This window comes from Ursus americanus, chromosome 12 (genome assembly GCF_024610735.1).
Source record: "Ursus americanus isolate L20-20 chromosome 12, mUrsAme1.1.p, whole genome shotgun sequence".
NCBI lineage: Eukaryota > Metazoa > Chordata > Mammalia > Carnivora > Ursidae > Ursus > Ursus americanus.
In genome coordinates this window covers 5,278,871-5,349,238 of record NC_142138.1, presented here as the reverse complement: position 1 = coordinate 5,349,238, position 70,368 = coordinate 5,278,871, and the positions used below count along the sequence as shown (strand labels likewise).

The following is a 70,368-nucleotide window of genomic DNA, read 5'->3' as shown; positions in this document are numbered from 1 at the left end:
AAGTGATGCTGGTAAGTTCAAGCCCTGCTCACCTGCACACTCACACCCACAGCACAATTCACAAAGTCCACACTCAGACAGCTGTGTCCCTCAGACATCCATTAGACATGGCCCCTGGAATCACCCACTTATACCATACTATGAGACAGGGCTCCCTGAAGATGGATGGAACACGAAAGCACCCAGGCACCTGCTTTCATCCATTCTTTGCTCATTGCCCACAGAAGACACAGTCATGGTAGATAAAGGGTCCTTTCTCCTCCCACGTCCATGTTTTTGGCTTGGACAGGAAGAGTAGTCAATGCCCCTGGACAACAGGACAAAGTGCCCCTGGCTGGCCTGGTCTGTAGCAGCTTCAGTGGCAGGGTGTACATCCCAGGATGTCACTCAGGTGGGCTCTGGCCTGGGGCTGAAGGCTTCTGTTGGATTTTAGCCACTCCATGGAGTGAAATGGAGACCAGGTCTCCACCTCCAGGGCAGGGTCCTTCCATAGCATCACCTCTGAGCATGACCCTATTTCTCACTCACTGTGTCAGCTGACATTTGTTGAACAAGAGGAGCTGAAAGTACCTGATATCCCTTCTTTAGAAACCCCAGTACTGGCCCCTTGACCTTTCCTTTGCCTTGACTCTTGCTCCCTAAATTGGGACTTCACCTGTTTCTCATGTGTAGATCAACCCGAGGACAGAAAAGAGCCCCTTAGTCCCCTGACACACAATGTTTTCTGGTCTGCTAAAAGGTGGTTATCACCACATTTATTCCTCAGTCACACTCTAAGAGATCATGGTTAGTTAAATAACAATTAAATAACAACGTTCTCAGAGTATATACTGAGAAAACACTCACCATATTACAAACATTTGGCTATATGGTCCTAAACTGATGAAACACAACTGCTTTAGAGAGTGAGGGCATCTCATCAGAATATTTGGAAGCGGCAGAGAGAGAGTCTAGCCTTGTCAGCATGGGCCTTCTGGAGGAGTAGAGAAAGACCGATGTAATGTGTCCCTCTACCACAGGACAAATGGGAAGAGCTCCTCAGCCAGAACTCATCTCTGGAGATCTTTGGACATATCTCCTTGATGACGTTAGACACCATTATGAAGTGTGCCTTCAGCTACCAGGGCAACCACCAGGCAGACAGGTCAGTGAAATCCTCAGCTGCAGCAGGGTCCTGTTTCTACCGACTAGTGCGGACTTATCCGAGAGGCAATTAGGGCAGCTTGGATGTTTACCAGCCCAAAGAGCCACATTCTGCAGAGAGCCCTAGGCCACAGCCAAATTCAGCCCACACCCAACCTTCATTAAGACAGAAAACTGATCCCAGCCACAGGGAGATGCTGGCTGCCCATGTCCCTCATAAAGGGCTGGGGGTCTCAAGGAAGTAAGAATGACATGACAAATGCCTGGTGTTGTCTGTCACATTGATTGAGGAACCCTCCACCCATAGACCCACTCCACTCCAGGTCGGATATCTCCCTCCATCCAGTCCCTTCTGCATCCTCCCCCTTCAGGAACTCCCAGTCCTACCTTCAGGCCATTCGGGACCTGAACAACCTGGTGTTTTCCCGGATAAGGAATGTTTTCTACCAGAAAGACATCATCTACAGGCTGACCCCTGAAGGCCGCTTGAACCACCGGGCCTGCCAGCTTGCCCATCAACACACAGGTTGGACTCTGCTCTCTGGGCAGCTCCCCTCCTTCATCAGGAACATCCCAAAGGGATCGGCCCTAACCCTTCAGGCAGGTCCTGTCCCTCCAGGACTTGGGACACACCCATCTCGGGTACTTCCTGGTGCAGGTCTTAGGGTGCCAGGTGCTAGGTAAGAAACTACATGTGTACCACATGGGTGAGGGCTGAATGAGAGCCCCTGCCAGCAGCAATCAAGCAGAGTCTCCTTGGGCTGTGCTGTTGAGGGGAGTGAGGACCTGCTAGCACCTGGCACTAGACCCTCACCCCAACAAGCACACCTGTTCCCACACTCCTCCTGATCCACCTGGCACCCTGCCTGGGGCACAGGGAGCAAGTGGGCTACTGTGGGTGGCTGTGTCTGGGCACCCAGAGCTCTCAGCTCTGCCTGGGAATGCTGTACTGGACAGACCGAGTGATCAAGATGAGGAAGGCTCAGCTGCAGGAGGAGGGAGAGCTGGACAAGGTCAGGAGCAAGAGGCACTTGGACTTCCTGGACATCCTCCTCTTTGCCCAAGTGAGTGTGGGAGGCCTGAGGCATTGCCCACAAGTGTGGAAGAGAGGGCAAGCTCAAACCCTGCCCTCTCTCCGTGTCTTCCCAGAGGGAGAACGGGAACAGCTTCTCTGACAAGGACCTCCGTGCGGAAGTGGACACCTTCATGTTTGAGGGCCATGACACCACAGCCAGTGGCATCTCCTGGATCCTCTATGCTCTGGCCACACACCCCGAGCATCAGCAAAGGTGCCGGGAGGAGGTCCAGAGCCTCCTGGGGGATGGCGCCTCCATCACCTGGTGAGTTCTCATGAGATGGGAGGGCCCTGCCCCCTCAACTAGAGAATTCCCTGATTACCAGGGCCTTGCCGGCCCTTCAGGATAGCTTTGTTTTAGGGACCACCTGGACCAGATGCCCTACACCACCATGTGCATCAAGGAGGCACTGCGACTCTATCCACCAGTTCCAGCTGTTGGCAGAGAGCTCAGCAAGCCCATCACCTTCCCTGATGGACGCTCCTTACCCAAAGGTGTGAACTTTGCCACTCTCACTCCATAGGCACTCTGCAGGAATGCGTGGGAGGCCAGAAATCCTCATGTTCTGGGGCAGTTTGTGTATGTCTGAGACTCATTTCCCCCCTCAAGAAAATCAGTATTTCTTTTGTTGTTCAGATGAGGTCTATGATGTGCTTCGCACAGAGCTTAAATCCAGCAAAAGCTCAAGGGATAAACACATGACAGCCTCTGAATGTGACTTTGGGTTTTGCCCTAATATTCTAATTTCCTGAGATATGAATGCTTGAGAGACAATCAGATGGGGCAGGGAGAGATGTGGTCTTTCCTTATAAGGTCTAGGCTAACGAGAGAGGTTAGAGAATTCACTGCCATGGCTTAGATGATCCAGTCTCCAGGGAGCCCTCAGGTTGATGGCAGAGTAGCTGATGACCAGATCTGAGATCCCTGCCATGGCTGGCAGCCACCTTTTGGCCCCTCTCTGCTTTGAATCCCAGCCCTGCCACATCCTACCTGGGTGGTCATAGGCACGTTGCTCAGCCTCCCCAAGGCTCAAGTGCCTCATGGAAACAATGGAGATGTGAGCCTCACATGTTGTGAAGATGGAGGAGTTCATGCATATTCCCCAAGGGCTGATGGATGGTACTTGATAAATGTGAGTTGTCGCTTGAGTTGAGTTCTTTCCTGCTTCTCAGCCTGGTCATGGTTAATCAACTAATCTGTACACAGGAGCACACGTTCTGTGCCATGTCTGTCCCACACCTTCATCAACTCTATCATTCTATTCACAGTGATGAGAAGTGGCTCTCGTAGTGGCTTCCAAGTGGCGCGTGGGTGCACCTGGGCCCCACAGGCATGTATGATCAGTCTTCTCTCTTCTGTCCCACAGGATTCTTAGTGTCACCCTCCTTTTATGCCCTTCACCACAACCCAAAGGTGTGGCCAAACCCAGAGGTATGATAGCTTTGGGAGGAGCGGGTGGGATGACCTCTCCAGACCAACCTCTCCTCCTCTCCCACCTTTGGGTGTGCTGTCCCTTGGATGATTGGAAGGAGGGGCTTGACCACACCTGTATTGGCCCTGGTGCTCCCTCTGCAGGTGTTTGACCCTTCTCGGTTTGCACCAGATTCCTCACGACACAGCCATGCTTTCCTGCCCTTCTCAGGAGGACCAAGGTGAGGCACTTGTACCAGGACGGGGGGGGGGCTGTTTCCTGGGTACATACCTGATGTTTGTGGTTTCCTACATTTCTGTGGGGTCTGAAAATATGCCCTGGCATGTTGGTTTGCTGGGAAAGAGATGTGTGTCTCTGACAAAGAAAGTTGGTAATCACGGCATGCCATGGAGACGTTGACCCATTGCTCTTACCCAGTCTCCAGCCACAATTCAGTGTCAGTGGGTGCTCAAAAGCTCAGGGTATTCTTGTGATTTCTTCACTTTATGAGTATGACTTCACAGAATTAGATTTTCTCACATGTAATTTTCAAGAGTTGTTGATGTCAAAGTCAGGATGGAATCAAAAGATTTCTTTTGCACACATTCTCAACCAGCCTGTACTACTCAACTCCCCATTCTGCCCCCACATTGCACCATTGACTGCACTGCAGGTGTTTCCATCCTCAGCCACCTGCATGTGTCAAATATTTAAGCCATACACAGGAAGGTTTCCGACAGTCTCTTAAGGGCTTCATAAAGTACTTGACTAATCTGTGTTGCCACTATATTTTCATCTATCCAAAAGAATTTTTGACTCCATGGTAATGGTTATGTACACTTGACAAATTCCCAGTTCTCCAATCATCACATATGATCTGGGCTCCACATGCCTTAATATTACACTTAGAGTCCAATCATCCAAATGGGCAAATATATAAAAATGAAGACATTAAATTGCTTTTGAGAGAAAACGCACTATTCTGTATATGACACATGGCATTTGAACGTTACCTGGTCTGTAAAATGTAAAGCACACTTGAAGTGGCTGTTCAGTGGGATGACTTTTCTCCAGAGTGGCTGCTCTGAAATCCTCCAGTGCTGCTCAAAGTGTTCTATAAATAGTAACCGCAGTAAACTTTGTAAGTAGTTACTTGAAAAATAGGTTTTTTTCCAAATACAGAAATCTGTCAATCCTTCACAAACTAAGTTTGAATCCACTTTCACACAACATCCTTAAGCAAATTATTCTTCCAGATGCTGGCTTCAGGATTTATTTCTCCCTGGGATTGAGTCCTTTCTCCTAGATATTGGTGCAAGTCCTATGGCTGCCAGTTGAGACAGGAGAGGGGTAGACAGTTCAATTCCTAGCTCAGAACTAATGGTCATGCATATTTTATTCCATTCAGGGTTTTTTTTTTTCAGTTCAATAAACATGTTCAATTATAAGACTGCCTATTAAGCCTGTCTCTGTGTGCCAAGTCCTCTGCTATGAGATGGCATACTGCCCTTGCCTCCAGGAGTTCACAGTCAAGAAATAAATGCCTCCACTCAAAAGACACATCTATCTTCCTTCCTTCCTTCCTTTCTCTTTCTTTCTTTCTTTCTTTCTTTCTTTCTTTCTTTCTTTCTTTCTTTCTTTCTTTCTTTCTTTCTTTCTTTCTTTCTCTCCTTCACTAATTGACCCCACTGTAGGAAGCTCCATGTTCCTGGCACTTTCCTGTTCTGGAAAGTGATATGTCCTTGAGTAAAATATTATGGTGATGTCAGGGTCCAGGAATGAAGAGGCACAGCCAGCAGGGACAAGTGGGAGGGCAGCCTGGCATTGCCTTAGCCTTGAGCATGTGGCAAGCAGAGGGGGAGGGTGGGCATTCTCTGGGACCTCCTCAGCAGGAGCTGAGCTGGGAGGAGGAGCTGAACAGGTGACAGGTGAGTGAGCCAACAAGCCAGAGAGGACTTTGATGCCAGCTGAGGCGTGTGGACATGTCAGACCTGTGATGGAGGGCATGGGAGGCTCTGAGCTGGGCTGGGAATTCAGGGAGGGAGTGGAGGCAGAAGACAGAAAAGTCCAGGTGAGGAGGTTGAGGGATGGCAGGCAGGGACATTTCTGTAGTAGAATTGGAAGGCTCCAGCAGCTGGTTGGCTGAGGGGCCGAGGGGGAGGCAGGAGTCTGGACCCAGACTGGCAGTCTGGAGGCAGATGGCACAGCAGACTGAGCGTCACTAAGGCTCTGCCCCTGCAGAAAGCTTCCCTGTTGCCATTCTGACTTCCTTACCCAACTCTGCCTTGTCCTTTCTCTGAGGATCTGGATCCCTGTGTGCCCCAGATGGTTAGGGCCTGAAGTGTGGCCCATCCTATCCCCTACGGTGCCCTGTCCTGGTCTCCACATTGTGAAACCAGAAAAGGCTTGTGCAGAGAACAAACAACTTAATAATTAACTGTTTTAGTGATCTCTTGACTTGGCCCCAAGGCTCCAGGTGCTGACCTTCTTCTAACAGGGTTTCAGGCCTACTGAGAATAGAGGTAGGAGTAGGACGTAATCCTGGAAGAGTGTAGGCTTTGTCAAGGGTCAAGGGGAGAGCGTGAAACAAGCAAGGTTAGGTAGGCTAGAGATGTGTGTGTGTCCTGGGGAAAGGGGATCTGGGCTGGGCCCATGCAGAAAACCCTGAATGTGCTGATCCTGGCAGGGGGTTTGAGGCTCCTCCTCATATCCTTTTCCCTCCCTGACCCAGGAACTGCATCGGGAAGCAGTTTGCCATGAACGAGATGAAGGTGGCGGTGGCCCTGACCCTGCTCCACTTTGAGCTGGCTCCGGATCCTTTCAGGGTCCCCGTTCCCTTTCCGAGAATCGTGTTGAAGTCCAAGAATGGGATCCACCTGCACCTCAGGAAGCTCCTCTAACCCTTGTGGGGACAAGGATGAGCCCTGAGGGCCTCCTGCCTGCCATCCTGTCTTCCTGTCAGTCTCTCCTGTCTGCTGTCTTCTGCCCACTTCCTGCTTTCACTCTGCCCACCTGCCAGTCTCCTTACTCCTCCTCTTGTGCATCAGACTGTCTTCCCTTCTCTGTCTCACCCTTTGCCATGATTCCTACATGTTTGCCTGTTTCCTTTCTCCCACCTGGCTGTAGCTCTGACTCTCCATGTAAATCATGATCAGCTGCCTGTCCCCAGGCTGTGTGCCCTCTCCCTGTTGTTGTTCTTCCTGCCTGCTTGTGTGTTCCTGTAATGTTTTCTCTTGCTGCTTTACCAAATTACACAAACTTAGTTCCTTAAAAGAGCACAATTGGTGATCCTATAGTTTAAGAGATCAGAAATCCTAAATGGGTCTAACTGGGTTGCAACCAAGTTGTTACAGAAGCTCTAAGGGAGAATCTCTTCTCCTGCATCTTTCCATCTTCTAAAAGTCTGCTCTTAAGGCTATTCAACGAGGGGATTAGGCCTCCCCGTTCATCAAGGAAACATCTTTTTCTTAAATGCGATTGATTACAGATGTTAACCATATCCATAAAATTTTTAGTGCAACATCTAGACTTTTGTTTAATTGAACCATCGGGAGTCCAGCCAATCTAAGTTGACACATAAAGCAAGACATCACAGTCCTCCTTTTGTCCTCTTGGCATTCACACATTCCCTTAAACCATACTTAATCTGCAAGTTACGTGTAATAAAGTCACACTTCTACCAACTAACCTTCTTAAGATTGAAAGTGTGTTGATCCTTTTCCCCAACAACAAAGCAAAATCTTTGGAGGGTATTCTCTCTCCTCCCTGAAATCCTTTGACTTAAATGCTGTGGTAGAGAGTTAACTATTAGTATCACACATTATGGTTTCTGTGCAGGATATAAGAAAAAGAAGAAAAAATCTGACACACATGTGCACACGTGCATAATCATATTCATAACAAATAAGGAAAATGCTAGAAATAATTACATTCCTTATTTCTATAACCTGTGACATAGCCATCCTTAGCATTTATAACCCCCTTCTTCCACCACCCATTCCATATTTTCTTTGCCCTCTGAAAGCACCTCAGCCAGTTGTGGGTTTTTGCCTGGTGCCATGACCCAAACCTTCACTCTTGAAGGATCTGGGCCATTACTAATCTTGCCTGAATTGGGCTGTGGCATTTCTCCATTTACTCTAATGACAAGGCAGGGTAGTCCTACGAGATGCCCCATGTATTTCCTCCATTCCGAGCATATCTTTTCTCACCTTCATTAGTAAGGAAACTGCCAATTTCCCCCTTGGTAATCAGGATCGACCCAGTACAGTAACTGCTTCTGAGTTAGACCCATGAGGAGCCCAGAGTGGCCAGGAGGTATCTTCACATAGTCATTCCTGTGTCTCCTGGTGGAGGCACTCCTACTTTTGGAAGTAAGACCACTAGGACAGCAGAGCATAAGGTTGCAGTGATAAGTACTCCAAATGTTGCTAATTGGAACACTAGGGTTAGTAATGAGTGGTGCTGCTCCCCTTTCCATCCCTAGAGTCCTGGATGGGTGAATCCTGGCTATGCGAGAAACCGCACCATGTATTGGACATTGATGAAAAGCTTATACAGCCTCCTGGAGGGCCTTCCTTCAATGCTGCAAGTTATTGCCACCTAGCTGGTGCTGTATACCCAAACCTCTCCTGAGGTTATTTCTCTGGTTCTGGAATGCCTAGCTGGAATGGATATACTCCCCAACTGGCAAAGAAGACTCAGTAGAATATAGGTGTTTGATGCCTCCAGCTTCATGGGGATCTTCCCATATGTCCCTGTTCCAATCATCAGACTCCTATTTCTCATAGTTCTCACTGTAACAGATGACACCCTTCGAGATATGGAATTCAGTTTGCTGATAATTCAGACACAGGCAGGATGACACCTGGGTTTGGTTTCAGAAATCTGAGGCCTGGCTAAATAAAGCCTGTGGCTACAGGTCAGAGTGATCTTCAATGCAGACATAGAAGCTTTCAGGTCATTTATTTCTTTTTTGGTCTGAGAATTTGTTTTGGGGTTTTTTTGAAAAGACTTTATTTATTTGACGGAGAGAGAGAAAGAGAGAGAGAGAGAGAGAGAGGGAGAGTATGCACAAGTGGAGGAAGGGGCAGAGGGAGAAGCAGACTCCCCGCTGAGCAGGGAGCCCAATGCGGGGCTCAATCCCAGGACCCAGGGATCATGACCTGACCCTAAGGCAGAGACCTACCTGACTGAGCCACCCAGGTGCCCCTGGTCTGAGAATTTGAATCCTCCACATTATTCTTTCCTTTTCCCACTTTCTCCAGTATAACGCTGACATCCAGTCAATCTTCTTATGCTCCTTAGTTTGACTAACATGTTTTAAGGCATCAAACACATGGTCATCAGAGCCTTGCCTTTTGCAATTATTTGATTAGCAGCATCCAATGGTGGTGTCTTATGTATTGCAACACCAGGCCCTGGGTTACCAGTGTCCTCTTTACCATTGGGAATAGAGTCATCAGTCCCTTTCCAAATAATCCTATTAGAGAACCAATTCATGAGACCCAGAACCAATTCAGAAAACTTGTTAAGATTCTGTTCCTTTAGAATCGTTCTTGGTACCAAAATTTATATTAGTCGGAGTTCCACCAGAAAAACAAAACCAAGCAGAGAAAGACAATTATCATATGGTTTCACTCATTTATGGAACATACGAATAGGAAGATCGGTAGGAGAAGAAAGGGAAGAAGAAAGGGGCGGTAAACAGAAGGGGGAATGAACCGTGAGAGACTATGGACTCTGGGAAACAAACTGAGGGCTTCAGAGGGGAGGGGGGTGGGGGAATGGGATAGGCTGGTGATGGGTATTAAGGAGGGCACATATCACACGGTGCACTGGGTGTTATACGCAAGTAATGAATCATGGAACTTTACATCAAAAACTAGGGATGTATTGTATGGTGACTAACATAATATAATAAAAAAATTAAAAAAATAAAAGGGAAAAAAACCCCAGTAGAATAGATGCCTGTCCAGAGAGAAATTGACAGACCCAGAAGGATGATGTATCTGAGCCCCACTTTCTGTCCACCCAGTAGCTTTCTTGTGTTCTCCCTGTCTTAGTACTGAGCAGATTAACTAAGGGGACTAGAGGGCCAGGTTGTCCAGTGGATGGGATGCCTGACTGAGCAAGGACACAGCAGGGAAGGAAAGGGCAGGGGAGGATCACGGTCAGCCAGCACCAAAGGTCAGGGGTGGGAAGAGCAGGGAAGGTAGGTGTCCACTCACCAATCCACTGGAGGAAGAAGTTAAACACTTTTGGGATCATGGGATCTATAAGAGAAAGATGACTGATCAGGTCATGCACAGACTGAGAGATTCCCAGAGGAGGCTTGTGGATAAATAGGACAGGCATGGACCTTAGCTCTCCAAACTTTTGTTGCAGTCCCCAGGACTGTTTTCCACATGGTGCCCGAGCCCTTTACTCTTAGGAAGCCCCACCCTCTCCCACCAACACTGACCCCCTCGATTCTACAAAACCTTAGGAAAGTCAGGCTCATAGATGTTCAGGAAGCCAAGGACCTGTCCAAGCCAGAGTGGGTGGGCATGGGAGAACTGGTGGGCTAAGGATACAATGTTGTCTGGGCCCTCTGTCTACTGCATTGGAAATGTGACAGAATGCCAGGCCCCTCGGAAGCCCACTGTCACCAGCCAGGCCCTACATCCTTGATCAACAAAGGCAGGGGGCTGCCCAGACAGACCCTGGGAGCATCCTTCCCTCCTCCTGCATCCTTCTCCCAGCCAGTCTCAGCCCTATACACCTTTGGGTTCAATCTCCTCTCCAGCCCCAGAGACACCACTGTAAGTCCAAGCCATCCTCTTGCTGTGCCTGGGTGAGCTCAACAACCCCAAGCTGGCCAACCTGCTTCCATCTGGTTCCTGTCATCAGCCCTCTATCTATGCTGCTCCCAGAAAGAGCTCTCTTTCGGCATTAAAGCTGTTTTCATGAGAGTTGTAACACCAGCTCGCTGTGCAATGCAGTAATCTGCTCGATTCTGCACCCGTTATGTCATTTGACACACATTTTGGGGACCTACTATGTGCAGGGCACTGTCTAGGCTTCTCAGGGCATGAAACAGACCTGGTCCTACCCTTTCATTCCACGGGGCAGACCGATTATATTCAACTAAACAATTAAGGAGTGTAAATACACATGCTAGTAAGGGCCAAGAAGGAAGCAGACAGTGCTATGAGTGAGACTAGCAGGGAGACTCTGCTTAGACAGGGAGATCGGGGATGGCCCCTGGTTGGAGAGGACATTCGAGGTGAAACCCGGAGGATGAGAAGCAGCTGGCGGTGCAAAGAGCAAGGGACAGCATTCCCAGTAGAGCAAACAGCAAGCACAAAAGCTGTGGGGCAGGAAAATAGTGGTGTCTTCCAAGAGCTGCCACCTGGTCAACTTTGCCCTGAGATGAGGTTGGAGATCATCCAGAGGGTGGTGTGTGCTCTAAGACAGGGTGCTTTAAAAACGTAGGTAGAGCATATATGAAAGCATCGGCATCATGCCTACACAGAGTAAGCATTATACATAATAAATGGCAGTCAGGCATTAGCAAAACTGGAGTAGAAATTTGAGGTCATGGTCCTAACTATGACATTTACTTTCTTTGTGACCTTGACAAAGTCAACTAAGTCCCTGAGCCTTAGTTTTCTTGTCTGTAAATTAAGGTTAATAAATTGTACAGTAGTTATGTCTGTGCTATGGAAATCCTGTGCAAGTACTGAGACAATATTTTGGAAGCTTTACTGCATGCCAACAGCAGGCAGGTTACTGGGTCAGGAGCCCTCACTCCCTCAGAATCACTTATAGCTCATTCCAGGTAGAAAGTCCTGCTACACAAGGTCCCCAGCCAAGAATAAACATGAGAGTTCTGTGCCTTCACTTGGATGGGAAAAGCAAGCAAGTATTCAGGATGGAAAACCTTTTGCCTGGGCCATGCAGTCTTTATAGAGGAGTAAAAGTCAACAAGGTATGGTATATTGCATCAATATCCAACCCAATATTATCAGTCCCAGAAACAGAAATGCCTGGTGTTCTCTACCCACAGGAGTAATCACTTCAAGCTGCCACCTTGGGGACTGACTGCAGCCACTCCTCTGCCTTCCTGTGGCCCATTAACGGAACCAGGAAGCATCCAGGAACAAAAATACTCATTTCCCTTTAAAATGTGGCAACCCAAACTGAACCTGGTCTCTTTAAGACAGTGATCTAATGGGTCCAATGTGATCCTGATTTCCTCCTCCATTTGTTTGTCAAGCAGTAAGAATTCACTGGGCATCATCAATAGGCACAGCCCTCTGTCCCATGCTTTAGAAACCTAAGACACAGGTTGCCCTGTTACAACCTTCAAAGACTCCTTGGTTGGGGTGTCTGGATACCAGATGAATGGGAAAGATAATTGACTGGTGAATAAACGTTGACCATGCCAACACAGCGGAGTAAGGCTTGAGCTCATGCTCTACAGACAGTTCTGCATTCTGCTTTCGTCACTTTATGATAAGCTCTACTCACATCATAAAAAGTTCTCCATGAGCATTCAATGACTGCTGCATCTAGCCACGTGGTGTGCTCTACACTTGCTCACAAAAACGGCCCTACCTAGTGAGGCGGGCATGTATGCCAACATGTGGGATTGATGCCTGAAACACACTCCTGCTCCTCGGAAATGCTGGATCAAATAGAGCAAGCATGAAATGTCCCCTGCAAAGTTTGGGAGATACCACGTGTGGGCTGGACGGTGGTTTTCAGCAAATGGTTCACAGGAAAGTCTCTGGAGCCACACTGCCTGGGTGTGATGCTGGCTCCACCTCTTACCAGTAGGGTGACCCTGGGCAGGCAGCTAAGCTCTTTGTGCCTTACTTTTGACACTGAGACTACGGGATTATGATTGATTGATTGACTGATTGATTGATTGATTTAAATTCAAGTTAGTTAACACATAGTGTATATTGTTTTCAGGAGTAAAATTTAGTGATTTATCACTTACCTATAACACTCAGTCCTCATCACAACAAGTACCCTCCTGGGGCTCCTGGGTGGCTCAGTCGTTAAGCGTCTGCCTTCGGCTCAGGGCATGATCCCAGGGTTCTGGGATGGAGCCCTGCATTGGGCTCCCTGCTCCGCTGGAAGCCTGCTTCTTCCTCTCCCACTCCCCCTGCTTGTGTTCCCTCTCTCGCTGGCTGTCTCTCTCTCTGTCAAATAAATAAATAAAATATTTAAAAACAACAACAACAACAAACAAGTACCCTCATTAATGCCCATCACCCATTTAGCCCATCCCCCCACCCACCTCCCCACCAGCAACCCTCAGTTTGTTCTCTGTAGTTTAGAGTTTCTTACGGTTTGCCTCCCTCTGTTTTTATTTCATTTTCTTTTTCCTTCCCGTTCCCTATGTTCATCTGTTTTGTTTCTTAAATTCCACATATGGGTGAAATCATATGTGAAATCATATGAAATCTAAATTTATCTTTCACTAACTGATTTATTTAGCTTAGCATAATACCCTGTAGTTCCATCCACATCCTTGCAAATGGCAAGACTTCATTCTTTTGGATGACTGAATAATATGCCTATATATATATTTATATACACACATATATATATATACACACATATATACTATATGTGTAATATGCCTATATATATTTATATACACACACATATATATCAATCACTTCTTTTTATTATATTATATATATTTATATATATAACTTCTTTTTTTTATTATATTATTTTAGTCACCATACAGTACACCCCTAGTTTTTGATGTAAAGTTTCATGATTCATTACTTGCGTATAATACCCAATGCACCATGCAATACGTGCCCTCCATAATACCCTTCTTCTTAATCCATTCATCTGTCGATGGACATCTGAGCTCTTTCCGTATTTTGGCTATTGTGGACATTGCTGCTATAAACATTGTGGTGCACGTGCCCCTTCAAACAACTATGCTTGCATCCTTGGATAAATACCTAGTAGTGCAATTCCTGGGTTGTAGTGTGGCTGTATTTTTAACTTTTTGAGGAACCTCCATACTGTTTTCCACAGTGGCTGCTCTAGTTTGTATTCTCACCAACAGTGCAAGAGATTTCCCCTCTCTCCACATCCTCTCCAAGATCTGTTGTTTCCTGACTCGTTAATTTTAGCCATTCTGACTGGTGTGAGGTGGTATCTCATTGTGGTTTTGATTTGTGTTTCCCTGATGGTGAGTGATGTTGAGCATCTTTCCATGTGTCTGTTGGCCACTTGTATGTCTTCTTTGGAGAAATACCTGCTCATGTCTTCTGCCCATTTGTTGACTGGATTTTTTGCTTTTTGTGTGTGGAGTTTGATAAGTTCTTAATAGATTTAGATAGTAGCCTTTTATCTGATAACACATTTGCAAATATCTACTTCCGTTCCATCGGTTGCCTTTTAGTTTGGTTGATTGTGTCCTTCGCCGTACAGAAGCTTTGTCTTGATGACGTCGCAATACTTCAGGTTTTTGTTTTTGTTTCCCTTCCCTTTAGAGACGTGTCTAGGAAGAAGTTGCTGTGGCTGAGGTCAGAGAGGTTGCTGCCTGTTTTCTCTTCTAGAATTTTGATGGTTTCTTGTCTTACACTTAAGTCTTTCCTCCATTTTGAGTTTCTTTTTGTGTACCGTGTAAGAAAGTGGTCCAGTTTCATTCTTCTGCATGTCACTGTCCAGTTTTCTCATACCTATCTGTTGAAGAGATTGTCTTTTCCCGTTGGATAGTCTTTCCTGCTTTGTTGAAGATTAGCGACCATATAGCTGTGGGTCCATTTCTGGATTCTCTATTCTGTTCTGTTGATCTGTGTATCTGTTTTTGTGCCAGTACCATACTGTCTTGATGATGACAGCTTTGTAATACAGCTTGAAGTCTGGGATTATGATGCCCGCCTCTTTGCTTTTCTTTTTCAACATTACTTTGGCTATTCGGGGTCTTTCTGGTTCCACACAAATTTTGGGATTGTTTGTTCTCACTGTGGGAAAAATGCTGGCGGTATTTTAGTAGGGATTACATTCCATTTCTTTGTGTGTTCTTCAGTTTTTTTCATAAGTGTTCTATAGTTTACAGCTTCAGTTCTTTTACCTCCTTGGTTAGGTTTACTCCTAGGTATCTTATGGTTTTCGATGCAATTGTAAATGTGATCGATTCTCCTTATGCTGATACTTGGAGAATTTTTTAAAATAATCTATATTTTAGGATTGTTGTGGTGAAACCACAGAAAATTCCTTGCTCAGTGTCCAGAATATAGTAAGTGCTCAGTAAATGCTCACTATTTCCAAGCATTATGTACCCAATTCTATAGAGGAAACCGAGGAATCAAGGAGGCAAACACGGAGTTACATCCAGAATTGCAACCCAAGCTGTCCCACTTCAAAGGTCTCTCAACAACTGCCCCTCATGTGCTAGGTGCAAAGCTGGTGCTGGGCCAAGTAAGGAAAGGACTCAGGCTACAGAGGCGCTGGGCCTGGGCCAGTGAGCGGAGGAAAGTAACCATAGAAGTGGAGGAAATTTGAGGGGCATGGGTAACGTGGTTACACACCTCTGAGTCTGAACAAGATCCCAGATTTTAGAGAAAAAGGGAGAGACCTGTGGCCCCATGGGTTGTGTAATGAATCTCCTGTCACTAGGTTGGCCACAGGAGGAGGGCATAGGAATAACAAGGTAGATGGTGAGGAAAAGGGCAGGAGGAAAAGCTGCCTTCCAAAGAACTCCTCACGAAAACATCTTGTTTTCCTCTCTGAATTATGGGCTTGGAGTTGACTTGGGGGAAGAGAATCAGGAGCAAAGTGAGGCTGAGACACTAACTTGTCGCCCTCAGATGTGATTTGATATGATCTCCATGAGTCTTTTTTTATAATAATTTTTTATTATGTTATGTTAGTCACCATACAGTACATCCCCAGTTTTTGATGCAATGTTCCATGATTCATTATTTGTGTATAACACCCAGTGCACCATGCAATATGTGCCCTCCTTAATACCCATCACCGGCCTATCCCAATCCCCCACCCCCTTCCCCTCTGAAGCCCTCAGTTTGTTTCCCAGAGTCCACAGTCTCTCATGGTTCATTCCCCCTTCTGTTTACCCCCCCTTCATTCTTCCCCTCCTTCTCCTACTGATCTTCCTATTGAGTCTTTAGTGCCCATCCCTCTGCCTGGCACTCTTCACGTGGTGAACTCCTATTCACCCTTCAGGGTCCTACTCATGTTTTTAGTTGTCTCCTTCCTGGGTGGGCCCAGCCCACTATTCATTCTTTCAGTACAGCCTTATCACATTTTCCTATACAGCGTTAGTTTTCTACCTTGACCTCCCAGCTTGTGAGCTCAGGAAACATTTGCTGAGTGCATAAGTGACTGACTGAATGAGCATTTCTGGGAGGACCTTGGGAAAGGGTCAATTACTCCTCTTACAGAAGGAGAAACTGAGGTGAAGGGTGTATGATTGGCTGGCTTCATATGTCATGAGCCAGCCCTGGACTGGGCCTCCTGAGTGTGAGGCCAGTGCTCTGCCTGCTGGCATAGTCAGCCCAGGACATCGCTGAATGGTGGACTGGGACAAGCGTGGGGAACGATGCAGAGGCACCTGAGGCAGACAGTTTGGAGACCCCTGATTCTAATCCCAGCTGGCACTCTCAATGGTGGTTTTCCTCTGGCCACATCACTTTACCTCCCTGTAAGTGTTTTCCTCTGAGAAATAGGATAATAATCAAACCAAGCACACCTCCTGAACATTTGGTAACCTAGATGGTGAAGTTTTTGCAGTCAGGATCCATGTCTGTTTTACTGGCAGCTGTGTCCTGGCACATAGCACACCGCCTGGCACAGAGTAGGTGCTCCTGAAATATTTGATGAATAACAGGGAGAAGAGCAAGTGGGAATGTGCCCGGCCATTATCACTGTCGACTGAGAAAGCTTTCAACCCACAGTTTCCCAAGGTGGATCCTCACAGTTAATGAACTCTAGAAATCCCGTCCAAACTCCACCCTCACCCTTCACCCTCCCTCCAGGTTGGCAGGACAATCCTCCCCTGACTGACTGGGCTGGGATGTTCAGGGGAGGTCAGCAACAGTCAGGGACAGTCACGAAGAGTCAGCGATCCTGCAGCCCCTTCACCATGAGTGTCTCTGTGCTGAGTATCACCGGACCCCTGGGCAGTGTCTCTGGGCTCCTGCAAGTGGCCTCCCTGCTAGGGCTGGCTCTGCTGCTGCTCAAGGCAGCACAGCTCTACCTGCGCAGGCAGAGGCTGCTCAAAGCAGTCCAGGAGTTCCCATCCCCTCCCTCCCACTGGCTCTTTGGACACAAGCAGGAGGTAAGAAGGGGCTGCACTGGGGAGTGGAAGGGAAGAGTGGGCTGGGGAAGGCAGCAACCACCCAACCAACACTACCTGGGTGCCAGCACTGGCTGGGTATGAGGGCTGCCCAGGGCAAAGGGAAAGCCCACATGTAGACGGGCTCATCAAGGGTTTATGAATTCAACAAGTGGTCGGTGTCAACTGGGCAGCTGTAGTCCAATGACCCACGTAACCCAATATCGTTGTGGTAAGTGATGATTTGATGAATGAGCAAATGCATGAGGAAGGGATTCTAATGGTCAATTCGGAGTACCCGAATCTTCCCCAGAAACTTGGGCTTCCCTCCATCACACTTTAATTATCCTCTACTGTCATGGCCTCTTAATCTGTCTGTCAGGAAAATAAAATTAATATGCAAACTTAAATTAAAAAATATAATCCATTTAATGCCCCAAATAAAATTATATGGCAAAATTGCTTACCATGTGATAAAAGTTGTCATACGTGTTTCATGCAAATGTTGTACTAATGACTTCCAGTACTTTTTACACCATGGAGTTAATTCCTGACAAGCTTCTGTAGGCTGTTGGTTGTGACGGCCACTAACTCGACTCGACAATGGGACAGAAACTAGCCTAGGACAAACCTTGGACAACCAGGAAAGTCTGGATCAGAGCCAAGGTCATAAGAAACAGCTCTGAACACTTAGTTGTGCTGATACATCCAGATCTCTCTCCCTATGCCCATCCTGCCCTTACCCCTGGCCGTAGCCCTGGAACCAGAAGAAAGGGCTTATTGTTTTCTCTTTCTTTTGGTGACAGTTGCAAAAAGAAGAGGAACTGCAACTGCTACTGAAATGGGTAGAGAATTTCCCATGTGCCTGTCCTCGTTGGCTATGGGGCACAGAGGTGGATCTCGTGATTTATGACCCCGACTACATGAAACTGATCCTGGGGCGGTCTGGTGAGAGGACACCCTCATACTTGTTCAAGCAGCTCTTCCCTCTTGGATACATGCCCAGGGATCTGTGAAGTAGCACAAGACACTGGAGGCTCAGCCATTGATCCCTGACCCTCTACCTACCACCCTCCCAGTCCACAAGCCAGCAGAAGGCCAGATTGTTATCTAAACTGAATGTTGAAACAGCCCTGTTGGGCTGCTTTATTTCTTTTATTTCTTTTCTGTTGTGTTCTGCTCTTCTTCTTCTTCTTCTTCTTTTTCTTTTTTTCTGTTCTTCTCCTCTTCCTTCTCTGCTGCCTGTCTTCTTTCCTTCCCTTCTAAACCAAATTGAGAGGATTCCTGGTCTGGAAGACAGTTTCCTATACAAGATGACTTTGATTAGGCACTTCTAAGTGTTGTCTGTGCTGGGTAATGGGATGCCTGAGCCACCACAATTTATAAAAACACCAGAGATTCAGTCTTTTCATTGGCACTAAAACAGAGCCTTTGTTTCTTATGGATCTACTTACCCGATCCAGTGGGGCTCTGCTGTGGGACTTGGCATCTGCCTCCCCGAGCCTGCAGTGTCTATCTGGAAAGAAACAGAGACCAGGTTGGAAGGGAGTGGGAGGTGGCTTGACACAAACTGCCAGCTGACAATCATCAGGAAGGGGTGAGAGACAATGGTCTGCACCACAGCTACCTCCGGGGGGCAGCCTGCCTTCGTTGGTCGCCTCCAGTTAACCTGTAAGGCCCTTCTTACTTTCAGACCCAAAGTCTGAGGGTTCCTACAGATTCATGGCTCCCTGGATAGGTAAGTATATTTAACTAGGACTTCGGTCCACCTTCTGCTTAGGCTTGCCAACAAATATCCATTTGGCCCAGATTAAATAAGAGGTGACCAGGACCATGGTCAGTCCACTCAGCTCTAAATCGAGCCTCCTCTCTCTTCCTCAGATAAAAACCTCACACTTTCTTAATGGTAGGGAGCCCTCCTGCCCCTCACCTTCTCCGTCATCACATCTCAGTCCTCGGTAATGATCTCAGACTAACTTTTCAATGAAGTCCTCCATTTACCCAACCCTGCTCTGTTTCAACCTCAATCTCACAGCTGTGCAACAGGCATTCAGAAGTCCCCTTCCTGACATACACTGCCCTTTCCTGCCTTGCCCAGGATGCCCTTCTTCTGACACCCTGGGTTCTTCCCCAGTTGTCCCCATATAACTCTTGGAAGGTTCCTTCCCCCCCACACACACCCATTGTGGTCCAGGGTATGGTTTGCTCCTGTTGAATGGGCAAACATGGTTCCAACACCGGCGGATGCTGACCCCAGCCTTCCACTATGACATCTTGAAACCCTACGTGGGGCTCATGGCCGACTCTGTCCAAGTGATGCTGGTAAGTTCAAGCCCTGCTCACCTGCACACTCACACCCACAGCACAATTCACAAAGTCCACACTCAGACAGCTGTGTCCCTCAGACATCCATTAGACACGGCCCCTGGAATCACCCACTTATACCATACTATGAGACAGGGCTCCCTGAGGATGGATGGAACACGAAAGCACCCAGGCACCTGCTTTCATCCATTCTTTGCTCATTGCCCACAGAAGACACAGTCATAGTGGATAAAGGGTCCTTTCTCCTCCCACGTCTATGTTTTTGGCTTGGACAGGGAGAGTAGTCAATGCCCCTGGACAACAGGACAAAGTGCCCCTGGCTGGCCTGGTCTGTAGCAGCTTCAGTGGCAGGGTGTACATCCCAGGATGTCACTCAGGTGGGCTCTGGCCTGGGGCTGAAGGCTTCTGTTGGATTTTAGCCACTCCATGGAGTGAAATGGAGACCAGGTCTCCACCTCCAGGGCGGGGTCCTTCCATAGCATCACCTCTGAGCATGACCCTATTTCTCACTCACTGTGTCAGCTGACATTTGTTGAACAAGAGGAGCTGAAAGTACCTGATATCCCTTCTTTAGAAACCCCAGTACTGGCCCCTTGACCTTTCCTTTGCCTTGACTCTTGCTCCCTAAATTGGGACTTCACCCGTTTCTCATGTATAGATCAACCCGAGGACAGAAAAGAGCCCCTTAATTCCCTGACACACAATGTTTTCTGGTCTGCTAAAAGGTGGTTATCACCACATTTATTCCTCAGTCACACTCTAAGAGATCATGGTTAGTTAAATAACAATTAAATAATAACGTTATCAGAGTATATACTGAGAAAACACTCACCATATTACAAACATTTGGCTATATGGTCCTAAACTGATGAAACACAACTGCTTTAGAGAGTGAGGGCATCTCATCAGAATATTTGGAAGCGGCAGAGAGAGAGTCTAGCCTTGTCAGCATGGGCCTTCTGGAGGAGTAGAGAAAGACCGATGTAATGTGTCCCTCTACCACAGGACAAATGGGAAGAGCTCCTCAGCCAGAACTCATCTCTGGAGATCTTTGGACACATCTCCTTGATGACGTTGGACACCATTATGAAGTGTGCCTTCAGCTACCAGGGCAACCACCAGGCAGACAGGTCAGTGAAATCCTCAGCTGCAGCAGGGTCCTGTTTCTACCGACTAGTGCGGACTTATCCGAGAGGCAATTAGGGCAGCTTGGATGTTTACCAGCCCAAAGAGCCACATTCTGCAGAGAGCCCTAGGCCACAGCCAAATTCAGCCCACACCCAACCTTCATTAGACAGATACCTGATCCCAGCCACAGGGAGATGCTGGCTGCCCATGTCCCTCATAAAGGGCTGGGGGTCTCAAGGAAGTAAGAATGACATGACAAATGCCTGGTGTTGTCTGTCACATTGATTGAGGAACCCTCCACCCATAGACCCACTCCACTCCAGGTCGGATATCTCCCTCCATCCAGTCCCTTCTGCATCCTCCCCCTTCAGGAACTCCCAGTCCTACCTTCAGGCCATTCGGGACCTGAACAACCTGGTGTTTTCCCGGATAAGGAATGTTTTCTACCAGAAAGACATCATCTACAGGCTGACCCCTGAAGGCCGCTTGAACCACCGGGCCTGCCAGCTTGCCCATCAACACACAGGTTGGACTCTGCTCTCTGGGCAGCTCCCCTCCTTCATCAGGAACATCCCAAAGGGATCGGCCCTAACCCTTCAGGCAGGTCCTGTCCCTCCAGGACTTGGGACACACCCATCTCGGGTACTTCCTGGTGCAGGTCTTAGGGTGCCAGGTGCTAGGTAAGAAACTACATGTGTACCACATGGGTGAGGGCTGAATGAGAGCCCCTGCCAGCAGCAATCAAGCAGAGTCTCCTTGGGCTGTGCTGTTGAGGGGAGTGAGGACCTGCTAGCACCTGGCACTAGACCCTCACCCCAACAAGCACACCTGTTCCCACACTCCTCCTGATCCACCTGGCACCCTGCCTGGGGCACAGGGAGCAAGTGGGCTACTGTGGGTGGCTGTGTCTGGGCACCCAGAGCTCTCAGCTCTGCCTGGGAATGCTGTACTGGACAGACCGAGTGATCAAGATGAGGAAGGCTCAGCTGCAGGAGGAGGGAGAGCTGGACAAGGTCAGGAGCAAGAGGCACTTGGACTTCCTGGACATCCTCCTCTTTGCCCAAGTGAGTGTGGGAGGCCTGAGGCATTGCCCACAAGTGTGGAAGAGAGGGCAAGCTCAAACCCTGCCCTCTCTCCGTGTCTTCCCAGAGGGAGAACGGGAACAGCTTCTCTGACAAGGACCTCCGTGCGGAAGTGGACACCTTCATGTTTGAGGGCCATGACACCACAGCCAGTGGCATCTCCTGGATCCTCTATGCTCTGGCCACACACCCCGAGCATCAGCAAAGGTGCCGGGAGGAGGTCCAGAGCCTCCTGGGGGATGGCGCCTCCATCACCTGGTGAGTTCTCATGAGATGGGAGGGCCCTGCCCCCTCAACTAGAGAATTCCCTGATTACCAGGGCCTTGCCGGCCCTTCAGGATAGCTTTGTTTTAGGGACCACCTGGACCAGATGCCCTACACCACCATGTGCATCAAGGAGGCACTGCGACTCTATCCACCAGTTCCAGCTGTTGGCAGAGAGCTCAGCAAGCCCATCACCTTCCCTGATGGACGCTCCTTACCCAAAGGTGTGAACTTTGCCACTCTCACTCCATAGGCACTCTGCAGGAATGCGTGGGAGGCCAGAAATCCTCATGTTCTGGGGCAGTTTGTGTATGTCTGAGACTCATTTCCCCCCTCAAGAAAATCAGTATTTCTTTTGTTGTTCAGATGAGGTCTATGATGTGCTTCGCACAGAGCTTAAATCCAGCAAAAGCTCAAGGGATAAACACATGACAGCCTCTGAATGTGACTTTGGGTTTTGCCCTAATATTCTAATTTCCTGAGATATGAATGCTTGAGAGACAATCAGATGGGGCAGGGAGAGATGTGGTCTTTCCTTATAAGGTCTAGGCTAACGAGAGAGGTTAGAGAATTCACTGCCATGGCTTAGATGATCCAGTCTCCAGGGAGCCCTCAGGTTGATGGCAGAGTAGCTGATGACCAGATCTGAGATCCCTGCCATGGCTGGCAGCCACCTTTTGGCCCCTCTCTGCTTTGAATCCCAGCCCTGCCACATCCTACCTGGGTGGTCATAGGCACGTTGCTCAGCCTCCCCAAGGCTCAAGTGCCTCATGGAAACAATGGAGATGTGAGCCTCACATGTTGTGAAGATGGAGGAGTTCATGCATATTCCCCAAGGGCTGATGGATGGTACTTGATAAATGTGAGTTGTCGCTTGAGTTGAGTTCTTTCCTGCTTCTCAGCCTGGTCATGGTTAATCAACTAATCTGTACACAGGAGCACACGTTCTGTGCCATGTCTGTCCCACACCTTCATCAACTCTATCATTCTATTCACAGTGATGAGAAGTGGCTCTCGTAGTGGCTTCCAAGTGGCGCGTGGGTGCACCTGGGCCCCACAGGCATGTATGATCAGTCTTCTCTCTTCTGTCCCACAGGATTCTTAGTGTCACCCTCCTTTTATGCCCTTCACCACAACCCAAAGGTGTGGCCAAACCCAGAGGTATGATAGCTTTGGGAGGAGCGGGTGGGATGACCTCTCCAGACCAACCTCTCCTCCTCTCCCACCTTTGGGTGTGCTGTCCCTTGGATGATTGGAAGGAGGGGCTTGACCACACCTGTATTGGCCCTGGTGCTCCCTCTGCAGGTGTTTGACCCTTCTCGGTTTGCACCAGATTCCTCACGACACAGCCATGCTTTCCTGCCCTTCTCAGGAGGACCAAGGTGAGGCACTTGTACCAGGACGGGGGGGGGGCTGTTTCCTGGGTACATACCTGATGTTTGTGGTTTCCTACATTTCTGTGGGGTCTGAAAATATGCCCTGGCATGTTGGTTTGCTGGGAAAGAGATGTGTGTCTCTGACAAAGAAAGTTGGTAATCACGGCATGCCATGGAGACGTTGACCCATTGCTCTTACCCAGTCTCCAGCCACAATTCAGTGTCAGTGGGTGCTCAAAAGCTCAGGGTATTCTTGTGATTTCTTCACTTTATGAGTATGACTTCACAGAATTAGATTTTCTCACATGTAATTTTCAAGAGTTGTTGATGTCAAAGTCAGGATGGAATCAAAAGATTTCTTTTGCACACATTCTCAACCAGCCTGTACTACTCAACTCCCCATTCTGCCCCCACATTGCACCATTGACTGCACTGCAGGTGTTTCCATCCTCAGCCACCTGCATGTGTCAAATATTTAAGCCATACACAGGAAGGTTTCCGACAGTCTCTTAAGGGCTTCATAAAGTACTTGACTAATCTGTGTTGCCACTATATTTTCATCTATCCAAAAGAATTTTTGACTCCATGGTAATGGTTATGTACACTTGACAAATTCCCAGTTCTCCAATCATCACATATGATCTGGGCTCCACATGCCTTAATATTACACTTAGAGTCCAATCATCCAAATGGGCAAATATATAAAAATGAAGACATTAAATTGCTTTTGAGAGAAAACGCACTATTCTGTATATGACACATGGCATTTGAACGTTACCTGGTCTGTAAAATGTAAAGCACACTTGAAGTGGCTGTTCAGTGGGATGACTTTTCTCCAGAGTGGCTGCTCTGAAATCCTCCAGTGCTGCTCAAAGTGTCCTATAAATAGTAACCGCAGTAAACTTTGTAAGTAGTTACTTGAAAAATAGGTTTTTTTCCAAATACAGAAATCTGTCAATCCTTCACAAACTAAGTTTGAATCCACTTTCACACAACATCCTTAAGCAAATTATTCTTCCAGATGCTGGCTTCAGGATTTATTTCTCCCTGGGATTGAGTCCTTTCTCCTAGATATTGGTGCAAGTCCTATGGCTGCCAGTTGAGACAGGAGAGGGGTAGACAGTTCAATTCCTAGCTCAGAACTAATGGTCATGCATATTTTATTCCATTCAGGGTTTTTTTTTTTTTCAGTTCAATAAACATGTTCAATTATAAGACTGCCTATTAAGCCTGTCTCTGTGTGCCAAGTCCTCTGCTATGAGATGGCATACTGCCCTTGCCTCCAGGAGTTCACAGTCAAGAAATAAATGCCTCCACTCAAAAGACACATCTATCTTTCTTCCTTCCTTCCTTTCTCTTTCTTTCTTTCTTTCTTTCTTTCTTTCTTTCTTTCTTTCTTTCTTTCTTTCTTTCTTTCTTTCTTTCTTCTCTCCTTCACTAATTGACCCCACTGTAGGAAGCTCCATGTTCCTGGCACTTTCCTGTTCTGGAAAGTGATATGTCCTTGAGTAAAATATTATGGTGATGTCAGGGTCCAGGAATGAAGAGGCACAGCCAGCAGGGACAAGTGGGAGGGCAGCCTGGCATTGCCTTAGCCTTGAGCATGTGGCAAGCAGAGGGGGAGGGTGGGCATTCTCTGGGACCTCCTCAGCAGGAGCTGAGCTGGGAGGAGGAGCTGAACAGGTGACAGGTGAGTGAGCCAACAAGCCAGAGAGGACTTTGATGCCAGCTGAGGCGTGTGGACATGTCAGACCTGTGATGGAGGGCATGGGAGGCTCTGAGCTGGGCTGGGAATTCAGGGAGGGAGTGGAGGCAGAAGACAGAAAAGTCCAGGTGAGGAGGTTGAGGGATGGCAGGCAGGGACATTTCTGTAGTAGAATTGGAAGGCTCCAGCAGCTGGTTGGCTGAGGGGCCGAGGGGGAGGCAGGAGTCTGGACCCAGACTGGCAGTCTGGAGGCAGATGGCACAGCAGACTGAGCGTCACTAAGGCTCTGCCCCTGCAGAAAGCTTCCCTGTTGCCATTCTGACTTCCTTACCCAACTCTGCCTTGTCCTTTCTCTGAGGATCTGGATCCCTGTGTGCACCAGATGGTTAGGGCCTGAAGTGTGGCCCATCCTATCCCCTACAGTGCCCTGTCCTGGTCTCCACATTGTGAAACCAGAAAAGGCTTGTGCAGAGAACAAACAACTTAATAATTAACTGTTTTAGTGATCTCTTGACTTGGCCCCAAGGCTCCAGGTGCTGACCTTCTTCTAACAGGGTTTCAGGCCTACTGAGAATAGAGGTAGGAGTAGGACGTAATCCTGGAAGAGTGTAGGCTTTGTCAAGGGTCAAGGGGAGAGCGTGAAACAAGCAAGGTTAGGTAGGCTAGAGATGTGTGTGTGTCCTGGGGAAAGGGGATCTGGGCTGGGCCCATGCAGAAAACCCTGAATGTGCTGATCCTGGCAGGGGGTTTGAGGCTCCTCCTCATATCCTTTTCCCTCCCTGACCCAGGAACTGCATCGGGAAGCAGTTTGCCATGAACGAGATGAAGGTGGCGGTGGCCCTGACCCTGCTCCGCTTTGAGCTGGCTCCGGATCCTTTCAGGGTCCCCGTTCCCTTTCCAAGAATCGTGTTGAAGTCCAAGAATGGGATCCACCTGCACCTCAGGAAGCTCCTCTAACCCTTGTGGGGACAAGGATGAGCCCTGAGGGCCTCCTGCCTGCCATCTTGTCTTCCTGTCAGTCTCTCCTGTCTGCTGTCTTCTGCCCACTTCCTGCTTTCACTCTGCCCACCTGCCAGTCTCCTTACTCCTCCTCTTGTGCATCAGACTGTCTTCCCTTCTCTGCCTCACCCTTTTCCTGACTACGTATTTACTTATCTGTTTCCTTTCTCCTACCCACCTGCATCTCTGACTGCCCACTTAACTCAATATCTGCCTGTTCCCCACCCTGCCTGTCCTTTGCATGTCTTTCTCCTTTTGTGCCTATTTGATTGATCCTTTATTATTTTCCTCTGGCTGCTATAGTAACTTACCACAGCCTTAGTGACTTAGAACAACACCAGTTTGTTCTCTTACTGTTCTGGAGTTCAAAGTCTAAAATGGATTTTGCTAGACCACAGCCAAGATGTTGGTATGGTTACACTACTTCTAGGCTCTAAGAGAGAATTCTTCGCTCTGCCTTTTTCAGCATCAAGCTGCATTCTTTGTGATCTTTAGCTCCTGCAGCCTCCTCTTTTCAAATCCAACAGCATCTTCAATATCCTTCTGCTTCTTTCTTCGTCTCACCTTGTCTTCCATAAGGACTTTTGTGATCAGACAGGCACACTCAGATAACACTGACATTTCTCAGCTTCCAGGACATAGACTCCTTGGGGAGCCATGATTCAGCCTGTTTAGTCCCTATGTGCCTGCTATTAGTCCATGCTTCCAGCTCTCTCCTATGTGTTACCTGAGTACCCATTTGTCATTCGCATAACTTCCTCTTCTTTCCTCCTCCCTCAAATAAATTTCTTAATGTTGCATGGAGTGTGTGTTTTCCCTTGGAGAGAGATAAATGGAAGAGAAGAGAGAGAAGGGGAGGAAAGACAGAAGAGACAAAGAAGGGAAGTAATATCTGCAGGACCCTAGGAGGGCCAGACACTTCCCTTTGTCTCTGGCCATGGAGTGGTTGGCTTTCCAAGAGGTACTAGGAGGAGCCCATGTGGGCAAATGGATTGGTCAGTGGGAAAGAATGTCAGACCCCAATCAGCAAACTACTGGTGGCACCTCTCCCATAGGACAGCCCCTTGGCAGTCCCTTGTGTCTCTGGTTGGCCAACCCTGCCCCATTATGTGACTGCTTGGGTACTGGTCCTCCTGACCCTGAGACCTGTTCCCTGGCACTCTTTGCCCTCCTCCACCAGCCTCTCTCAACTCACCCACTATTCTTTTGTTGGTTCTAAACACAGATCTTCCTTCTGTCCTACCTCCAGCCATTCTTAGCCCAGACCCTGGATGTCATAGACAGGCCCCCCCCAGAGTCCCCTGCCTATGGTGTAATGCCACATTCTGCCTCCCTGAAGGGGCTTCTTCCCCAGCTGGTGCTTGCATCCAGGACCTCCCTTTCACTATCCTGGTTTCCTAGGTCACTGGGCTAGTTCAGCCATGCTTTGAGAAGGGGCAAGGTAGATGCTTTGTGTTTGACCAGGGATTGGGGCAGGAAAGAAGCTGGGAAAGTGCTAGACTGACATCAGGTGGTGCAGAAGGGCAAGGGCTAGCCAGGCTCAGAGAGTTCACAATGGAATTCTGGGTGGCCAGCCATGGATGGAGACATGCTCTAACCACAGGATTGTGTTGAGGGTAAAGAATGTAACCAAGAAGTGACCCTGCTGGATCTAGGCAAAGGAAAAACCTAGGGTGAGTTCATGCTCATATGCACAACCCCCACGAACACATACACGTGTAACCAGACCTGTGTGCACCACTCACACACTCTACACTCTACCACACACATGCACAACAAATGCCTGGGGTCGTAGGAGGCAACAGGGTATGTTTGGAGGGCTGGAAGGATTATGTGGAGTTCATCTTTGGTGCCCACTAGTCTGCAGCCTCGGTCCTCCCCTCCCATGTGGAGCCTCCACCTTCTGTCAGGCTCTGGAGTTCTCAGCTCCATTTCCCACCAACATAAGCTCTCAGAGAGACAGTCAATACACCTATGGAGTCTTGGTCAAAAGGGGCCGAAGTCAGAAGGCCTCAGTGCAAGCTGTTTTCTGATGAGCATCTTGGCAGTTTCCTTCCTTTGACAGGGTAAAGGTAAGTCCTGCCTCATAGGCCTCCTGAAAATCCAGAGATGTGGGAAGTAGACAAGTCTTAGACTTGAGTGCCACCCATGGGCTACAAGTGGTTACGACCTCTGGGTTCTGCTCTCAGTTGATGACTATTGATACGTACCTCTGCTTGTATGGAGAAAGGTCTATCCAGGGCCAGGACAGAGAGGGAAGTTGGTGGCATAGGTGACACCCTGGCTGAGCCTGCTGCATCCAAGCCTCAGGTGGGCAAGGAAATCTGGGTCTTGACAGGGCTTTGCAGGAGTGAGCAGGTGGCCCATAGCCAAACTTCTTCTAAGAGGTTGTGTCCTTCTTCTAGGAGGGGAAGCGTCAATAGCAGGAAGGATGTGTCTCCAGATGGTACCTCCCCAGGGCAACGCAGAGACATCCCCAAGTCCCAGGGCTAGAATTCCCCTCTTATCCTGCCCCTCAGTCTCCAGTGTCCTCCCCTCCACTGTTGTCTAATTCCTGGATTATAACCCACTGGTGGCCTTAGACCTTGAATCGTAGAGGCACATGGGACCCCAGCCATCAGGCACTGCTGCAGGGACTACTGAACAAGAATCTCTAATTCATCACGTGGCTCCAGCCTGAGGACTTCCCCCAAAGTCATTCTTTGTACCTTTGTACCTCACCTGCTTCAAGGTTTGATTCAAGCACTGTGTCTTCTAGGAAGCCCCCTTTTAATGCCACTTTCTCAGCAAAAGTGTGAACACCCAGAGCACTGGGTGGCTGTGGCACAGATGCAGGCAATGGCAGGAATGCTACAGAGACCTGTCTCAGGTGGGGCAGAAGATACACCTGAGAAACTATATTCCATATTCCTTGATTTCAGTAGTGGTTACCTGGGAATTTGCTTTAGAAATTAGTTGTCCTACACATTTTTTGTTTACATAATTTTACCTTATATCTGTTATATTACACACATGCACACACAGTTAAGCCGAGAAATACATCTCAGTGAAGGGGCAAGCCCCCAAAGCCATCCTTCTTTCATGTGGAGTGGACGAGCACCTGATCATAATCATGAAGCCCAAGACCAACTTCCATTGTGTTCATTGTGTCACCATGGCTGGCATGTAAGTTTTTGCTACATTCTAGAAAGATTGCCAATTATGGGAGATAAAGGAAGATTCTAGAAGCAAGTAGGTGCTCACTATATGTTTGTTGAATGAATGAATGAGGTCTAGAATACATGTATACTAAGCATTTCCAGACACACATGCTTGCATGGCACTGGCCTCCAGGTGATGGTTTATGTGGGTGCCTGCTCCCCTTCTAAACTACAAGCCTCCCAAAGACAGGGAGCCACAGCTATTCGACAATCCAGCCTGGGGAGGGCAGTGTCTGGGCTGTCTGGGACCCTATTCTCAGCAGAGCTACTTCCCAGAGTCTGGGCGCAGCGACTTCAGGTGGAGATGGATGCCATTCTTAGAGCGCAGAACCAGCTGGGGCATCTTGATGGGGGGCCGCAAGGGGTCCAGGGCGAACTCAAAGCGGAGCAAGCAGAGGGCCGTGACCACCTTCATCTCATTCATGGCAAACTGCTGCCCGATGCAGTTCCTACCGTGAGTAGCACAAGGTGGCATCAGGCTATGGGGTGTCCAGACTGAGCAAACCTAGGGTTCTTAGTGGCCAACAAAAACCAAAAACTGTTTGTGGATGAATAATTGGCAGATTGGTTGATTGACTTGGGACTTAGAAAATAGATCTTGGGAGCACAGTGAGGGTCCCAGACTAAGTAGATTCACATTGGGAATTCCGGTTTGGGGGCCTCCCTTGAAATGACTCAGCCAGCCCACCACCAGCCAGGGACATGAATATGCTAATGGCAAGAAGAAGGTCCCTGGAACTTATCCTAATTTAGGATCCTCAAAAACCCAGCGGCATCCCCCTTATCACAGAGTTCCCCAAATGATGCTTTCCCCACAACATCCTCCATTCTCCCCTCCCAGTCCTGGGAGCCTGGGGGTGTTGGTCCTTTCCTTACCTGGGCCCAGCAGAGAAGGGCATGAAGGCGAAGGGGTGACGTGTGGCCACATTTTCAGGGGAAAAGCGCAGAGGGTCAAAGACCTGAGAGGACAAGGCTTGTTTAAATACCTGCCGAGCCCTGGGGAGGGTGACCTCCATAGCCTCCCACCCCATCTGACCTCCATGCCCAGGGATGTGGTACCTCAGGGTCAGGCCACACTGCGCTGTTCCTATGGAGGGCATAGATGTGCAGAGAAATGAGGCTGCCTGTGGGCAGAGCAAAGGCCTTGTAGCTAGGTGGTCCTGAGATAGCCTCACCCACTTCCTCCAGAGCCAGAATCCCCTAGTGTCCTTCTGAGCACCAGTCCCTGACTGAGCACTGCCAGTGATGGAGGGTTCATGACCACCCTCAAGACATCACAGTGCTTTTGGTCATCCTCATATCTACTTCCTCTAGCCCCAGCACTGGACACAGCACCTGACACAGACATTTGTGGAATGGGGAGAGAAAAAAGGAGGACTGAACCTACCTCACTGTGAGCTAGGACACGCAAGGTCTGTTACAACCCTTTGTGCTTTCAAATAATTGAAAGGAAATTACTATTCATGACATTATGCTATTAATAGTAACATCTACCATGCATTGGTGCATGTCGTGTGCCAGATACAGAGTTAAACAGTCCTTACAAAGCTACCACATACAGTTGTGAAGGTTGTGCCCTGCACATCATCACAGTCTATGTGAATGGAGCCTCTTGAAGTTGTTCAGCGCACAACCTACACGGTGGTACATGACAGCCCTGATGAATACTGTCTCTTTAATCCTGACAACAATCTTGTCAGGCAAATACTCTTCTTGCCCCCGTTTTACAGCAGAGGAAATAGAGGCTCGAGGTAGAGGGATTTACCCATACACTGTAGGACCAGGATTTGGTCCCAGGCCAAACACAAAGCCTGAGCTCTTTCCCACTGGTGCAAAGATTTGACCAAAGGCACAGAGACTATCAGAGAAGCATCCACAAGGACTCCAGTTCCACCCCCAAATCCACTCTAACTCACCCGCAGGTAGGGAGCGGCCATCCACAAAGCTGACAGGCTTGCTGAGCTGGCGTTATACCTGGGGCACAGGTGGGTAGAGGCGGAAGCTCTCCTTGATGCACATGGTCAAGTAGGTCATCTTCCCCAGATCATCCCTGCCAGCAATACAACCAGACCTTTCTGGAGATGCGGAGCAAGGGGCTTCCACAGGAGGGCAGGCTCCAGCCCCACCTTCCCCTTTTAACCACCATCGCACATCCAATAATGGGAGGGACACAAGTGCTCCAAGTGCCCAGACCAGATTGAACATGGGGTAACCACTCCAACCCAGGGGTTCTGGCTCCAGTTTTCCTTTTTTTTTTTTTACTTTTTTTCTGGCTCCATTTTTCTCCATCTCTCCCTCATCTTCACTGCTACGAAGGGAAGGCACAGGACCCTAGAGCTGTATGAACACCCAGCCATCAAGACAAAGCCATTCCTGTGTTTCTTAAGGCCCCACAGAAGCCCCACAAGGGACAATTCTTTAGGTTCCACTTGGTTTCTCCTGAGGTGGAAAAAAATAGGGGCTGATATTCATTGGTTGAATGAAGTAATAAGTGCATGAACAATGACAAGCTCAGGTAAAAAACAAAAATTATGTTTCTTTTTTCCCCTTTGCCACCAGGAAGCTCAGTCCCAAATGTGGTCCAATCATGACTATTGCTCAGAACTTTATTACAGAGCCCCAAACCCTAGGGCTTTTCCATCTAGTTTTCAAATTTTTTTTTTTAGATATACTTGACTTTATTAAAACTGGGATCTTGTATTCATCAAAAGACACCTTAAAGGGGTGCCTGGGTGGCTCAGTCGGTTAAGCGTCTGCCTTTGGCTGAGGTTGTGCTCCCAAGGTCCTGGGATCAAGCCCCACATTGGGCTCCCTGCTCAGCAGGGAGTCTGCTTCTCCCTCTCCCTCTGCCCCTCCTGCAGCTTGTGCGCGCTCTCTCTCTCTCTCACGCATGCTCACTCTCTCAAAAATAAATAAATAAAATCGTAAAAAGAAAAAAAGACACCTTAGAGGAGACGAACTGGCAGGTTACAAACTGGGAGAAGAGATTTTCAATTAGCATTAACAAAGTATTATACACCATACTCATTTTTTCTTTTGTGTTTTACTATAGTATTGAACAAGTGTCCTTGAAGTTGCTTCAAGTTCTAGATGAAACGAAGTGAAAATAATATAAATAAATATTTTAACTCCCTGCCCCTGGGCAGTGTTCCTTTTGTTACCTAACCTGGGATGCCCATTTCTCTCTTCCTTTGCTTATCTGAGTTTCACCCCTCCTTGGAAGGCCAGCTCAAGCCCCACCCCTTCTGATTCCTCTGCTTGCAACACAGGGCCTCTCAGCCTTACTCCATTCTGTGGTTTTCTCTAGAATTCTGGCTATGTGAATTTGTCTCCCTAAAAACATCCTAAGGGCAGCACCTTGGTTCCTTCTTCTCCTGTCCCCATATGCAAGCCAGGAGCACTGGCAATTGGTTGGACATGCTGGGAGGTTTCCAACATCCGGCCAATAAAAATGGGTGATGGAGACATCAGATCTCAGATCCTGAAATTACAGGTCAGTCTCCCTCAGGTGAGTCCAAAGTCTCTCCCATCGACTGAGCCTTTTCTGTGCTGTGTTGTGGGCCTAACCCTGTGCTGGAGGTAGCACAGGAGCCAGAGAGAAAGGTGAGGTGTGTGACAGGAGGCCAAGGCCTGAGGGGAGGAGGTAGGGAAAGAGGGACCTGCGGGAGAGTCCCAGAGATCACACAGGCTGCCAAGAGAGGTCAGCATCAGGAGGTATCATATCAGTGAGTTCAAGTTTGAGCCAAGAAACAGAGAACAATCGAAAGATTTTAAGTGATGGAGGTTGGAAAATGGCCTTTTCTTCTTCACCCCAGGCCAGAGGGAGGGTCACCTCCCCAGGTATCCCAGCTGTATTCATTCCCAATCCCCTCCTCTCTATCTTTCTTCCAGCGCCCACTATTTCATCCAGCAACCCAGAAGGGCAATCAGGTTCTGCCAGCAGAGGGAGTCAGCACACAGGTCACTTGAGCAGAGGGATCAGGGAAGGTTTCCTGGAGTAGGAGGCATCCAAGCTGTGCCCAGAAGGACAGATAGGTTCCCCAGATTCCTATCTGTGAGTTGTCAACAACCTCCTGATGACAACTCATACCTGAAAATGGCTCCCCTGTGGGAGAATGGGCTCAGGGGTGTATCCCCCGAGCTCCCCTCAAAGCCACAGCACTGGAGGGAACAGGACAACTGCCAACACCCTCACCTGGCTTCCAGGATGGCTCTGCATCACCCGAAGATGACACGGGGCAGTGTAAGCACAGCGTATCCCTGGGACAGGGAAGCAGGACAGACTGGGCTCACCCGCAGCCTCGCTCACCACTGGAAGGAGTCCCGGTCCCCAAGGATCTTGCAGACCTCCTCCCGACAGCGATGCTGGTGCTCAGGGTACAGGGCCATGCAGTAGAGAAACCAGCAGATGCCACTGGTGGTGGTGTCATGGCCTTCAAACATGAATGTGTCCACCTCAGCCCGGAGATCTTTGTCTGACAACTTGATACCATTTTCATCCTGGGTTAGGGAAGGCATGATGGGACAGTCCAAGGCATTTGAGATAGGTACCAAGAAGACCTCATAACAGTTGTCAAATGAAGGTCTGAGGGAGGGAAGGAAAGCTCCTTTTGAGACTGGGGGGTTGAGACCTTTCCCAGATTCCTATCTGTCCTCCTAGGCACAGCTTGGATGCCTCCTACTCCAGGAAACCTTCCCTGATCTCTCTGCCCAAGTGACCTATGACCTTACCCAGCCCTAATTGTCAATTCTGCTCAGATAGTTACAGTCTAGTGGAGGCCAAGGCCAGGTCTTTCTCATCTTCTGCATGGAAACTAACCCAGGGTAGGGGGTAGTGAGTTTGAAGAGTGGATGAATAAAGGAATGAATGAATGAATGAATGAATGAATGAATGAATGAATGGCATCTAAGATTCTAAGATTCTTCAGTCTTTTTTTTTTTAAGATTTTATTTATTTATTTGACAGAGACAGCCAGCGAGAGAGGGAACACAAGCAGGGGGAGTGGGAGAGGAAGAAGCAGGCTCCCAACGGAGGAGCCTGATGTGGGGCTCGATCCCAGAACGCTGGGATCACGCCCTGAGCCGAAGGCAGACGCTTAACGACTGTGCCACCCAGGCGCCCCTAAGATTCTTCAGTCTTAGAAGTCTAGAATTGGTGGGCACCTGGGTGGCTCAGTCTGTTGAGCGTCTGACTCTTGATTTTGGCTCAGGTCATGACCTCAGGGTGGTGAGATAGACTGCATCCGGCTCTGTGCTGGGTGTGAAGCCTGCTTAGGATTCTACCTTTCCTCATCCCTCTACCCCTCCTTCCCACCCCTCCCTCTCTAAGGAAAAAAAAGTCTAAAATTGGTCTTTAGGACTTCTAGCATGTGACCCGACCTCCCTACATCTCCCACCAGTATCACAGCCAGGCACAACCTGCACCTTGCCGTCTCTGAGCCTCCTCACTCACCCGAGCCCCCAGAAGAATGTCCAGGAAGTCCAGGTGCCTCCGGCTCTGGATCTTCTCCCACTCTTTCTCATCCTTCAGGGCTGCCTTTCGTCCCCTGATGACGTGGTCTGGGCCAGGAGCACAGAGTGTCATTGCCTGGGGACCCATCCTCTACCCAAAGGGGGACAGAGACCCTGCAATGGCAGAGGTCCCAGAGGAGCCTGAAGGGGCTAGACTAGACCCTGGGCTTCCTGTGGCCGGGCTCTGCAGAAAAGGCTCACCTGTGTGGTCGTGGGCTGCCTGGCAGGCCCGCAGGAAGCGGCGGCCATGTGGGGTGAGCCAATAGACGAAGTCATTATGGTACTGGAAGGAATCAATGCGCTCCTGCATCAGCAGAGTGAGGTCTCTGACGGCCGAGTGGTAGCTACTGTCCCTACGCAGCAGAAGAGCAGGGAGGAGGGCTCAGATCCCGAACCACGGCACAGCCTGGGGCTCTCCACTCCAGAATTCAGCCCCAACCACAGTGCTTCCTGCCCTTCATCTCCCTGCCATTAAGCCTCCCCACTACAAGCAGAATCTGTCTCCCCACCACGGGCAAGGCCCAGCTCCCCCCACCCCCCGCCCAAGCTGGGGTTCCCTAGGGCAGGACTCCATGTCCTCTCAGACCAGGGCCCTGGAGTCCTGCCAACTGTGACCTCTGAGCTGGCCTGGGGAGAGACGGTGGTCAGCCCCGAGTACCCCCTGACCTGTGGTCCAGACTTCTGTCTCCTTTGCCAAAGGTGCACTTCATGAGTGAGTCCAGTGCCATATGGCCCACATCACAGAAGATGTCAAAGCTCTTACCCTCACGGGCCTTTTCTTCCCACTGGTCCTGGAGCCCAGAGATGGAGGGTAATGTCGGGAGTCATCTGGGCACCCAACCCCTGCCCTCAAGGACCCACAGCCTGTCCTCTCCCCCACGCACCAAGTACCTGGCCTGGCCTCCATCCCGCTGGAATGTGGGGGCGAGTGCTTCAGGCTAGGGTGGGATCAGGAGGCAGGACTGCACGGCACATACAGACACTAAGCCAGGCGGCCCACATAAGGGAAGAGGAGGGCTGAGAGGTGGGGATCTCCCCAGCATAGCCTGTGCATGGTCAGGCCTGCAGTGGTGCTGGGGAGGAGTTTTCTGCATGGGGAAAGACTAGCCTGGGTAATTTCTGGGCAGTATCCAGCCCTGAGACTCAGAACCTGAGCCCTGAACTTTGGCGTCGCTTTCAGAGTCGAGTTGCTGATGACATTATTTTAAGCAGTTGTGGTAGGCAGAGAATGAGGAGTCTGCTACAGGAGGAGCCTTACTGTGGCCTCTCAGAGGCCTTTGATCTAGGAAAAGGGAGGCCTGGGTCTCCCAGTGGACATAAGGGCAGGGCTGCCCGGCCACTTGGAGCCTCAGCTCCTGGTCAACGCCCAGCACACAGCAGGTGTCAGGCACAGCAAGGCTTGGCACTGACTACAGGCAGAACGGGGCCTCGAACTTAGCAAGTCTCCTCATGGCCCTCCCCCAGGGAAGATAGGAGGTGGGGAGGGGCTGGCCCAGCAGCTGCAGCCCCTAGGAGCCTGGCACTGGGAGCTCACCAGCATAGTGTGCGTGGAGTTGGTGAACACAGCCACATAGGGTTTTAACACATCATAGTGGAAGCCAGGGGTGAGCAGCTTGCGGTGCTCATACCACTTAGGCCCGTGGAGCACCAGGAGGCCTTTCCCTGGGGAAGAGATGGCAGAGGGAAAGCTGGTCAGTGCACACAATCCTGCCCCACCCCTGGCAGCCTGGGGCTCCCACCCGTCCTCCCAGCTGCACGTCCCAACCCAGCTCTGCTTTCCAGCCACCCAGGCTTGCAGCCTCTGGTAACACCAGCCTTGGCCCTACCATCATTCCCCTCCTCAGGCTTTTGCCTGGCCGGCACCACCAATACAATCTCCTGGGATCCTACTCCAGTGCCACCTATTCCAGAAAGCTCATCCTCATACTCATGTATTTTCCAGAGCCCTTGCTCTGCCTTTCCAGAGAAGAGGGCATACCCAGGAAGAGAAGGTACCTGAGCCCCACTTCCCCAGCCAGCTGGGAGCTCTCTTGCCTTTTCCCCTGTCTCCCCACTGAGCAGCTAAGTTTAGGAGGGGCACTTGGGGGCCAGGTGGTCCCATATGAGATAACAGACTGAGTGAGCACAAGGCAGAGAGGGATGGGACAGGGAAGGATCCTGGTAACCCAGCAACAAGAGCAGAGAAGGCAGGTGTCCACTCACCAATCCACTGGAGGAAGAAGTCATAGACATCTGCAGCCTTAGGGTCTGCAGGAGAAAGAGAATATCGGGTCATGCAGAAACTAGCAGATGCCCAGAGGAGGCTTATTGATCAATAGGACCAATAGGACCTCAGCTGCCCAGACTTAAGCTGCAGGCCCCAGGACTCCTCCCTGCTTGGAACCCTGAGGCCTTTGCTCTCAGGAAACCCCACCCTCTCCTGGGAGTCCTCACCCCCTCGGCTGTACACAGCTTTGGCATAGTCGGGCTCATAGATGTTCAGGAAGCCAAGGAACTGTCCAAGCCAGAGTGGGTGGGCATAAGGGAACTGGTGGGCCCAGGATACCACCTTGTCCAGGCTCCCCGTCTGCTGGATCTGAAATGGTGACAGAAGGCCAGGATACTCAGGAACATACTGTCAGCAGCCAGGCCCTAGGTCCCTGGGCAAGGAAGGCAGGAAGCTGCCCAGATAGAAACTGGGAGCATCCTTCCCTCCTCCTGCATCCTTCTCCCAGCCAGTCTCAGCCCTATACACCTTTGGGTTCAACCACCTCTCCAGCCCCAGAGACACCACTGTAAGTCCAAGCCATCCTCTTGCTGTGCCTGGGTGAGCTCAACAACCCCAAGCTGGCCAACCTGCTTCCATCTGGTTCCTGTCATCAGCCCTCTATCTATGCTGCTCCCAGAAAGAGCTCTCTTTCGGCATTAAAGCTGTTTTCATGAGAGTTGTAACACCAGCTCGCTGTGCAATGCAGTAATCTGCTCGATTCTGCACCCGTTATGTCATTTGACACACATTTTGCGGACCTACTATGTGCAGGGCACTGTCTAGGCTTCTCAGGGCATGAAACAGACCTGGTCCTACCCTTTCATTCCACGGGGCAGACCGATTATATTCAACTAAACAATTAAGGAGTGTAAATACACATGCTAGTAAGGGCCAAGAAGGAAGCAGACAGTGCTATGAGTGAGACTAGCAGGGAGACTCTGCTTAGACAGGGAGATCGGGGATGGCCCCTGGTTGGAGAGGACATTCGAGGTGAAACCCGGAGGATGAGAAGCAGCTGGCAGTGCGAAGAGCAAGGGACAGCATTCCCAGTAGAGCAAACAGCAAGCACAAAAGCTGTGGGGCAGGAAAATAGTGGTGTGTGCCCTTTGGGGGGATTCTTGCCACATCTACTCACCCAGTGGTGTTTTCTGTAAATGGAGCATACAATAAATACTTTTCTGAAACCTGATTTTTTTCTTTTAATGTGTCTTGTCCTTCTTTTCAAACTAGTGCATTTAAGTGCCCCTCAATATTTTTATTACTTTAATTGCACAGCATTCCATAATAGTGATGTACCATTATTTATTTATCCATTTTCCCCTATTTGGAGGGAATCTTCCAGAGATACAGCCAAAACCCGTCCATGGCCTGCCCACGGGCCTCAGAATAAGGTCTGAGCTCTGGAGTTTGTGAGGAGGTAGAGTCACGGCTGATCAGGGAGATGGGATGTGAACCCAAGAAAGCTGACTTCACAGCCTGCAATCTTTGGAGCTTGGAAGATCTGCATTTGAATATTGATTTCCCCTATTTTTTAGATGTGTGAACTTGGGCAAGGTCTTTGGGCTTTCTGCATCTTATTCTTTTCATCTGTAAAATGGGGTTGATAACTTACCTTATAGGATTATTTTGACATTAATTAAATCATGCCGGGCGTGTGTTATTAGTTGAGGTCACATGGCATTTAAAACCCTTCACTGATATATTGTATGGAAGGGCTTGGCACTGGATCCTGCACAAGGTAAGCACTTGACTGGTAGTTCCCTCCCCTTCAAGTCTATCTTTCCCCAACATCTTCCTCCTCCCTGCATCTCCTGCCATATCCTACTCCCAAATGCCCCCAAACTGCACTAAAGAATTCGCTCTGAACATGCCCTAAGATACTTCCACCTCTGGGTAAAGGATTAACTTAACCTTATCTCAAGTCACACGGGAAGCTGAGCTTGGGCTACACCCCCATCTCTGTTCCCCTGGAAGCCTGGTAAGTGCATGTGTCCTTCTCTGTTAGTGTCCACTCTGCTTTCTGGGGCCACCTGGGCTCCCACTGACTAGGGAAGTCCTGGGATTCCTCCCTGGTTCTGGTCCTACCCTTTCATTCCACAGGGCAGACCAATTATATTCAACTAAACAATTAAGGAGTGCAAATACACACAGTAGTAAGGGCTAAGAAGGAAGCAGACAGTGCTATGAGAGAGACTAGCAGGGAGACTCTGCTTAGAGAGGATCTGCTCCATCCAGGAGGGACATCCGTAGGTGCCCATGGGTGCTCTAGTCTCAGTCCTCCCTTACCTCACCTTGTGGGCACTGCCCCTCCCCACAAGACTGGGCAGCACCCAGCATATGCATAAGCCCCAGCCAATGTCAAGGACCACAAAGGTGTGTATTCAAAGCTAAAGGGTTAGGAGCAACTACCAGGAAGAAACAACAACAATTGAGATGAGGCAGCATCTCTGAAATAACCATAAAAAAATCATTTTTAAAAAATGGACTCACTTTACACAAACTCTTTGGGGTTAAGCAGAGAGCCATTGGGAGCCTGGAGGGAAGGGATCAAATGTGCAATGCTCCAAGGGGGAGACAGGTGATTTCCCCCAATCCTAATGACAAATAGGAGACTTCATTCTCCATCCCCTCTTTCAGAGACAAGTGTACCACTACAAATGTACATGTGAATACATGTGAACAGGTGTGAACACAACTCAGAAGGGACCCCTGGCACAAGAGAAGGAGTAGAGGGACTTTGGGTGAGACTGACATGGGTCCCTGTGACTCTCCTAGCCACCGCATGTTGGCTAAGAAGTGATGGTGGGCCTTGCCCAAAGTCACACAACCGTCAAGTCCAGGCCTTTCAGTTCCAAAACCTATGCAATGCCCCCAATACTCCCTATCTTCAGCACCAAGGATGAGCTCCAGCCCCAGGAATGACCAGGTTGGGGAAGCACAGGGAAACATCCAGATACCTAATAAGGCGGGAAGGTATGGGCCCAAGAAGTGCCCAAGTCCACAGGGATGGAGATATTGGTCCTCACCCCATATGAGTGGTTTTGCTCCCCTGAGTCAGATCCCCCAGGGATTCATGCATCCATTTAGTAAGTGGGCATGGAGTTCCCACTCAGTGCCAGACCTGATGCTAGCTCCTGGGGGAACAGTAGTGAACCAGACAAAGCCCTGCCCTCCCCAAGCTCACATTCCAAGTGGGAGAAAGGAAATAAACAGGAATAAGAGGCAGGGCTGCTACTCTAGACAGAGCTTGGAGGGTCAGGGAAGTCCTCTCTCAGGGGACATTTGAGCAGAGATCAGCAGAAACACCTTCTAGAAAGCCCCATAGCATTGGCCACTGTCTGCTTCTCAAAAGCTGTCTTTCCTCAACTGTTCCCCCTACCCCTCTGCTCCTTGCTCCCAGCAAATTAGCCTTGCTCTACTTCATGGATGAAACAGAAGCCATCAGATAAGAGGCCCCCAAAAGTCAACAATCAGACCTGAAGAACCCCTGACCTGCACCCAGCCTCCCCACCTTCCCTCTTCTTCCAGTAGAGGAGGTGCCCAAGCCCTGTCCAAGGCTAGTCCCTTTGGATTCCAACCCTCCCCTCGGGCACTTCACCCATCAGTCAGCCCCTCTCTCTCCCACATCACAGACCCCATCCTCTCTACTAGCTCCTTCCCATCTGCATTTAAAACGTGCTCAAGTCTCTCTCATGTACTAAAGGAAACAAAACTTCCCTTGGTTCTGCCCCCTCCTCTAGCTAACGCCTCATTTTCCTCCTCCTTTCATTACTTCTCAAAAGAACTGTCTCACTGTTTCACTTCCTCCCTCATTGGCCCCCACCACTTCTACACTGGTCTTGCTAATGTGACCAACGCCCTCTTGGGGGGTGAGCCCAGAAGCTTTCCAGCTGCTGTGACACACTCAAGTCCCCCCTTTTTTGAACTCTGTCCTAGATGTCCTCGCACCTCTCCTGACACAGCTCCTCCTCATCCATTATTTGTAAATAAAGACTGAGGCTCCACCAGATCCAGCCCTGGGCCTCTTCTTATGCTGCACCTTCTCCCTGGAGGCTCTCACCTACTCCCATGGCTTCCTTTGCCATCTACCTGAGACTGTTTCCAAAATTGACAGCACGTCCCAGTCTATCTTTCTCCTGAACTCGGGAAACATGACCGTCCATCCCCTGGACATCTTTATGTGAAACCCTCCAGGCCCCTCAGACCCAGCCTTTTCAAACATGAACACAGTATGTCTTCCCCCCAAATCTGCCCCTCCTCACATACCTAAGAATGGAACCGCCATCCACCCTGACACCAACCAGAAACATGGAATGGAGTGCATGCAAGGGACCTCACTGATACCCTTACATTTGCCTGCCTCTCCCACACCCACAATGCCAGGACAGCCTGCCCTACCTCTTACTCCTCCCCATCTCACTGTTCACTCCACTAACATCTGCTTGGATAGCTTCCTCAGCCTTGTCCTGCTCTGCCTGCCTCCTATTTGGCCTCTGCCAATCTAGCCACTATACCAAAGCCAATGTGATCTTTCTACCACACAAATCTGAGCTTGTCACTCCCTGGCTTGAAACCCTTCAATGGTTCCCTGCTGCACTCAGAATAAAGCCTTTCGGCATGGTCCACAAGGTCTTATGTGATCTGCCCCACCTTCTTCCAGCTTCATTCTCTCCATTCTCTTCTTCCTCTCACCACTCCAGAAGTATAGAGCTATGAGCACAGGCACACACTAGACCTTGAGAAACAAATATTTGTTGAACAAATTAAATTCCTACACACTCAATGCTCTTTCCAGCCTCTGTGCCTCTGCACAGGTAGTGTCCTCCACCCTTCCTTCCTTCCTTCCATGGACTGCTGCAGCCAGATCTTTCAGGCTCACTTCAGCATCCCTTGCCTGGGCCCACGGGTCTGGCACACTGTGCTGTGTTATCCATCTCTCTTACAGACCGGGTCACTCTCGGGCCAGCTATAGTCTTATTGCTTTATCCTCTGCCCTCAGCACAGGGTCAAACCCAGGGTTGTTGATCAGCTAGTTGCTTGAGAAAAGACAAAACTAATCTGGCTCCCAAAGACTGGGTTGATTTTGGTGGAAGGAAGAAGATGAAGAAATCAATTGCCTCAGAGTGTTTTGTAAGAAGAATCCCTCTATAGGGATTTAACACCTGACATCTGCCCAGCAGTTCACAAAGTAGTTATCTGTACTCTATCTTTTTCGATCCTTTTCTAACCCAACAAGGTAAAAATGCTTATCTGCATATTGTTGATGAGGAAAGGGAAACAGGGAAGAAGGATAATGAGGTCTCATCAATGTCTAGTGAATAGAAATGAGCCAGAGCTCCAAACCACAAGTCAGGGCTCCTCACCCCACAGTACAAGGTCAAGGGAACTGTCCCAGTGATGAGCGGGGCCAGACAAAAGGCCTATGCAGTCTCAGGGGATCACCTTCCTTGGGCTCGGACTGGCATTCTCCACTCCTCCCCTGACAACAGTCCAGATTCTCAGGCCCCTCCGAACCTCAGACCAATAACATGGCTGGGCACCTACTAAGTGCAAAGTCCTCTCTGGGCCCCAGAGTAGAAGAAGGAGGACCCTAGAGAATAAGACATGACCCCACCTCAAGGGGACACATTCTGAAAATTGAGGAGGATGATAGGTAGATGCTTCCAGGGCCCCTAGAGAGCGACCATAGACAAGAAGGAAGAAGTTAATCCTGATAGACAGTTCTGCCCCGCCCCCCCACCCCCACCCCCATCTTTCTTTTCCTATTCCCACCATCACTAGGCTAGGAATCAAACTTGCAGTCACTTTGTACAGACAGATCATGTCCTGCATGAAAAAGCACGAATCCTGTGCCCAGCCTTGGCTCAATTCGTGAGCTACTATGAGGACATAAGCAGATACCTTGCCTTTTCTTTGTTTGGAACCTCAGCTTTGTTTGGAAAAACAAACCCTACCCCTACCCTCCCCATTTCTCAGGCTCAGGTGTGGATCTGACAGAGCAGAAGTGACAAAGCCTGGAGGAATGCAGAGGTGTCAGGCCTGCTATGGTTCCCCAGGAAACCTTTGTAGGCCCAAGGGCAACCTCCCCTCCAGCCCTTGCCTGCTCTTCTTGGTGCCAAGACTCTCCAGATTCTTGTGTTAGAGCCAAGAAGCCAAGTTAAGCTGTGTTCCAAGGCCTCTATACACTCTAAAGGGGGAAGGGCATTTGTGGGAAGGAGGACAGCCAGCTCTGACATGGGGTAGATGAGCAAGGTCCCTGTCCTAGAGAAGCCCATGGGCTGAGACAAGCCTAGTTTTGGTGGAGGCAAGTAGTAGTGGAGAGATGTGAGAGGCAAAGGATGCCTCTCACACTCTCATTAGGGTCAGATCTCAACCTTCCCGTGACCCTCTTCTGTACTTAGCAAAGCCTCTCCTGAGCCCTGCCTGGTCTCTCCACTTGTCTTCTCCTTCACTGCCTCCTCTATCAAGACCCCTCCCTACTCCCCAGTGTTCACGACCCTGAGAGTACAGGGATGATTCAGAGTAGATCTCCATCCTCCAGAGGTCGTGGTCTAGTGGGCAAGAGGAACAAGTAAACAGAAAATGACAACCCAATGGGACAAATACTGAGATACAGAGCATGGGCAAGATCCTGGTTAGGCATCCCACCCAACCTGGAGCAGGAAAGGCCTTGGTGTCTGTTTTCCCCTCTAGACGGTAGGCTCCTTGAGAGCAGGGCCTGGGTCTGATTCAGCTCCCTAACCCATCTTTTCCTTTCCTGGGTTTCTCCAGGATACATGTAGGTTACTAAGCCATCCTAAGAGGGTAGTTATTTGTAGGGGCAAGATTAAGCCTGGGCAGTTCTCTCCTGGAGGTCAAGCTCATTCCCAGCATCAATCATGGAGGAGAGGCAATCCCTTAGACGGTGAAAGGGAAAAAGGTATTCGGGAGTAGGAGCCTTAGTCTCTGGCATTTATACCTGGGTTCCCAAACTTAGATGCACAACAAAACACTTGGAGAGGTTTTTAAATCCAGGTTCCTATCCTAGATATATAAAGAACTCTTACAGCTCAACAACAACAACAACAACAAAAGCCAAACAAACAGAAAACAATCCAATTTAAAAACGGACAGAGGACCTAAACAGACATTTTTCCAAAGAAGACATACAGATGGCCAACAGACACATGAAAAGATGCTCAACATCACTCATCATCAGGGAAATACAAAATCAACACTACAATGAGATACTACCTCACACCTGTCAGAATGGCTATTACTAAAAGAGAGGAAATAATAAGTCTTGGTCAGGATGTAGAGAAAAGGGAATGCTCATGCACAGTTGGTGGGAATGTATATTGGTACAGACACTATGGAAAACAGTATGGAGATTCCTCAAAAAATGAAAAATAGGAGTACCATACAATTTAGTAATTCCACTTCCGGATATTTACCCAAGGAAAATGAAAACACTAATTCAAAAAGATACATGACCCCAATGTTTCTTGCAGCATTATTTACAATAGCTAAGATAAAGAAGCAACTCAAGTGTCCATCAATAGATGAATGGATAAAGAAGACATGGTATATATACACAGTAGAATCTTACTGAGCCATATAAAAGAATGAAATCTTGCCATTCATTACAGCATGGATGAGCCTAAGAGGGTATTATACTAAGTGAAGTGGGTCAGACAGAGAAAAATAAATACCATATGTTTTCACTATGACTTCACCATGTGAAATCTAAAAAACAAAGCACACAAACCACTACAAAAAGAGAAACTGACTCATAAACACAGAGAACAAGCTAGTGGTTTCCAGAGGGGAAGGGGAGTAGAGGAATGGGCAAAATAGGTGAGGGGGATTAAGAGGTACAAACTTCCAGTTATAAAATAAATCAGCATGGGGGTGAAAAGTACAGCATAGGGAATATACTCAATAGTATTGTAATAACTTTGTATGGTGACGGATGATAACTACACTTAGTTCTAAAGAAATTTTTTTTTATTTAATGAAGGAAATTCTGCCATATACAACAACAACATGGATAAGCCTGCAGGGAAAAAATGTTTCATTAAAATAAATAAATACATTCAGATCACTAGTTCCAATATGTTAATTATAATCTCCAGGGACTGGGGGCCAAGGAATCTGCTTCTCCCAGTTGATTCCAGTGCAGGTGTTTCTTGCCTTATATTCAGAAAACTCTCATCTAGATCCCATGAAGGCAGGGAGCTAGAGGTGTTTCTGACAATGGGTGCTAAGGTGGTCCCCAGCACCCTGAGATAATAGAACGTCAAGCCAGGATCTGAACCCAGGAAGATGCCATGGCACTGAGCCAGCCCAGAGACGTGGCAGAGAGAACCCAGCTTTGGGGGCACCAACCATGTAGACGCTCTAGGGAGGGCTCTCAGGTAACAGCATTCATCTCTGCTCTCACTTTTATTTTCTTAAAATGGAAATCTTTATCCCGCACAGAACAAAGAGGACAGTGCTTAAGCTCTACACAAGATAGCCTAGTTCTGCTTGACTGTCTGGGGGTGGGGGTGGGGTCCCCAGTGCTATCACTGGGCCTTTAACAGAACTTTGTCTGAATCTTGAGCCTGAGAAGGATGAGAAGGAGTCTGTGAGCTACAAGGGCTCCCACTCCCAGCGCCAGCTCAGAAGGCAGGAGTGAAGGCGGAGAGCCAGCAGGAAAGCTGACAGGAAACCGTGACTCCCAGGACATCATCCCCCTGTCCAAGTGTAGGGATCCCCTCCACGGCCCCCGGGGTATTAGGCTGGATTCTCTGAAGGAAAGGAGGCTCTTTTCTTTCTCCAACCCCTTCTTCCTACGTACCTCCTGGGCGTGCCCGAAGAGCCAGTGGGTGGGGGGCCCTGGAAAACTCTCCATTGCCCTGGCCAGCATCTGCCTCCGCAGCAGCAGATGGATGAGCTTGAGGAGGCCTAAGACCAAGATCAATCCAGCAGCCCACAGGCCCAGACGGGAGACACTCAAGGAGAGCAAGACAGAAACCATGGCTGGAGTGGCATCCACCAAGGCTCTGGGCTGCTTCCTGCCATCCCCCAGTTCCTTTATACTGTGGACCCTGGCACCCTGCCAGCCTCCACCCCAAGTCACACCCTGCAACCAGCTACAACCCAGGCTGGGCGGAGCTCCAAACAGCAGAGAGAGCAGCTCCAAAAGTCACGGGAGGAGAGACAGCCTGGCTGACTCCTCTGAAAACTTGGCTGAAGAGAAACCAAGGGGTTGGGGTGCCTGGGTAGCGCAGTCGTTAAAGCGTCTGCCTTCCGCTCAGGGCGTGATCCCGGCGTTCTGGGATCGAGTCCCACATGGGGCTCCTCTGCTGGGAGCCTGCTTCTTCCTCTCTCACTCGCCTGCTCTGTACCCCCTCTCGCTGGCTGTCTCTCTGTCACATAAATAAATAAAATCTTTAAAAAAAAAAAAAAAAAAGAGAAACCAAGGGGTGGGCTTCAAAGAAACCAGGCAATGGGTCTGCCTCCTTGGTTGGGGGTGGGGGGAGAACAGAAGGCAATTCTGGGTGTAATCATCAGCATAATAATGCCCACTTTTTCACACAAGCACCTTATATGTCTCAGGAATTTCCTATCCACTATCTTGTTTAACCCAAATAAGGAAGTCTTAGCTACTCACTCTTTATTTATTTATTTATTTATTTATTTATTTATTTATTTTTTAAAAGGATTTTTTTTAAAGATTTTATTTATTTATTTGACAGAGACAGCCAGCGAGAAAGGGAACACAGGCAGGGGAGTGGGAGAGGAAGAAGCAGGCTCCTAGCAGAGGAGCCTGATGCGGGGCTCGGTCCCAGAACGCTGGGATCAAGCCTTGAGCCAAAGGCAGACACTTAACAACTGCACCACCCAGGCACCCCTACTCACTCTTTATACCCATTTTCCAGATAATGGAACAGCCTCAGCTTGCTTGTGCTTTCTTACAAGAAAGCTTCCTCTATCCTCTTCAATATGGACCTCTAGGAGGGCTTGCATTTATGCCAAGTTCATAAGGCTTTGAGTCTTTTTTTGTGAGGCAACTTCAGGGACAAAGTTCTAGCCCCAGAAGGGAGATCCTAGATCAGAAAAAAGTCAACTCCACCCCCAAGACCTTATACAAACTCAACACTTAGGAACATAGAATATTACTTTCAGGACAATGAGGAGAGATCATCAAATCTAATCACTCCTGGATCAATGGAGCAAAAGCCACTTTGGACCAGAGAGGGGCAGGGAATTGTCCGAGGTCTCACAGTAAGGCAATGGCAGCTCTCACTTTCCCAGGCCAGGGCTCGGTTGACGAACAATCTCATCCCAGGCCCCAGACTTGCCTGGGGAGAGTCAGCTGTGTCTCGCTCTGCTCTAGGGTTGGAACAGTCAGTGTCCCAGTGCAGATGTTTCAGATGAAGAGACTTGCATGCAGAGCGGTAGGCAGAGTTAAGGAATCAAACAAGATACGAAGTGGCAGCCGGGGACTAGCAACAGTGGCTGGAAAAAACCATTCCCTGAGCTGAACAAAGGGGAAGAAATAGCATTGCTGGAACCTGGTGGAGGCAGCTGTTGAAGGAGGCTTCAACAGGAAAAAGTGTGGCCAGAGGTGTGTTTCAGGAAGATCTTCCCCTCTGTGCATGTGCAGGGGCTCTGAGGGGGCCTGGGGCAGATGGGGTCCAGAGTCTGGGTTGGCAATCAGGACGGGGAAGTCAGAGGGAAGACCAGCAGGATGGATGTTTCTTAGGCCTCAGGGGTCCTACATACTTTGTCCTGCCACAAACATGGCCCTGCACCCATGGCCTATTTATCGCATACCCTGCTCTCTACTCCCTGGTTGAAATCTAGCAGCCATCTACACTTCTAAAGCCAAAGACAGGTCTCCACGTGGCCAGAATCGGAGACTGGGCCCTAGCCAACTCCCAACTCTCCCAGCTACCCCTCTAGCTACCTTGGCAGTGTGATTCTTGGAAGCCGGAACATACCTCCCTGCAGCTTCGCCCACTGGTCTGAGTGCTGCCCTCGAGGGCCCAGTAGAAAACTTCAGCTGTAAAGAACAACTTGATGAGAGCCCCCAATCCAGGTGCACACAGATTAAGGAGATGGAGATAAAACTCTGCCTGTATCCCCATGCTTCCCAATAGTCCTGCCTGCCCAGCAGCCGCACCCTCCCTCCACCTCAGAAACACCAGTTACAGCCAGTCTTCGAAATCTGCCCAACCAAGCTGCAGCTCTTTGATCTCTTCACTTTCTCCCTCCACGCCACTGAGTGCTTGGCTTCTCCTGAAACCTGCCCGTTCTGCTGCAAGCCCGAAGCCCCAGCTTGTCTCATCCCTCTCTTTGCTTGGCTGAGCCAGGACAGACAAGACACAAACACCGGATGAGTGCATGATCAGGCATATGAGTGAGGGTTCTGCAGACACTGTGTTTGCGGAAGTTGAGAGAACATTGGCAACGTGCACCCACTGAGTCACCCTGCCCCCACCCGCTCCATAAACACTCAAGGGAGGCTCTGTGTCAGGTCCTCTCTGCTTCCCCAGCACCAGCACAAAGGGGTACTTAATGAATACTTGTTTGTTGAATGGATGCTGAAGGGATTGGCTGCTATTGCAGGGGACGTGGGGAGGAGGTAGAAAATGTTGACTGGCCAATGCAAAATATATGGGAAATGCCCTACTGGTGCCCTTCTGGATGATGCTGTTGACACTTCCTCGTAGATGGGTCCCATCAGCTGCTCTTTGGTAAGGAGGCCAAAACTCACCACCATCCTCCACCTGACCCCCACTTCAATTTCCCCAGGATGTCAGGCCAACTAAGGGAGTGGTGAGTATGAAACTCTTGGTAGGGGAGAGATGAGATGCGATTACATTCGGGAAAAGAGTTGTGTCTAGAACATTCATTCTCCTTCTTGGCTGCACATTGGAATCACTGGGGAAGTTTTAAAAAAGTCCAGTGCTCTCGATGCATCCCCATCCTCTGTGCTTGCCCACACTTGTCTTTTCTGGTTACATGGCCTTCTACACAGAGGTGGGGTGAGGACCCTGAGAGTGTGCAATGTTCTGTGCATGGTGTAAATTCAGTGCACAGGTCAGGATGCTTTTCATTGCTACAGTCAGTGCCCAAAGCAAGTGGGGGGAAGCAGGGAAGATGGCTCCCTGCCCCGGCATCTGGGACGGCCTGATCTTTGCGATCTACCCAGCTCCTTCCACCTAGGCTGTATTTGCTCATGAGCAATCCCAACCTGCGGTGGCTGAGTACTGAGCTGAGCACTGGCTGAGTTAAAAAGAAAACCACAGGACCATAATGGAGCCACTGAAGTTAGGGCCCCATGTCAGTAAACTAAGATTTGATACCTAAACGAACTGCAGTTTCTAAAGCCCTCAGAAAGGTAACCTTTAATTAACCGAACTGGGATTTCCTAGAGGCAACCCCCTCAGAGACACTTTCTCCCTTAGGAGGGCTACCTTGCCTAAACAATGCATTCCCAACTGACACTTTTTTTATGCCTTCTCTCTGTCTTTAAAAACTTTCCTTTCCTGCAGCTCGGTGGAGCTCCCTTCTGCTTGCTGGATGGGATGCTGCCCAATTCATGAATCATTTAATAAAGCAAATTAGATCTTCAAATTGACTCAGTTGAATTTTGTTTATTAACAGTATGTTGGTTCTGAAAATATGGGATGTAGGGGAGGAGAGCGTGGAGGGTATAGATGGGGAGGGCAGGAGGGCAGGGAGGAATGTAGCAGCGGGGTTGGGCAGAAGTTGGTTTCTCTGCAGCCTCTGTCCTGAGTTGAGGCTCTAGAGAGAATATAGGGGCCTCCTTCCAATGTGCTCTGATCACCACGAGGGGTGCTTTGCCACAAGGACAACTAACCAAGGATGCAGCATGATGGGAGAGAATGTGTCTCAGAATCCCTGCCCTTCCTGGGACACCAGATCCTAACCTTTCCACCTGGAATGGTGTGATACTTTAGGTTCCAGGTAAAACTGTGAGCTGTGTAGCAATCTGATGGAAGTTCATAGGAGATATATCCCTGGGAAGGATGGATACATTCTTGGCAAATAGGAGGAGAAAGGGAGGTAAGGGAACAGAACAGACAATACCCTGCAGACCTGAGTTACAGCAAGTGAACAAAGACACGTCGGTGCTCATGAAGATAGACATAAAGGGGCAATTGCCTTTATCTGCATACAAGAGGAGAGAAGCCAGGAGCGGCACCACGTTTCTCCCATCAGTCATCAAATTCACTCATTCATTCATCAACACATGTGTATTGAGCACCTACCATAAGCCAGCATCATGTTGAATACTTGGGGGAAAAAAATGATAAAATAGACAGAGTTCACATTCTAACGTTGTTCTGCTGAAAACAGATTTCTCCTTGCATTCCCAGGAGCTTGGGTCCAAAACTCAGGCCTTCCCCTGCCTGCCAGGTGACCCTGAGAAGACCACTGCTATATCAGCCCAGTAAAATGAAGACATTTGGCAGGAGGTGGGAGAGCCAGGAAATGCAGGTTTTGGTTGCAAGTCTTGTAGCCAGCTGGGTGACCTCAAATGAAACCCTGCTGCTCTCAGTACCTCAGTTTGTCCCATATCAGCGGCTCAGACAATGTCTAGGGTGGGGAGGATCCCAACACATCACAATGTTCTATGCTCTCCAGCATACAGACGATGGTATGTCTGCTCTGGCAGCATTGTTGTCCCATCTTACAGCCTTTCTACCCACCTTTTGCTCCGACCATTCCTGCAGTAGCCAACTGCATGCTTGTTGGCACCTCACGTCACTTCATGTCTCTAGTTTTCTGCCCCAGGACTTCCCTGCTGCTACAGGTACTACAGCTGCTAGCGCCCGAGAGTTGACACCCTTGAGGCAAGCTTTGACCGATGAAGAACGGGAGCTGGTGGATATTTACTCCCCCTCCCATACCCCGGGGCAAACAGTTCCGAGGTGCATTCTACACAGTTCCTCCGAGGGTCCTTAGCAGGACTGAGCTGGTTGCCTCCAGGGGTAACCAGTTCAATAACATAGCCTGGATCAGCTTTGCCTCCTCCCCTGTTCACTTGTCCCAGGCAGGCCCCTCTTACGTTCTGGGATCAACTACCTGCAAATGAGACTTTCCCATAAGCTCTGCATTTTAGAGAAACCCAAGCTAAGACATATGGCTATGTGACTCATGGTGATACGACTCTGTGTGGATGTAGGATGCTGGAGAGACAGAGGTCAGAAGGCGAGGGTGGGGTTTGCATGTGGATGCTACATGCACGTGATAATCCCATTTTATTGCACTGATTAGTGCAGTGGACCCTGTGTCCAAGGGCAACTCTAACAGCCTGGTCCTGAGGAATCATGAAGCTTAGGAACCCCATGTGAATACCCCATTTCTTAGGTTCCAAGAAAAAAAGACGTGGGTATTTCTCAACTGCTTTAGCACCCATAGGGGGAAAGCGTGTGCTGGGCATATCAAAGGAAACTCTATCTGACATACTAAAAGGACCTATTTGCTTGTCTCTCCCCCTTTCTTCTCTTCTTCCCTCTTTTTCTCTTCCCTCTTGCTAAAAGATAAACTGAAGCATATGAAAAATTTTAAGAGTTTATTTTAGCAAAAACCGATTCGAATGGAGCAGCAAACCATGTAGCAGATGGCAAGGAGCCCCAAGGAGCTACCCAAAATGGAAGACGTTTATAAGAAGGAGGGGGCAGGGCAAGGAAGTTAGGAGCAAAGAGTGGGTTGTTTGTGGCAAGGTCACATTCCCTTAGGGGGCAGCAGGGGTCTCTCAGGCAGATTACCTCATTAGTACTGGCCAGGTGATTCCAGATTGACTAGTCTAAGGTTCCACTCCTGGGAGAGACTGAACTGAATTAAGTTAGGCATTCAACCTCAGTTTGGTGACGTCGGCTCAGCACAAATGACTCCATTTGGGGACTGTTGTCCCTTTTTAAACACTTTCCCACCAGGAATACTCAGCACTTGCCTTGATTGGTTCCCTCTGGGGGACGGCTAGACCAGTTGGCAGTGTAAGCTCAGGCACACCGGGCTTCTGTTCCCCTCTGGAGGAACCCAGGTAGAAGGGCGTGCTTCCCCATGGGCATGAGCTCTGGTATGTGGGCTCTTACATCCCTCCCCTCATGCCCTCTTCTGCTTTACCTCATTTGGTATTTCCCAGATATAAACTTCCAATAATAGTTTCTGCCCTCAGGGGCCTGGGGGCAGCCAGGAAAAGGCCAGACCCTTACCCTAGCATTCAGGCCGCTCAGCATGTAAGCCTTGCCTGGCCCCTCCACCTCCTCGTGTAGAGACACGAGCTGCCTGGGACAGCCAGGAGCTCCACCATCTAGGGTTTCTCAGTGACCTGAGGAGCACATCCAGCCCTGGGCAAGTTTCTTAGCCTCTCTAGCTCTCTATTTGCTAATCTGTAGAGCAGAGGTTACAGAGGGCATCCATCTCATAAGACTGGAGGATTAAAGGAGATAAAGTGTGTAAAATACCCAGCTCCCACATGAGTGCTTTAATGGTGTTCTTACAGTTGTTTTTAGATGGGTATAATCAATGAAGGAGAATGAGTGAGACAACCTTTAGCCTTTGTCTTCAGAACAGCTTGCTCCCACTGAGATAGGCTTGCTTCAGAGTAATCCCAGCTGCCCTGGCTGGTGTTTAGGCCCAGGTATGTGCCAGCCAAGGGAGGCAGCTCAAGCTATGGCATGTGGGCAGGGCAGGGCAGGATCAGGAGGCCTGGAAGCTGGCTCTGTTCCATTAGGGCACTACCCAGTTAGACAAGCCAGGATTCTGCCTCTGAGTGGCCTGAAGGTCTTTGGCTGAGATTACAGATTGAGATCCCTGGAATCATTGATTGGGGGTGGGCTGGGCAGCCTATTGGGCTGGGAAGCTGAATTCCAGGTCAATCTCCGCCATGAAATTACTCCCGTGTGTTCAATGGGAGGGTTGGACAAGGTCCCATCTCGCCCTAAGACATCATAACTGGAAGAGTCTGACAGCTGAAAGAGAGAATGGAGTTAGCCCCCAAGTCATGGGTGAGTCTGGAGGTATCTGGGAGAATTCTGGAATTAGCAGAAAGAGCGTGGAGGAAAAACCATTTGAGTAAGTCAGAAGTGAGAACTGTCAGCACTAATGAAAGACACAATCCTTAGGAACAAGAATTTTAATAAATTCTAAGTGGGATAAAGGAAGAAGAAATCCACAGCTCAACACATCACGGTGATTCTGAAGATAGTGTTCTCCATCTTCCGTGCTTTATTGTTGCAGTTGAAAAGAAAGTCGTTAGTCTCATTTCCTTCCTTCATTGGTAATCAGTTTCTGTCTCTGCTGTTCTGCTAAGTGTAAGAGAAAATAACCATCAACCTAGATTTGAATACCCAGAGAAATTACCTTCCAAGAATGAAGAGGAAATAACCACATTTTCAGATAAACAAGAGAATATACCTCAAAACTAAGGAAAGTCAATCCCAGACAGAAAGTCTGAGTTGCAATAGTGAGTAGAGAAAGTGGCAAACACAGGGGTAAATATAAATAAACACTGGGACCCCTGGGTGGCTCAGTCGGTTAAGCTCAGGTCACGATCCCAGGGTCCTGGGATCGAGTCCCACGTGGGGCTCCCTGCTCAGTGGCGAGTCTGTTTCTTCCTCTGCCTGCTGCTCCCTCTGCTTGTGCTCTCTCCCTCTCTGGCGGATGAATAGATAAAATGTTTTTTAAAAATGTAAATAGACATTGACTGTATAAAACAACAATAGTGTCTCACAGAATGTTAAATATATATATATATATATATATATATATATATATATATATATAACCAAATAAATTGATAGCATAGACAGAGGAGGGGAAGGTAAGAGTAAAGTGTTCAAAGATCCTTAGATTATTCAGGAGGAGATAAATTTTACTTTAATTTTACTTTAACTTTAAACTGATATGTAAAGTATATATGTTAAAATTTCTAGATAGCCGCTTAAAAATATATTTTAACAACTTCTAAACATGGTGGAAAATGAAATGAGAGAAAATGTTCAATCAGTCCAAAAGAAAATAAGAGAAACAAAGAAATACAGAAAAGGAGGGGAACACCATCTTTTATAGAAATAGAAACTAGAAAGCACAAAATAAAATGGAAGGAAGATCTAGAACCCTGTGGGGGAGGGCAGGGGAAGGGGCAATGCTGCACCTGGCTCAGAGAGGGAGCCTGGGGAAGTCTGCAGATGCCTACAAGATGCCTTCCTGACTTTGACCCCCTGGCCCCCAGGAACCCAAGTGTCCTTCAGAAATACAACTTAAGTAGAAGCAAAGCATTTGTTACGTAAATGCAGAAAACCAGTGCTCTGGTATTCCCTACTCCTCCCCTAAAACATACCACCCATTCCAATTGAGGGTTCGGTGCAGATTAGATGCTAAGGTCTAATTTGCACATGCAAAGAAAGAAGGTGCTCCAGTCAATTTAGTGGGCCTTTCCTGGGGTTTCTCCTGAGCCACAGAACAGGGCTGAGCCAACCTTAGGCACGCATCAAAAATGTAAGAGGCTTGGGGCACCTGGCTGGCTCAGGCAGTCTAGCATGAGACTCTTGATCTCGGGGCTGTGAGTTCGAGCCCCACACTGGGAGTAGAGATTACTTAAAAATAAAATCTTAAGAAATATATATAAGAGACTTGGTATCAGACCCAATGGAGGAAAACCCCTGGACAGAGGAAGGCCTCTGTAGCTCAGAGAAGAGGGCCCCACTTGAGCAAAGCAGGCCTGTTGGCAGCCAGTTCTCCGGCAGGGACGCCGCGCAGGCCGGGGCAGGTGCAGGTCAGGGCACGTGATCAAGTTACCAGGCTCAGGTTGCAGTTCCGCCCTCCTGTGGGTCCTACGCCCTCCGCCCAGAACCCTGTGAGTTCGCACCTTTGAGTTCGCACCTTTGTCTCTTGCGGCCTCCAACCCCGCCCTGGGAACGACTCCCTTTTCTGTGGTCACCAAACACTGCCTAGCCCTCAGGCCTGCTGTGGGGGAGCTAAGCAGGTTTAGAAAAAGGGTTGGGCTCCAAGAAAGGTCCTGTGGTTGAGCAGGAACAAGGGCAGGGATGTGCCCTGGAGACCTGGACCAGAGCCAAGTCAGAGGAACAACACTGCGGCCAGAATCAGAACACAGTGGCTGGAGGAGTGAGGGCGGCGTGAAGAATGTGGACAGGGAAGGTCAAGAATCGAAGGAGCAGGGCCGGGAAGAGGCAAAGAACACGGAAGGGTGCTGTAGGTTGTTTTGTTTTTTTAAGGTTTTATTTATTTATTAGAGAGAGAGAGAGCACAAGCAGGGGGAATGGCAAGCAGAGGGAGAAGCAAGCTCCCCACTGAGCAGGGAGCCTGACACAAGTCGATCCCAGGACCTGGGCTTCACAACCACAGCCGAAGGCAGACACTTAACCAACTGAGCCACCCAGGCGTCCCTAGAGTGCTTTATTTTTAAGGTGGAGACCCCTGGGCATTTTGTAATGCTGAGGGGAGGACACTGGGAGAAAACAAGTTTGGGAATGCGGGGCAGGGGCCTAAGAGATTGACCCACGGCCCAAGCAGGCCGGAGGACACAGACACTACACTACAGAATTGGCCACGCCAAGGTGGAGAAGGTGGGGTGAAGGGGCGAAGGTGGGGTTCTCAGGGGACCATAAAGGATTCTGGGTCCTTCTCAGGGCAGAAGCCAGGTTTCAGGCAGAGGACAGGCTAGCCTGAGTAGAAGAAATGAACAGAAATGATGGCCACCAGAGAAGATTGGGACCAGTCAGAGAAAGGACGCAGAGCAGAGCCTGAGCTGGGGCCCGGGGTAATGAAGGCAGCTGAAGAACAGAATCTGCCCGGAGTGGGGGGCGCAGAGTCTGTGGAGGCTGCGGTGCCCCCAGATAGAAAGCTCAGCCCTGTGGTCAGCACGGATGGGCTCTGAGGACCTGCCCACACTACCCCGACTGGCTCCTCCTCGGGGGCTGCTTTTCATCCTCCAAGACTCAGTCTGGGAAGCCTCCCCCAGTCACCCAGGCAGAGGGAGCCCCTCCCTCCTGAGCCCCCACAGGCCTCCCCTGAGAATTGCAACCCCTGTAATAATGCCTAGAGCGCCCAGGTCTTTAGATATGTCGGTTTTATTTTTCATTTAACCCTCATAACACACCGTCCTTCAGCAGGAATTACCAGCCTCATTTTACCAAAGGGAGAACTGAGGCTAAGAGACCATTGCCCGACCATTGACTCAGCCAGGGCTCGCCCAGGTCAGTCTGACCACAGAGGCCATCCTTTCCACTTTGCCATGACTCTGCCCTGCTCTGACCTGTGGGCTCCACAAGGGCAGGAATGGGGGCAACAGACCAAGCTGGTGCTCAGGAATATTTGTTGAGGAGACCCCAGAGACCGATCACCTAATGTGATCCTTTCAGACTGATATGGAAACTGAGGCTCAGGAGAGAGAGAGGGACTCACCAGGGTCGCCCGGCAAACCGCTACTGGGGCTGGGTCAGGACACAGATCTTCTGACTCTGAGGCCAGAACTAGGCCCTCAGGACCCAGAATAAGACTTGGTTCCTTTCCCTGGGGCCATACCCTCACTTGTAGCTAATTACTTGCCCAGTAATCCTATTGTGTACTAGGTCAGAAACAGACTCTGGAATGTGAGAAGGCTGCCCACCACACCTCCCTGCTCCTTCTACCAAAGGAAGCCATTCCAGGAAGCATTGCAGCCACCCTGCCCCAGAAATCTGGGCTGGGAGCTGAGCCCACAAGGCCGAAGTTTAGGCAGGGCCCCCCTTGGGGACACTAGAGCAGGCACAGATCAGAACCATCGGAAGGAAGGGGTCCAGATACGATTTAGAGAAGTAGCTACAGACCCAAGACCTGAAGGATGTGTAAAAGATAGCCAGACAGAGGGGTGTGGGAAGGACATTTCAGGTGGCGGGCACAGCAAGAGTAAAGGCAGTGGAGAAGTGAAAAGAACATCCCAAGTCCAGGGTGTCTGTCATGAAGGTGCCACGAAGGACATGGTATTCAGGAGTCAGCAGGGAGGAGATCGGATGCAGGGCTGAGGGAGACCAGAAATCCTTCCCATGTAAGGAAGAGAATGGCATTGGGCACTTGAGGCAGGGAGAGTGGAATGAGCAAATGCCACAAGAGGGAACAGAGAGGAAACTGTTTCAAGCATGGCGCTGCTCAGTCTAGAAGCTACCAGCGGGATCGTACCTCTCACTCTCAGGATGGCAGCCAAATCCTCTGCGCCCCAGGCCTGGCATGAGCGGATTCCGGCAGGTCACCTGGCATCCCCTCCTCACCTCCTGCTCCTCATGCCTAGGACGAGCTGTGCAGCTCTGCTCATGCTGTTGGCTCTGCCCGGAATGCTCTCACCAGCTCAAATGTCACTTCCTCCAGGAACCACCCTTGCAACCTGCTTCTCCCTGCTCTCTGCGCCAAGGTCCCCAGTGCTGACTCCACTGCAGCTCTGTTCACACAGTTTTATAATTATATAACAGGAAGGGAGAAAGTGTTGTTTTTTTAATAATATTTTTTATTATATTATGTTAGTCACCATACAGTACATCCCTAGTAAAGTTCAAGGACTCATTACTTGCGTATAACACCTAGTGAGAAAGTGTTATCTTTAAAAGTCATCTGCAATCTGGGCCAATTGGCTTAGGAAGACGGTAGAGCTGTTCAAAGGGAAAAAATGTTCTGGTTGGAGAAAGGCCCTAAAGAGATCACTTTTGATGAAATGCCCCAGCCATACATTAGATGTGAGCTGAGTGGACAGAGTTTAAGTCACTCTGTGAGAAGCTTCCTTCCCAGTGCCCTGCTCTCTCTGTGGGCCCCTCTCCCCGCCCCATGCAGGCAGCTGGGCTTGGGATCTTTGCAATCAGAGCTCAATTCTTGATTTGGGGATTCAAACGCTGAGACCTTGAATCACAAAAACCCAGGTTTTGAACTTCCGAAACGCAACCCTGGAGGATTTGCAGCATCAAGCCTAGAACATAAATTGTAGATCTGGAGAAATACTTGATCAGCCGGAGCCCCTTTCCCACAGGGGAGCCCAGAACTGAGCTGAAGGGGGGCAGCAGGGAGACAGAAAAGGCTGGGTGAAGAAGACATGAGACTCTGATGAGTCCCCGAGAAAGGTCCTTGCGTTGTCAATGTGGGAACTCAGGAGAGAAAAAAAGGACACCTGCCCCACCTGGATCAAGCCCAGGAAAGTGGCAATGCCAAGCGTGGCTTTGGAAAGGCTGCAAAGAAGGGGATAGCATGGCTCTTAGTCCCACTGCATGGGAGTAAACTGAGTGGACTCTGCGCACCCGGGTGGGGCGCAGGGGCGACTGGGAGGGGGGCGGACCTGCAGAGGCTTGCGGTTGGAAATGAGGGAAGACTTGGCCGCCACCCACTTGAGCTGACAGTAAGGGGAGACAGAAGCACATACAGCTTAGGGCGTGCCCCCACGATCAGGCACCCCAAGCCCCAGACTCCCCACTACTGCAGTGACTCCTAGAACTCGACACACACCCGACGGAAGGAGCGAGGAAACCCTGCAGCGACGGAACATGTCCGCCGCCTGAAAGGAAGGCGTCGGAAGAAACACAGGGGTTTGAATGTGGAGAAATAATATTTCATGTCTTGCAGCCCTCCCATGTATGGACTAAGAATCTAGCCTGTTGGGTGGTTCTGCATATGAAAACAAGAATTGCTGCAGCTAAAGCGGGATAGGAGGGCTGCGGGCGGAGGGAGAAAGAGAGGCCGAGATGACGGCACAGAGCTTTGGCCCAAAGGTGGGCAGGACCAGCAGAAATCCCCTGTGGTGCCGAGTGCCTGCGAACTTGCACTGGAGTAAGTCTAACTCTCAGAGTAAGTCTAACTCTCAAATTTAAGCTCCTGTTTGTTCTGGTCTCTTCTGCAGCTCCTCTCTTTGACCCCCTGCAGACACTAGCTTTGCATTAGTGATGCTTTGTGAGGATGAAGGAGGGGGGCACGGTGTGTGGGGAACCAAGCACAAAGAGCACAGCACCGCCAGGACATAGAGTGAGTGTAGCCAGCCAGCGGCTGGGGCTGGGGTCTTCTCCAAGGCTCCCTCCCTCACATGGCACTCACACGTCCCCTGGGATGTCAGCTGAGGCTGTTGGCCACAACATGCACATGGCCTCTCCGTGTGGCCTGGGCTCCCTCACAGCATGACCACCAAATTCCAAAAGCAAGTGGCCAAAGAGGGAGCTTGACAGAAGCTCTATCACCATGTATGATCTAGACTCCGGGATCTGGTAGCATCGCTTCCGCCTCCTTCTGTTTATTAAGAGTGGATTACTGAGGTCGTCCCATACTCAAGGCGAAGGGATTAGGCTCAACCTCTTGATAGGAGGAGTATCAAAGAATTGGCAGACAGGCTTAAAGCCACCACAGAGACCAAAAGGTCACCAGGACAAACACAAGTCCCTGAGAATCTCTGAAAATAGTGATTGTGAGGGTCATGTTAGTTTTCCCACCATGGTGGAAATGGGTCTCAGATGATTCTATTTGACTAGCAAAGAGCAGGATGACCTGAGGGGATGGAGGACTTCAAGAAACCTAGGGCAGGGACACTGTTGCCTGACTGACAGCCCAGGCAGATGGCGCATTCACTGCCATCTGCCCTGGACGTTGGACTGTATGGGTGAATGAGTAACCCAGGGCAACTGGAACTGCTCAGGGTTTCAGTCTCCGTGATGGGCACCTGCTTGCTTAAAATCTGATAAATACATAAAATGCATGATGTTCAAAGGAGCATTGCTACAAGAGAGGGTACAACACTTTTCAGACTTGGGAATGAGCACGTGGGATTGACCTAGGGACTGACCAGGTCTCTTCTGGACACACCCAGGGGTGGTTCCTCCAGGGATCAAAACTCCCAAACTAAACCAGGCAGTTAAAGTCAGCGTAGCTAGATTGAAAAATTTATCCCTCCACAACATGGTTAGTGTCTAGTAATAAAACAATCAGACCTTATGTATTGCAAACATGTCTGTGAGTGGGAGGGGACAGGACAAGGGCAGGAAATGTGAATCAGGTTCTGCCAAAAGAAAACAAAAAAAGAAAAGAGAAGAAAAAAAGCCTGGGGCTTGCCAGCTCCTGTTGCCTCTGAGGACCCTCCCTCGGGGAGATGCTGAGGTTCCTGACACTCAATCGTTCATCTCCTTCCCTGCAGCAAGTGCGGAAGAGGAGGAATTACTTCTGCTTCATCAGCGCTGGCCACTTCACCCAGAAGACCGAAGCCCTAGAACCTGCATGGCTCCACCTCTCCACCCTCGCCCTCTCCCGTCTCCAGCCCCACCTTCTCCCTTGCCCTCTCTCCTGAGAAGCAATTACAGGGAAGGAGTAATGTGGAGGACAAGAGCTGCAGAGACTTTGTAAAGACTGTGGGCAAACTTTTGGAGAAGGAAGTGGCTGGGTAGGAGGGAGAAGGGAATGTGCCTCCAAGCTTACGCCAAGGCAGAACTCAAAGATGGGCTCTCCCTCTGGCTGGCCATGGCAGGGTGTGGTAGGGGATGTGCCCTCATTGTGGAAGGGGATGCCTGGAGGAAGGGGGAGCCTAACCAGCAGGGACACTGAAGCTAGCTCTTTCTTCATACCACTTGGCACAGTTTTCCCAAAACCTAAACCCATGGGCCTGAGCAGTGAAACCATCTGAGGTCAAGTTCAGACACCCGCTAAGGTACTAGTGTGTGCTGGACACGGTGCTGAGGGAAGGCTGGGGACACAGCTGTCTCAGACGCGGTCCCTGGGATGAGTGGGAAAGAAAGACACAGAGCAAATTAAGCAGTCAAGTATTTTTGGTGCTGGAACCACAGGAAGGGAGGAGGAATTTGTTCTAGCTGGGGTGGAAAGAGAGGTCATAGAATCCTTCCCAGGAAGTGGTCACTAGAACTGAGTCTAGAAAGATAAACAAGCATTCCCTAGTAGAGGAAGTAATGTGGATGGCCAAGAACACAGAGATGGGGGACAGCTGGCCAGTTGTTGGCTAACACTGGGTCACTAGGCTGAGGATGGGGAGGACTGAAGGAAAAGCCTAGAGAAGAAGGCCAGGCCCACATCATGCCCAGCTTTGCAGAAGATGGAAGAATTGGGGCTTTACCCCAGAGGTCACAGGGAGCGCTGGAAGGATTGAAGGAATTGAGGCATTGCCAACAAGGCCCACTTTGGCTATGATGGGAGGATCCATGTGAGGAGGTGGAAAGGCCTGGAGAGTGGAAGATCAGTGGGGAGGCCTGACAAGACATGGTAGAGGTTTACACTACGGAAGGGGCATTGAGGGGCACCTGAATGCAGGACTAGCAGCAAGACCAAGAAAATTGACAAGGCCAGAGGCCAGTGGTCAGGATCCAGCCCTGTCCAGTGTCCCAGATTCTAGCCTCAAGCACCTGGTTCCAATCCCATTTTTGGATGAAAAGAATATGGGATATTGTGATTTATAATAAGAAATACATATATATGACCCTGCCCTTGGTTCCTGGCACAGAGCTCCTTAACACTTCTTGTAAAATCTAAGTGATGAGAACACTAGAACATCTTTTGTTCTAATATTTGCTCTTTGACCCCTGTTTCTGACACAGAGGTCCTGAAGCCCTTATAATTTCCTGGATGATAGGAGTGTCTTTTGGTCTAATGAGGCAACTATGTGTGGATCCTGGATGGCTCCTGGATGAGAGTTAATCACCGGAAAAACAAAGCCATAACTAGAAGCTTGGAATTTTCAGCCCTGCCTCCTATTCTCTGGAGAAGGGTAAAGGGCTGCAAATGGAGTTAATGACCCATCATGTCTATGAGATGAAGCCTCCCTTAAATCCCAATAGTACAGGCTTCAGAACACATCCATAGCAGGAAGACAGAAACTCTTAAGCTCAGAACCCTCTCAGACCTCGCCCTATGTACCTTTTCACCTGGATGTTTGTCTGTCACCTTTATCATACCCTTTTATAATAAACCAATAAGCATAATTCAACTGTTTTCCTGAGTTTGTGAGCCACTGTAGCAAACTAATTGAACTCAAGGAGGGTGCCATTGGAACTGTCAATCTATACATAGCCAACTGGTCAGGAGCACAGGTGACAAGCTGGACTTGTGACTAGTGTCCAGGGGCAGGGGGTACTTGTAAGACTGAGCCCTCAACCTGTGGTCTGTTTCCAGGCAGATGGTGTTGGAATTGACTAAAATTGTAGGGCACCCCACTGGTGTCCAGAGAATTCCTTGGTGTGGAGAGAAACCTCCACACATTTGGTGACCAGAAGAGGTGTTCTGTGTGGGTAGTAAAGGAGACTCACGGGAAGGAAATACACAGGAGGGAAGAACCTAGCTTTTCCCGCACAGATAAAAAGCTGAAGGTTTGCCCATTTTAGAAGAATTGGGGCCAGCCTCAGAAAGAATAGAAGGAGAAAGGAAAGCATCATGGGAGACACGGGGCAGTGACAGAACCCAGCAGGGGAGGCAGGGAGCAGGGTGACTGCGTGCTTGAGCTGGCGATATGCACTCAGCCCTGTGTGGTGTTGACGTGGAGCAGTAGGATGGCTGGGAGCGAGGAAGATCCTTCTTGACTTCATTCAACAAGTTCGTTCAACAGACATTTCCAGGATCTGCGGAGGGAGACGCACCAATCCTCTGGAGACAGCAGACCTGATTCACATCCCGGATACACCACTTAACCAATTCCATGGCCTTAAGCAAGTGACAATCTTTGAGCCAGTTTCCCCATCTGGAAAATGGAACTGGTTATCCCTTCCATGCATAGCTGCTTTAAGGATTCGAAATAATATTAATGTTAGTTAATATTAATAATTTTATGGCGCACAGTAAGTATCCCGTAAATAGCAGTCCTTACTATTTGCCTGGAAATCTGCTGAGGTTCTGATTACATAGAGAGGGTGAACCAAAACGAGTCATGGGTTTTAGAAAATTCAGTATATCTGTGCTTCCCTCTGCCGGCCAAAAGGGGCAGATTCCACTGGAGAGAGAATGGCAGGACGCTAGGACAATGCAGAGCTTTCTGTCTCCCACCCAGAGTGGGAACCGCCTTGCATGGAGCATCCCCAGTGGGGGGACACCAGCCTCAGTGTGGGTCCCTCCGGAGGTAGCAGATATGGTGCAATACTTAGACTGCCAGCCACTTGCCAGCACTGTGAAGTCGGATGCGTCCACCTCTCTGAGCCTGTTTCCTTGGCTATAAAATGAAATGATACTCCCTGCCATGTTTCGCAGATTTTCCATGAATCACAAACAAGATTATATCTGTGGAAGTTTTAGAAAACATGAGCTACCCCAAAACATTAATGGTCAACACTTTCTGATGCCCCTTGCCCAGCACATTGGGAGCTGGGTGCTGGGGGTCCCAGGAAGATGTAGGAAGCTCTGTGAGGAGCTCCCATCTGCTGGGAGAGACAGCCATGCTTCAGGCAGGTACTCATGGGGTAGGGTGGAGACTGTGAGTGTCTGGACAAGCCAGGGAAAGGCCTGTTATTAGGTCAGTTGGTTAGTTTAGCCTTGGAAGGGCAGAGGTTAAAGCCAAACCCAGGATGACCTGCAGGTTTCTAATCGTTACATCTCTTGGCATAATCCTTTTTCCTGCTCCTCAAGCCCATCTCCCCCATAGCAGTGAACAGGGAAATGTGGAAAGGGGTCACCAGAGTCAACTGGCAAAAACCACAGCTGCCTCCGAGTATAAACGCAGCTCATATGTGGGGAAGGCTCTCAAGACCTTACTGCACTAGTTAATACCTTCTCACTGGAATTCCTAGGCCAACTCCCAAGGAAGATACCCTCACATCCAAAGCTCTGTTTTGACTTCACCTCAGTGATCCTGTTAGATCACCAGAGGTGGCTTTTCACCCAGGAAATGTATCCCAGACTCCCAAACCTATAGACATTTTTGAGGGCACAGATACTGACAAAGAATCACAGGGACAAAGTTTCAAACAAACAGACAAGGACAAATTGTCAGAGAAACAGAGATATACTTGGCCCTACCTTACTTTTTTCTAAGATTTTATTTATTTATTTTATTTATTTATTTGAGAGAGAGCATGAGCAGGGGGGAGGAGCAGAGGAGGAAGGAGAAGGAGGGGGAAAGAATCTCAAGCAGACTCCAGAACAGAGCCCAACACAGGGCTCAATCTCATGACCCTGAGATCATGACCTGAGCTGAAACCAAGAGTCAGATGCTAACCAACTGGCCACCCAGGTGCCCACATTCTTTTTTTCTTTTTTTTTACTTGACCCTACCTTAGAATTTAGCATCAAGAAAAATTTTTTTGCCTGACGAGGAAAACTATATAAATGAGCCTTTTCCAAACTGAACAACTCAAAATGCTGATTCCTTCTAAGATATTAATAAATTTTCCATGAAAAGGGGACTCTGTGATCAATTAAATTTGGGAAACTCCACATAAAAAAAATTCAATTTTGTTGCAAGAGGTCTCAGAACCTTCAATGTTTAATGCCATTAAGAGTTTTTAAACAGAATGTGGACTGTAGTATATGCAATGTTTCTCGGGTTTGACTAGGGATCTGTTTATTAAAGGCACACGTATTAACATCTTATGAGACACAGTAGATTTCGTGAAATGAAATGCTGATATCTGTTGGCTTCCAAGGAGCTCCATGCTAACCATAATGCTCATGTGTAATTGCAAGAAGTATGTAGCTTAGAGACATAATTATCTCCCCCAATAATATTTTAGGACTTCTGGATAAGACATAGAAGTTTTTCCATTGCAGTATAGCACAGATGTTACTGAAGATAGGAAAATAATTCCTCTCACTCCTGATCACCCTTAGGGTGCAGACCATGTTCACTAATATAAGTCCCTGAATCTAAGGTCTGACTACTCCCAGCCCTGCAAAAACTGCACAGCCTGAGGCTAAGGAGGCAGCTTCAACTGGGCTTTCCAACACAAAAGTTAAAAGCGAAGAATGGGCCCTTAAGGGACTACTCCCAAGAAATTCCTGGGCTGAAGACTTACAGGCCATCTGCTGCCAAAGCTGGGGACAGCCAGGATAGATGATGACCCCATGATCCGTGAGGAACCAGAGCTATCTGGTCACCCCTTGAGCCAATGGAAAAGTCTTAGCCCATCTCTTAAATGGCCTGAATTGGTAAGGGTTGTCCCAGGATAGCAGCCCCTATAAGGTCCCTGCTAGATCCTAAGCCCCTAGCATATTTCTGCTCCCAAGGACAGCTGGAGGGACCCCAGAATGTAAGATGGGTTTCACTATGCTGGTGGAGAGACCCAAGGTGACCTAGAACCAGTAGCCTTGGTGTTCAAAACTTTCCGAAGAAAGAGGGACCCCAAGAGACCTTCCTAAACCCCTGGGCACAGAAGGAGGCACCCCCATCCTTCCTCCTACCCATTTGTTCATTAATCCACTGGGGAAGCTGTAAAGAATAGCAATTAAGAGAAAAGTATCAGGAGTTAGATCTGAGTTCAAATCTAGGGTCACCTCTTTCTGGCTATGTGGCCTTTGGTAAGTTGCTTAACCTCTCTGAGTCTCAGTTTCCTCATTTAAAAATGTAGACAATAATTGTACCCATCTTGTACTATTATTGGAAGTATTGAATAAAATTGTTTACGGGGCACCTAGGTGGCTCAGTTGGTTAAGCATCCACCTTCTGCTCAGGTCAAGATCTCCAGGTCCTGGGATCAAGCCCCATGTCAAACCCTGTGTTGCCCTGTGTGGGGCTCCCTGCTCAGCAGGGAGCCTGCTTCTCCCTCTCCCTCTACTCCTCCCCCTGCTCACATGCTTGTGCACTCTCTCTCTCAAATGAATAAATAAAATCTTTTAAAATAAATAAATAAAATTGTTTATGTAAAATACATAGCACAGTGCTCAATAGATGGTTATTATTCTCAAACATTCACTCTAGGACCAGACTTGTTTGAGTTCCATGGATTCAGAGACAAATCAATCTATGTCCTTAAAGAATTCTGAGGCTAGTAAAGGAGACAGATATGTGATCAGGCAAAAACAATACAATCCTGTCAGTGCCAAGACTGAGGGAAGTATCCTCTCCCACTCCCCCTGCTTGTGTTCCCTCTCTCACTGGCTGTCTCTATCTCTGTCAAATAAATAAATAAAATCTTTAAAAAAAAAAAGACTGAGGGAAGTATAGGGCTAAGAGCACAAGGGCGAAAGAAACTGCAGCTCTGATAAGTAAAAAAGACACTCAGGCATGAAAAATTGGAAAGGGAGAAATAAAGCTGTCATTATGTACAGGTAATATAATTATCTTCATAAAATGAAGCAAAAAAATCTTCAGACAAATTATTAGGATTATTAGGAAAATATGGCAAGGCAACTGGATGTAATATCAATACACAGAGATTATTGCATTTCTATACACCAACAACAAACAATTGCCATAAAAACAATATTTAAGAAAGAGCAACAAAATTATATAGGACTTAAGCATAATTGTAACTAGAAGCTGTATAAGAGCTATATACAAAAAAATCACAATACATTATTGAGATATACTTCCTCCCCAAGTGATTAAATCTACTGTTACCAATAATTAGACAAATGGCATTGTGTACCCTGAGATGTGAAACTCAGTGATACAGTATTCCTGCCAAAAATGGTTAACTTGAGTCTAAGCATGAGGAAACGATCAAACAACAAAGGCTGGTGAAAGTGTACGTCAGCACAATTGTTTTAATCTAAAATGAAGGACATTTTTGCAAAACAACTAGCCTATATTTTCAAATATCATGAAAGATAAAATTCACATAGGTCAATGACAGGCTGAAAACTGTCATTTAAAAAAAATCAGCTGCAAAGGACATTAAGAGAATAATCAGAGAATTTTTTATGTGGACTGTATGTTAAATAATAATAATACATTAGTGTTAAATTTCCTAAATGTGATAATTATGCTGTACTCATACAGAAGAATGTCTTTATACTTGAGAGTTATATGCAGAAATGCTTGGGGGGCACCTGGGTGGCACAGCAGTTAAGCGTCTGCCTTCGGCTCAGGGCGTGATCCCGGCGTTCTGGGATCGAGCCCCACATTAGGCTCCTCTGCTATGAGCCTGCTTCCTCCTCTCCCACTCCTCCTGCTTGCGTTCCCTCTTTTGCTGGCTGTCTCTATCTTTGTCGAATAAATAAATAAAATCTTTTTAAAAAAAAGAAATACTTGGAAGTAACATTACATTCATAATTTGAATGTAAGATACTCTCAAATGGTTCAGAAAAAAGAACATATTAATACTTACATAAATATAGAGAGCTAAGGCAAATGTTGCAAGGTTATGCAGCTGCTGATTTACTACTCTCGTGGATATTCTATATAGCCCTGAATTTGTTCCAGAATAAAAAGTTGGGGGAAAAAACCTTATGAGAGCTATTTAAAAATATCTAAGTAAATGGAGACAGTATCTACCCATGTTTCTAAACAGAAATATTTTAATATGGTTAATTTTAGATTCAATGGAACCCCAATCATGGGGCTCTTTAAAAATTAAACTTAACAAGCTGATTGTAAATTAATGTGGAAGAGGAAAGGGCCAAGAATATCTTAGATATTTCTGAAGAACAAAAATAGGGAGGATGTGCCCTACCAGTTATCAGAACATATTATGTAACAAAGGTAATTAAGACAGTATGATGGTACATATTGGCCAATGTGGATTAGAATAGACAATCCCAAAACATACCTGTCATATAACATGACAGAAATGAAAGATGTGGAATTAGATCCATATTTTCCCCCATACACACAAAAAAATCCACTCAGAATGGACTAAGAACCAAAATGGAAAATATAAAACTTTAGAACATTGAATATAAAATGTAGGTTAATATCTTTATAACTTTGGCCTAAACAATTTACAAAAAGAGATAATCATAAAAGAAAAAGAATAATAAACTGAAGTATACTAAAATAATTACTTCTAATCATTAAAAGACATTTTAAAGAAAGAGAAGCAATAATTTACTAACTGGGAGAAAACAACTGCAAAAGATAACCAACATTGGATTTATATCAAGAAACTATAAAATGCCTCAAATCATTCAGAGAAGGAAAAACAATAGAAATATAACAAAAGTCATGATTGGGCATTTCACAGAAAAGGAAACATACCTTCAATAAACATATGTTCAATTTCATTAGTAATCAGGTCAGTGAAAGTAAAAGAATGTCAATTATTCTCACTCAATTTACAAAGATTAAGAAGTCTGACAATAACAAATGTTAGACAGAATGGGGGTTAACCATTCTACTGTACATTGAATATATAGTAGGGGTGAGAGGGTCAATTGGCACAAACATTTTGAAAAACAATTTACTATTACCTTAAAACGTTGAATTGTCATATACTCTATAACCCATAAATTCCTTTTCAAGATATGTGTGTGTAAGTGTGAGTGTGTACAAGGAGACATGCACCAAGAAGCATGTATAATAATATTTTAAGCAGTACTGTTTGTAATAACAAAATAATGGAAGCAACTCCAATGTCCATTGACAGGAAAATGGATAAATAAATTGTAATATAGTATTTGCACAAAAGATGTATGTAGCAGCAAAATTGAATGAACTATGGTCCATATTAAAATCTGGATGAATCTTGGTAACATTTGTATTGAAAGTAAAAAGCAAGTCTCAGACGATTGCATACAGCATGATACTCTTTTTATAAATTTCAAAAACAGCTAAAATTTTTTAAAAAATAGTGTGCATGTGTGTGTGCATGTGTGCATACATATAAAGAGAGAGAAAGGTGAGAAGGAGAAAGAGAGAAAAGAAAGAAAGAGGGAGGGAGGAAAGGGGGTCTGTGCAAGGACTAACAATGACAATGTTATGAGCCAAGATTATAGATAAGTCACCTTTGTGTAACTGATGTCAAATAAGAAAAAACAAGAGGGGGCACCTGGGTGGTTCAGTCAGTTAAGTCATGATCTCAGGTCATGATCTCAGGATTGTGAGATTTCAGCTCAAGTCATGATCTCAGGATTGTGAGATTGAGCCCCGAGTTGGGGGTCCATGCTTAGTGGAAAGTCTGCTTGAGATTCTCTCACTCTCCCTTTGCCCCTCCCCTGACTCATGCTCACTCTTTTTCTCTCTCAAATAAATGAATAAATCTTAAAAAGAAGAAGAGCAGGAGGAAGCAGCCTGGGAGGGATCAGGGAAGGCTTTCCAGAATCAGGTACCCCTAAGGTAAGCACTGAAGAGCCCCTAGGATTTACCCAGGTGAAGGAGAGATAAAAGGGCTTTTCAGGAGAAAATTAACATGCAAAGGCACCAGGCAAGAAAGTTTGTGTCTACAGGTTGCTAAAAATACCTCCTGAGGGGAGTGGAAACTAGGCCACTGTGAGAAACAAGACTAAGGAACTATGAAGGTTTAAGTCACCTCCAACGGCCAACCATAGGGGTGGGGTGAGGTCTAGGAAAGCGACTGGGTCAGGGCCCTCCATTTGCTAGGTATGAAGTTTTTCTCCATCTGGCCAGCAAGACTTCATCAAAGCAACTATGACCTGGGGAATCTGAGCAGTGGTAAAGCCAGGCACACAATCCCAAACCATCTTTTATCAGAACCCAAGCCCTCTGAGCCTCTGGCCAAATGTGGGCTGATTCTGGGCATGCTGATTCTGCGCTAGTCCTGAGAGCTGAGACGGGAATGCCAATGTGCCTTCAAGAAGAGGTGGAGGTAGAGACTAATGAATCAGCACCATGGACAGAGGCCTTGGCAATGGATTTCTTGTCAGGGTGCAGGCCAAGCCTGGACCTAGCTGAAATCTTTGGCAGACAAATCCCTGGAGACTTTTACACTTCAGGTTGGAAGAGCCCATGGACTGGAAAATCCAAGATCAAGAAACCATCAGCCCTTAAATATCCTGATATAATGACCTCATGATTGCTCTTGCCTCCTCCCTGGTCTTCCTGCCTCCAGGCTCACACCACCCTACTCCATTTCACCCCCCTTAGTGCTACCAGAACGATCTTCCTACATCTTGAATCTGACCATGACTATGTCTTTCTAGAAACCACTGGGTGAGACCTCTAGCCTGGCATTCAAGTTCCTTTATGAATTCCCCTGCCTGTATTTCTGACATTATTAGTCGCCTCTACTCCTACATTCCTTTGTTCATAGCAAAGCTTTTCATCCTATTTCTCTGATGATTCCCTCTATCCTTCAAGCTCTACATATTGGAAGATTCCCAGGACTCAGTCCTTGGAAACTATCTCTTTCTATTTCCACTCATTCCATTAATAATCTCATCTAGTCCCATGGCTTTAAATGTGTCTAATCTAGACCTCTACCCTGGACTTCAGATTTGTATCTCCAACTAACAACTTGATAGCTCCACTTGGATGTCCAATAGACATCTCAAATTTACCACATCTCTAACAAAACACTTCATGTGATTTTCACAAAATGACTCTTCCCACCATCTTCCTCAAGGTAGTAATTAACAACTTTGTCTTCCAGCTGTTCAGGCCTTAACTTCTTCCTTTCCTTCATTCATTTCCCGTATCCAAATTTAGTCAGCTCTACCTGCAAAATGTGTCCATAAACCAACCATTTCTCACCACCTCCACCTTGATCCAAATCACCAACACCTCTGTATTATTGG

At 48.4% G+C, this 70,368-nt stretch overlaps 3 protein-coding genes across 7 annotated transcripts in view; 2 read left to right on the top strand and 1 right to left on the bottom strand.

The window, feature by feature from the left end:
• The window catches only part of LOC123793725 (cytochrome P450 4A6), a 9,929-nt gene extending 2,612 nt beyond the window's left edge, over positions 1-7,317 (top strand). The window contains exons 4-13 of one of the 3 annotated variants that reach the window (XM_087865861.1): positions 1-11; positions 1,020-1,144; positions 1,515-1,669; positions 2,101-2,207; positions 2,293-2,483; positions 2,580-2,713; positions 3,586-3,650; positions 3,795-3,871; positions 5,464-5,562; positions 6,362-7,317. The exon at positions 1-11 is cut by the window's left edge and continues 117 nt beyond it. In XM_087865861.1, the coding sequence (XP_087721987.1) occupies positions 1-11; positions 1,020-1,144; positions 1,515-1,669; positions 2,101-2,207; positions 2,293-2,483; positions 2,580-2,713; positions 3,586-3,650; positions 3,795-3,871; positions 5,464-5,562; positions 6,362-6,530 (1,133 nt within the window). In that variant the 3' untranslated portion in view covers positions 6,531-7,317. Of the gene's footprint in view, positions 12-1,019; positions 1,145-1,514; positions 1,670-2,100; positions 2,208-2,292; positions 2,484-2,579; positions 2,714-3,487; positions 3,550-3,585; positions 3,651-3,794; positions 3,872-5,463; positions 5,563-6,361 lie in introns of all 3 variants that reach the window. The other 2 variants (XM_045799623.2, XM_045799621.2) reach the window with 2 other exon arrangements.
• A 9,357-nt stretch (positions 7,318-16,674) lies between these two features.
• On the top strand, positions 16,675-26,628 carry LOC123793728 (cytochrome P450 4A6-like). Of its 3 annotated transcripts, XM_087865859.1 has the most exons (13): positions 16,675-16,954; positions 17,758-17,899; positions 18,645-18,689; positions 19,146-19,273; positions 20,282-20,406; positions 20,776-20,930; positions 21,362-21,468; positions 21,554-21,744; positions 21,841-21,974; positions 22,847-22,911; positions 23,056-23,132; positions 24,722-24,820; positions 25,620-26,628. In XM_087865859.1, the coding sequence occupies exons 1-13, from the start codon at positions 16,691-16,693 to the stop codon at positions 25,786-25,788; spliced, it is 1,701 nt and encodes a 566-aa protein (XP_087721985.1). In that variant the 5' UTR covers positions 16,675-16,690; the 3' UTR covers positions 25,789-26,628. The 3 variants fall into 3 exon arrangements, with proteins under 3 accessions (XP_087721985.1, XP_045655584.2, XP_045655583.2); XM_045799628.2 differs by lacking the exons at positions 22,847-22,911; positions 24,722-24,820 and adding an exon at positions 22,749-22,810 and having other exon boundaries at positions 16,676-16,954; XM_045799627.2 differs by lacking the exon at positions 24,722-24,820 and having other exon boundaries at positions 16,678-16,954.
• On the bottom strand, positions 17,362-45,806 carry CYP4B1 (cytochrome P450 family 4 subfamily B member 1). Its single transcript, XM_087865860.1, is given in 13 exon segments — positions 17,362-18,467; positions 23,905-29,479; positions 29,907-29,989; positions 30,090-30,154; positions 30,947-31,080; positions 33,340-33,530; positions 34,483-34,589; positions 34,743-34,894; positions 35,208-35,332; positions 36,076-36,203; positions 36,744-36,788; positions 36,975-37,116; positions 45,611-45,806. Coding segments are annotated over 12 exon segments (1,536 nt in total). The 5' UTR covers positions 45,791-45,806; the 3' UTR covers positions 17,362-18,467; positions 23,905-29,295.
• Positions 45,807-70,368: the final 24,562 nt, after the last annotated feature.

Coding starts and splice junctions, on each gene's coding strand:
- LOC123793728 (XM_087865859.1), top strand. CDS start 16,691: ATGTTCAGGGGAGGTCAGCAACAGTCAGGGACAGTCACGAAGAGTCAG. Junction 19,274..20,281: donor ACTCTGTCCAAGTGATGCTG/GTAAGTTCAAGC, acceptor CCTCTACCACAG/GACAAATGGGAAGAGCTCCT. Junction 22,912..23,055: donor AGGTGTGGCCAAACCCAGAG/GTATGATAGCTT, acceptor CTCCCTCTGCAG/GTGTTTGACCCTTCTCGGTT.